Raw genomic sequence first — 72089 nt, forward strand, 5'->3', positions numbered from 1 at the left:
GAGCTGCTGAAGGTCTCCGGGCAGACACATGAAAATGTGTCACTCAGGTTGTTGAGTCTGATTCATTTTAACTGCTGCATTAAAGCGTAAAGATCAAAATTTAAATACGACAGAGATGAATTCTGACTCCTGCAAAGACAAAACTTGACTATAAGTTGAAGGAATAGTTTTCTCCTTCTTTGTCACAAAGCTGTGTTCTGCATTCAGCTTTCATGCCACAAAAAAATACATCAAAAGGTAAATGAAAACCTGCATCTGCAGAGCTGTGAAGCTCCGATCGAGTCACAGACAATCAGATTTAACCAAGTAGGATGTGTCCAATGATTCTGTATGTTTTTAGCTTATTTACAAGACTTATTTCAGCGTTTATTTAAAAAAAAAAGAGATGTGTTCTATTTCTACTATAATTACTGTAATTATTACAGAAGCAAATTGAATTTGTAACTGATTGCACGAGTATGCTGTTAATTGCAATCAATTGCAACTGAATTCTATATTTGTTTTATTTTGTAAATGCAAATATACTCCATAAAATTGTACTATTACTACACCAGTTGACCCTTTCCCTTTAAGAAGGTGGTGTTATGGGTTGTTGTTATTCTAGAATGAATCCAGTACACGAGCCAGTTTTCCAGTCCGGACGTAAACATTTCAATCGGACTAAATTAAAATCTTCAACGCTGAAGGTGTTTTCCAAAAATTTCACTGATGTTTGCATAAGTGAAAATAAAGCCCATCCCAGCTGCCAGGGCAGGAAGCAGGATCCACCCTGTGTCGACCCATCCATCAAACGAGACAAACAACCGTGCACACTCTTCAGATCAATTAAGAATCCCCAATTAACCTTGACATGAATGTTGTTGGACTGTTGAAGGAAGCCTTGAACAATTCTCTCTCTCAAACATACTGCTCATGAAAAGACAGATGAGGACCTCATTAACTTATTACTAGAACTGAACCAACAGCATCTTTATGGCTGGGGAGGGGAGATCATGGGCAGTACTGAGATGGTCCATGTGAAGGTTTTAATCCTTGACTTATTGAGCTTAATAAAATTCTTCTAAGCGATAACACATCCTCCTCACAGCTAATCCATGAGACACAATTTCATGCATGTATGTACATAGCTATATATCTATATGGATATCTATATCTAAATATGCTAACCTAATTAAAATGTGAGGTTTCATCACATTCAAGCCTCCATGAGGTCTCAAAGAGGTGTCTCACTCCCTTTGTTCTGATTCTGTGTAGCTGGATGGCAAATAATGATGTGTGGGTGTTGAAATGTCCACAGCAGCCCTGTCCGCACGTTTCCTCGACTAATAGTGGTCATGTCCAGATGCAGATTAATTAAACATACCTCGGGGTCATGGAGTCATGAAAGGCAATACAATTCATCATCCGGCTCTTGCGTAATGGAGTGCGGCCTACTGCAGAGTCTCTCATTAAGAGTGATAAACTCAGTCGTTGCATCCGAGGCCTCTACGGAATTCATCGAGGTTAAAGAGGAACAGGACAGGCACCAGTGTTCTCTAAGAACTGCTAAATGAAAGCTTTTGTTATCAGCTGGCTTTAAACCTTCACCTGACCAGAATAATACTGTCTCTCCCAACTTCGAGAAGATTCACACCAGACTACGAGTGTTTTGGGGGAATTTTTTCAGATTTTAAGCATACTGTTATGTTAAGATTAAATTTGACATTTATGAATGGAGTTATTCACGTCATACAAGGTATGTGGATGTATTTTTTTGTAACCTGCTGAAATCAAATGAAACTAAGTGTGTGAACACATCAACAGTCACTGGAATCAGTTAACAAAAAGGTTTAATCTTGCAGCAAGGAGACAAATCTGTGCAACACATCACGAAGCTGACACAGTCAGACACAGTCTGAGATCTAAAATGATGCTTCTGCCATTTATGCTTCCTACCACAAAAACATCAGCCACACATGGTTATGCTTTCTACGACTGAAGCATCAGCCACATAGGTCATGAGGCATTCCTGTAGTTCCCTCCTATCACTGTCTATGTTAGATGAGTGCAGTGTAGTTAATATCATCACATCATGTAAGACGTCTTTATTCAGTAGATCAAGGTTCATACAGAGGACAAAACTAGCAAAGATAGGAGGCCTCCCCCAGCGCAGTCTCCCTTAATCTTCCAACACAGTAAAACATTCTTGCACACAGTACTTATTTTCTTATAATATATACTCATGATATTTTTCTAACAGTCTGCTATGTAAGATTGCTATATTCCTAATATGTGCAGCAGTTTAGTCTGTCAGTTGGCGTTTGCCAGCTTTTTCCACTAAAAACTTTTGCCTCCTGCAGGTTGGAAAACTAAAAGAATGAGCTGCTCAGCACAGCAGGTTCAAATTAGCCTGCAAAGCCGTTTGTTTTTGTTTCCCACCTCTGTATCAGAAATGATTCTGCCCCAACGAGTCATTTCCTGCATCTGTGTGACATGTTTTTCACCACTGACCCGCCCCCTTTGCTCTGATTCTGTGGCCCACAAGTCTGCATTAATAAATATTGAACACATTTTAGCCAAGACACAATATTCTTACAATAATTTGGCATTTTCCAGACCGACAAATTAGAGGAAGATTTCCATTGCAAGAAGCCTGTTTGTGTCTCAGCAGCATTCTGAAAAGAAGATATGAAAATATCACACAAACCTGGATATACATTCATTTTTATGTGGTATTAAGCTGACTGACCTACTGATAAAAATGCAAATTTAAATAAAGAGCAGAGGACAGTACCATGTCATCTCATCAGAATAGCTTCTAAGGTGTAATTTTGTTTGATTGGGCCAATGATACTTTTATGTAGGATGCAGCTTTGACAGCCAGACTGGGCATTGCTGGGAGAAGATTTGGGCGAGCAGACAAAGCCCACGTTTACATACGGTTATATTCTGATATTAACCTGGTTAAGGCCTTACGTTGAATAAGACGCTGCCGTGTAAACACCTTAAACGTGATATGGTCATATTCAAAGTAAGCCATCATGCAAATATCCACAATATGTAAACACCTTAATCACTGCCGGAGTCTTCGCAGCATTCTGCAATGAACACTGTTGTTTTACAACTCTGCCCTTGGCTCCAGAGCTGCCAGGCTGCTTATTATGAGTGACTTTGTTTTTTTCCTAAGAACATCGTCACTTTTTTATATAGATCGGGTTGCCCATTTCTGTTCCAAGATCTGGCAACACAGGAGGTCAGTGCAAAACAGAGCAGTGCAAAGAGGACATGCTTTCAGTGCGAGGGAAAAACCCCGGTGGGTTGATACTTAAACTTGGATGGATGGAAACATTGCAATTACGTAGCGGGACGTAATGTTGACGACACGAGCCATTACCCAGGCTATGATCTATGACATAAATACAGGAATATGGATCGAATATCCAGTTATCCTTTTTGGATTAAGGTTAATACGCTGAATATTTCTGTACACATAACCAAAGACCCTCTCTGTCTGCCAAGTTAGTGGCTTTTCAAAGTTAAAAGCTGCCCTCTGATTTTTCTGTTCTGTGCATCTACTTTGTTCAGTGAGACATGGCACATTTATCCAAGTATTTTTTGACAAATATTGTTGGCTATAGTAGAATTTCATTTAATATTTGAATTATGTTGACTGTCTACCCTTAAATCTGGTTACTTGTTCCTGCTCCTTTCCATTCTTTAGATTTAAATAGAGCTCAATTAATGAAGACTTTCTTACTTACATTTTGTTTCTGTTATTAAACAACACTTACAAAATAATCACAGACAATGTCTCCTGGATGTATTATCATGTACTGCATGTGCCGCTGGGCAGGACAGAAAGCGAATTCAAATAAAGGTAGCTGTGCTTTTTTTTCCAAAAAAAATGAAAAAAAGTCACTAAGTCTGCAACAACGAGGAGATGTTGAGCCAGTGTGAAGCTCACTGGATTGAACTGAGAGACACTCCGAGAGACTGTTTACACCTGCATTTAAGATGCACGGCTCAAAGCTTACAGCTGGTATTAAAATCCATTTTCACGTGTGTCTCCAGAGATCACTTGTGATCTGATGCAACTTTCCAGCTCTAAATAAACAAGAAGCCTACATTTCACCGCCAGAAGTGGTGGCTTCACTCATAGATTAACTCGTGTTTCTGAACATTATCATAGATTCAGTTAAATACAGTTAAGACTAAATTGAGTCGCATTAATGGCTGCAGTTTTGACTGACTTTTCATTAGACTTTTGTGTGATATGAGACATTTGAACCAGCAGTGTAAATGGCAAGTTGTCAGATTATATGTGTAGTTTGAAAAATTACAAACAGAAAAAAGTCAGTTCTGAATCTGACTGTATGGAAAAAAACATCTGTGAGCACAGAAAGAAGAAGAGTCGCAAAGCGATGTAAAGGGCTGACACTGTGTAGGCTGCACATTGAACTTAAACCAGCTATGATTATACCTCAGCAAATGACACATTGGCTCTGAGACAGCTCTGCAGGACTGAGGAGAACTCAGTTTGATGTTTTCTGTGAGTTCATCATTATGAGTAACCCATTTCCCATCAAATTCTGACTTACAGTAATTTGGTTGATGAAGATATTAATCATTAACTTTCCTAAAACCATCATCAGTTCTAAAGATGGACTGAAGCTGTTGAAGAAAGGCAGAATGATCAGTTTAATATTTCTGATTGAGATGTAAAGTTATAGCTTAGCTGAAAATAACACAGAGCTAACGCACACACATACATGCACAGGTGTGCTAAGTGCTGACTGCATGTATGTGCAGTAACGTGTTTGAAATTTTCCACCATTTGGCAAAACAACTGCAATCTGTCTCTAATTTCAATTGAGTCAAATGCAACCAAGAACTGGCAAGTTGCAATGAAATTAGTGCAACATGCAATAAATTGGCTGCTTTTACAAATCTTATGTCACCATGCTAACCTGGAAACCCCGTCTGTAGCCAAAATATGTTTAAAACATCCATATTTCAGTTTCAGTCATGTTCTATTTGGTAAATACATCATTCTGTCAATGCTCTGTTTTAGGCGCTCTCTGGGAAACTTGTGTCTGTCTGAGGCTCATATTCTGGCTAAGCAGACGTTAATAACAGCAATTAGTCATCTTCCTCTGAGACAGATCCAGGCTACATGCCTCAGGAAGCTGTCTTCTTTAGTGATGGCTGATTCTGAAAAACTTTCACTGGACTGAATTTGCTCTTCCTGAGCCAAAGCTGGTCATGGTCACATGCTAATGTTTTTCTTTTACTGTGCAAAGCTTTGCTCATCTACTCCAGCATAATGGAAATTTAACTTGAAACTTCAAAGGAGACAAAAAGATGGATCGGGACTAATTTGATGTAACAAATACAAGAAGAGAGACATTGAAATCTTTTTTTATTCAATCTTTGTGTAATGATGTGATGTGAGAAAATTACATATTTTTGGAGGTTAGTCTTATGTGTCTCATTTGTCATTTAATATCTATTCAATTGAGGCTTTCACCTTCACAAATTCAGCTGTTGGACTGTTGTAATGTCACAAAGGGCAAAATTATTATAATCAACATGTCCCATTCTCCATCACTGTTCCTGTTTACTCAGACCCAGCAGACCATCAGGCAGAATGTGAAACTGATTCCTTTGTTGTAGTTTTGTAAAGGTCACGAAATAAAGAAGTATTACTTTTTCTTCCGTTTTTCAAGACTCCCTGACACTAAATTACGTATCCCAGGCTGTGATCAGATTGTGTATTCAGCAACGTGACCTGAGAAGCACGCCGCTGCTCATTGCCTGCCATTTTCCCGGCTTCTCCTGCTGAGCTGCGTAGGCGTGACTCAAACGAACTTCCTCCTGCTAGGCAGAGAACAACCACGAGGCCCCGCAGCGATACTCCTGCTGGAATATCAGAGCATCTGTCCCCCCTGCGGCTTGCCTTTCAAAACGCGCTAAGGCCATCTTCTCCCAGCACCAGCATTTTTCAAAGGCAGAGGCAACGCTCTGAGGAATATATTATCATTACATCCAGAGCCCATCTGGTGGAGCGACACCTGGGAGGGCGTTTTCACTGATTCTGCAGCCCACACAAGGAGGGAAATTCCAGCCTTGCAACTTTAATAAAGAATCCCTCTCTCATCATGAGCTGTTAATCACTAAAATTAATTTTCATGCCCCTCCTGTTCCTTGCCTTTCAGGTCCGAGAAGTAAAGGTGACGTTTGATAAGAAAATGACTTTTTTTTTCCCATCTCACTTCTGATATCAGATATTAAAGAAGATGAAAGGAGCCATGGGCTATTTCCTTGTGGCCGACACAAAAATCACAGTGCAGCAGTGAATAGCGTGCTGGGTTGCAATATGTCATAAGACCCAGCAAATTTTCATTTTGAGTAGATGACAATCAAACACAATAAAGCCTGTTAAGCTCCAATATTTCCTTAAAATGAAATCCCATCTTCTTTCCCTCGTGAGAGGTGTTTTGGCAGGATCTGCTGATTACATGTTTCACACATCCTATACAAAAGAGGAAATTGGTTTCCTATTATTATTTTTCATCAATGAGACTCAGCAGATCTGGAAGATGGTCTTGACCTCACCTTTCAAATATTCAAATGTGCATTCCTAATGAGGGACATGAAAGGCGGAAAGCACCTCGACTCATCCATCTGTTGTTTTTTTGGAGAGAGAATGAATTTGTCTCTTCATCAAATACAGATTTAGTAAAAGGCGTGCATTATAATTACAGAATGACACGACGTGCGCTTGAGAAGAGAAACGCAGATTGTTCATAAAGCGAAACAAGAACACCAGCAGCGATTGTGTATTGATTACCTCAGAGTAGCAGCAATTTGTCTTTTAATGGAAATCGGCTGCTTATGCACTTCTGTATGCAGTGTGCTCATGTTGGAGCAATTAGTCAAATGTCAGGAACTTTGTGAATGTTCAGTCAGGAAGACCACTGGTGTTTCTTCATATTTATGCAGAAAATTTCAAACCAATTACTGCTTCTTATTGTTGCTGGGTCTTTGTGGCTTATGATCAGCTGATGAGTCTGATTCTGGGTGTCAGGTCTTGGCTGCAGTCACTGTTTGTGACTCACCTCCATCACCGCTCTGCTCATTAGACCCAAAGTGGAGTCAAGCTTTGGGTGGTGTTCAATATGTCTGTGCAGCACTTCAGATGAAGAGCGACACTGTGAGGAGCATCTTCAATTCATTATGTTTGTTTGTCCATGTGCTCCAAAGGTCCTGTGTGCCTAAAACACACCCATCCAACACAATGCTAATGCATTTACTGTCATCACCATTTTAAATGATCTATTTTTTATTTTTATATGCAGCTATGCTAAAAAAGTTCACCCTCTTTCTATTTCAGGGTTGTGAAAAAAGAGGGGAAGTAGCAGGCAGGTGCTGCTAATCAATACATTTGAATAATTAATCATCAATCAGCAAGTGTGAGCACCTCTCCAAAAACAGGAGTTTTGTCAGTTTGCTTGTCTGGAGCATTCATGTGTGTTATTACAAGGAAAGACGTCTCTTAGACCTCTCAGAGAAGCAATTGTTGCTGCCCATCGGTATTGGAAAAGGCCTTATAATGGACCATTCCCATCATTCTTCAGAGAGAAAGATTATTCACAAGTGGAAAACATTCAGGACAGCTGTCAATCTTCCCAGGAGTGGACGTCCCAGCAAGTTCACCTCAAGGTCAAAAAGCCAAGAGCTACATCTCAGACTCTACAGGCCTCAGTTAGCATGTTAAAGGTTACATATTATGCATCTTTGTGTCTTTTTCTTTTAAAGTGCTAATTTTCTGAGGTCTTATTGATACATGTATCTATAATCAGATGTATGAGATAGGCTGTGGTAAAAATGAAGCCTGAAATAGTTGTCTTCCTGTTTACTTTTGGCTCTTCTTTCATTGGAAAATTCAAAATCAGCACTTGTTCTGACCTCTGACCGAGGTTCTGACTGAGTTTTTCTTTCCTTTTTTTCCACCAGCTTGAAGCAGGAATGGTGTTCAGATGATTGTAATATGGAACTTTCCCACTAGATGGCACTAATTCTTAAACTGAAACAAGCTGCCATTTGTTGGAGCACGAATATTAACCTTGACCCCTTAAGTAACTCCACAACGACATAAGATCCAGGATCTCATAAGTCTATAATTGTGCAACATGCTTGTTTACAGCCTATGAAGTTTAAACACTGTTTGCATAAAAGTATCTGCGGTAGCATTATGTGTAAAACTACTGCATGCCACATGTACTATAAGGCTGCTACTCTAAGTAATGTATTTTTAGAGAACAAATGTCTTACTACCAGCAGCTTTGCATGTTCAAGTGAGACAGGACCTTTGATTATCAACAGGGTTTACTCTTCTGAAAAGCTTCTATTTATGTGTGCATAATTTTCTAAATCACAGTTCCACATCTCATTGTAATAATCCTGTGTCTTCATGATGTAATTGAAAATCTGATTCAAACATCACTTATCAAAACAAAGCTACAGAGGAGGCGTACTGTGAACCCCCTGGGCTGGTTGAGGTTGCCTTTTATTTTGATAAAACTGTAAAATGTCATTTTACTCTTATTACTTCCGCATTTATCACTGGCAGACAGACAGAATGAACATTAACTATGGCTGGAATAATAGCTGGCAAAGCACAAAATCTGGGCTACTCAAATATATCTGCCTTGCAGTTGAAGACTCATGAGCTCAGTTGAATCCTCCCTCCCAGTAATTTAATTCCCTTCCATCGCTTCCTCTACTTCTCCTGTGTCCTCGCTGCTCCGACCCTTTTTCGTCTGTGGAGTTTCGAACCTGCTGTTCTTCCCCTCAGGATCTCGTAACATATGCTGCTCTATGCCTCCTACCTTTAGCGTTGCGCTTCTCTGCAATGGAATAAATTTTTCACAGATGGCTTCTCAGCCATTTTTCTTGCTGAAGAACTGAAGGAGGAAAGAAAGATTTCAACCAGCCGCAGAACAATAAATATTTAAGCGTTTCCCTTGGAAGTTCTCCAGTAGGGACCTCCTTATGTACACTGTCAAACACATGCTCTCCTGCCATTTCTCTCTTTCTCTTTCTTACTTCCACTTCTTATCCATCTTTCCCTCCCATCTCATCTGCGGCACCATCTGTGCAGCTGTAATAACCAGGACTTCTCATGTGCTCTCTTTCACTGCCTTGCTTTCTCTTCCCTCCTGATCCCAGCCCAAGCTGCCCCTTCTTCTCCAGGCATGGCCTTCCCCTGCTTGGCTGTTTCACTTGTTTGGGTGTCGCGATGAAGCAGTCAAAGTCCTTGTGTACAGAAATGGCTCGGACTATTCTGCAACACGGTCTGTCCTTCCATCTGACAAACCCAGTTAGCACAAGACTGCTTTAATTTATCAGGAAAAACATGCTACAAGCAGAAATTTGGTAACTTTACGCGTGCTCTCTCTGTGACATGAGCACAATACACTATCACTGTTACTCCAACAAAATAAGACCACCTCAGCGTGGACGGTGCGGCCCAAGTCTAGCAGTTGAAGTCCTCACCAACAGCAGACTATTGATCTGAGCCAGTAATCATACTGACACTCCACTCAGCTGGATGATGAAAAATGGGGATGATGAAATGAGATTCTCTTAGCTTATGTTTCAAACAGCACAGAGTCCTCAAAGGCAAACTCAGAGTTCTTACTTTTACCATAAATCACCTTGTAAAATCATCCCCTACAGCAGGAAAGAGCCCTGTGCCACACCGCTAAAACTGATCAGCTTTTATAATGCATTTATTGATTGTAAACCCACAAGAACAAAATGGGTAAACAAGGAATATCATTTAATATAGCAGACAACTCTACCGCCTCACTGTGGCACATCAGTCCTCAACATCAACTTAAAAACAGCTTCGTATTCATCCTCACAAACATTTTCCAGAGAAAATAAGCTTTTTGGAACAAAAGAAGAAGCCTTCAGTCATTTTAAATATGTTCTTCTGGAAGGAGAACCACTTTTATGCTCTTATTTTCAGATGCGCTCAGTTTGGTTTTCCTTTAAAGAGGCAAAGATTTTTTACAAACTCTTAAAGGTGTCTGATGTGTTGTTAGTCGTGTTCGTCTGACATTTGGACACCCATTAAAGTTCGTATCGTAGAATTCATTTAAAAAAAATTCACATCATGCATAAATAATAAAGTTCAAAGTAAAGACGTTCAGCGTTAATTTAAGCAGATTCATATTCGTTGAAAAATCTCAACCAACAACTGCAGGATATTTCTTAAGTCAGTAAACTGGTAAAAGATTGTCATTTAATTCCAAGTTTGACACTTTAAGGTTATTACTGTGAGTGATAATGAGAGAATATATGAAACTAGGTCTGTCACCACATCTGATTTTATGACACAGCCAAATGCACTCATGATAAGGATATTATCAAGATATCAGGTAACTGAATTTCACTCAAAAAGAAGTTGAAGAACTTTAAAAGTAGCATGAAAAACAATCTGCTTTTTTTTTTTTTTATTCGATTAGCAGCAGAGATGTGTGTTATCAACACAATATTGTTATTTCATATCGCAATTGTCATCAGTACCACTATATTCCAACAATTCATGAAACAGGCTTAAAATGCAAAAATGAAAACAAAATAAATGGATCAATCAATCAACTTTGTTTATAGAGCACTTATCACAGATAGAGATCACAAAGTGCTTTACAGTAAAAAGTGGTGCAGGATAAAAGTATAAAACAAACAGGGATTAAGAACATAAAAAATAAATAAAAGAACAAAATAAAACAGGGTTTAAAAATGGCGAAGTCAAAGATTTTCAGTCAACTAAAAGCTTGTCCAAATAAAAGGGTCTTCAGTTGGCTTTTAAAAGAGTCAGCACTGTTGGTCAGGCGCATAGAGAGAGGCAGAGCGTTCCATAGTCGAGGGGCAATGGACTGAAAAGCATGATCTCATCTAGTCTTAAAACGGGTTCTTGGGACAGATGATAGGTTTTGTTCAGAAGATCTGAGTGAGCGAGCTGGGGCATAAATAGTTAAAAGATCACATATATATTTGGGGCTTGGCCTGAAAAAGCTCTCAAAGTCAGGACAAGAATTTTAAAATCAATTCATTGCTTTACTGGCATGTTAAGAAGATAAAATAGGGATGATGTGGTTCCATCTATGAGCACCAGTTCAAAGCCTGGCTGCAGCATTCTGGACAATCTGTAGTCTCCTTAAACAACGATTGTTAAAACAGGGAAAAAGTGAGTTTGAAAAGTCCAATCAAGGGATAGTGTAGATGTTGGGAGGAGCTATATCAGCAGTTTGGTTCATTCTGTGATAAAATGGACACATTGATGAGGTCAGCAACATAAAAAAAAGCCGTGTCAACAGAGGAAAACAGTGGTGGATGGTGCCATGGATCCTCTCCATGGTTAAAAAGACAGTTAAACATCACTACATCCAGCCAAGCGAGAAACACTCTTTAGGAGAAAAACATCAATATCCAAGAGCAGCTACAGAGGGTTCATCACAGGGTGAGAGCCTCCGGAACAAAAAGACCAAAGTAGAACTGAAAACATCCACCAAAAAAAATCAGTTTAATTCTACATACAGGTGAAACTAAGAGCAGTAGTTCGGTGCAGCTAAAGTAAAAGCTTTTATGTACTTATTTCAGATGTCAAAACAAGTCTGTTCCAATCATAGTAACCAATTACTTCAAAGGTTTGTGTTCAGGTTCAACTATAAATCATAGCTCTTTTCAACTAGATCAGAGAAAACGTGTGAACCATTTAAAACGCTCACAATACAACTAGAGAGATGAGTTTCCATTGAACTTTGTCTTTTAAGATTCTCCTCAGACTCAAGGCCAAGACTTAAGATGAGCTGGAAATGTATATTTCACCTCACTGGTGATAAGCCTTTCATACATTCGAGTTTTAAAATCCCCTCTTAAGCAGTAAAATAAATCTATCTGGCCAATCCCCAAGACTTATTGATCATAAATAGTCTTCCATCTCTGGACAGTGCACAATCAAGATCATGAAGCTATCAAATATCTAGCCTCCAGTTAGCTAATCCTTTCAGTTTAGAGGTCAAGGAGTTTACTTAATCTCCAAACATTTCCACCACTAAGCCAGAGACATCCAGTTTCCTTATGAGGCCACAGTCATAGTTAGGCAGTCAGTTATTGATTTGTGGCACAAGAGCCATCACATCTGACTCTTTGGTACACCATCGAAAGAGAAAGAGAGAGAGAAAGAGAGAGAGACACTCCTTGCACATCTTCGCTGTGGGTCTTCAGAGATTGCAAGGCTGCGGGTGGGTGGGTGGGGATTATACCGGCAGGGTTCTGCAGCACAAAGCGGCACCCAGTGGTACCTCGATGACTCAGTGGATAATGAACAGGTTTGTGATGTGTGCTTTAGGGGTTAGTGAAGGCTGAGCCAGGTAGAAATAATGAAGCATAGGCCTCCATCCTTCAGCGACACAGGCTCTAAAAGAGATAAATCCACCTCTATTATCTTCCACGCCTACTTTTTCCCACTTACTGTCGCTTAATAGGAATTCACACATTTCTGCATCACTTTTACATTGTGGAAATGTACCAAGGTCAGGGCTACAGTACAGCGCTGTGCAAGTTGAGAGTCACTTATCGTTTCATACACGTTACGCCCAAGGATTCGTACTTTGTAATACTGGGGGAAATGGTCTTGGGAAATGGCTCTTCGGGCTTTCTGAAGTCTTTCGTTGGGCACTGGCTGCTTTGTCACTAATTTTCAGTTCAGTACTTGTTTGTTAAGCCAGTTAACACTGACCTCTACGTTTTTAGAGCATAAAAAAGGACCAATTTTAATCTTTACACACAAAGACATTTGTTAGCATCTATCTTTTAGTTGCATCCAACAAAACTATCCAAAGATAGCAGATTCACAGACCACACACACTCACATAGATAGATGCATATCTAGATCTATTATTTTGCAGAAATAAAGTGATTCCCAAAGAGCTATTAGCTGAAAGCTTGGCATATCTCAGCATGGTGTGCAGTGTGTCCTTAAAACATTTGAGGAAACTGGACAAGTGGAGGACAAAATAACAAGTGTCAGGCCTAAAAAACTATCTACAGCAGATGAACAGGATCTGAAAGTGATGTCCTTAAGAAAGAGGAAAAAATCCAGCAAAGACCTGACACAGGACCTGAGAGATGCATCTGGACCTTCAGCTGATCCATCTACTGTTGGAACTCAGACCAAAAATTCCCTTTCAAGCTCCTTAGAGTTGAACAAACTGTTTTTGCCTCATATACATTACTTTTTTTTGTCTGCACATTTAAAAAAGAAGAAATGCTGCTTTAGACTTTTGCGCAGGTCTGTACATGCAGTAACGATTTTAGAAATATATATATATATATATATTTATTTATTTATTTATCAAGAGTATCATGTATTCTCCGTAAAACAAATGTGAACATATATGGATGCTAATTTGTATGCAGTGCTACTGACTTAATGCTCACTGAGGACAAGACAACCTGACCTTTCCTCGCTCAACAACATGTAATGCTGCTTTACAGCTCCTGGACTGCACACTGAATGACGAATAACAACGTCAGACTTGTGCAATTAAACGCACACACGAGTGCTGCAGTGTCCCCGCATCACCACTTAACTGGTGGACGACTTCTTCCACACTTTACAGCTCGAGCTCATTACCTCAACAAAAGACATTTCTGCTAAAACAGCATGGTGATGTGGGAGCAGATTAATGCCAGTTACTGCCGTCAGCGAGGGCTGAAGACACTGACTGCTGCCTAAACACTGCATATAATACGCATGGCTGCTACTGTATTGGTGTCATTTATGTTTGCTAGTGATATTTTTTTTGCAGATGGAAATCCACAATGAAACAATTTTTGAGTAAGATCTGTGGGGTTGCATGGACCACTGAGGCTGTTGGCCTTCTGCTTATTTAAATTGCACACTCAATCTGTTGTATCCACTCATGCTAAGAAGAAAAAAAAAACAGCAAAATCCCTTCTTTGGCTTCCTATCTCTTTGGCCATTTCCTCTTTAAAAGAAAAAATTTCTCATTACATTTTTTGACAGCCATTTGAATATCTGTACAGACTTAATTTCATGCTTGACCAACATGTTACCACAGCTATAAGCAGAAATGACAAAGAGTGACTTCGCTGGATGAATCAGAAGTTACAATTGTTGACTTGGTTTCTTTTTAAATTGACACGCATCTAATGTCTTAATAGAGTTTTCAACCCTTTTTTAAACCGTTATACGAGAATAGTAGTCCGAATAAAGCGCCGTATAGCCTCTTGTGCACGTAAAAAACATCCGGTTAGTAACCAAGCCCAGACTAATACCCACATTTCCTTCTGCTCCTCATTGGCAGTTCACACTTTTCTGCTGCTAAGCTGTGTATTAATTCAGCGATTCTGGACTGGACTTGATGAAAGATGTTAACGAGTGCGGCTCCTGGATTCTCATAAATCTTTGTTCTCGGGCTCTAAACTGTGGAATGATAGCAGTGCCACTAGAAGTGTCAATATACACAGATTGTTAAAAAGCGCTCATTTACATTTTTTTTTTCATTAGTTTTCAGTCTCCATTTTTCCTTTTTACCATTTTGTCTTTTCCTCTGAAACAATCCGATTTGAGCAACTTCACTCATATCTGTAAGGCCTAAAGTCAAGTTCATAGTACAAGATTGTGAGCAGATTTTCATTATGAGAACAGCCCCTGGTCATCAGTCATTCAAGCGAACCTTCCACAGATGTGATTTTTGAGGCTCGTGGACAGTTTCTGACAGTAACTAGCACACGACTGTTGGCGGAGGAGGAATTGGTAAGTGAGACGCTACAGCCAATAACATCAAAACAGGAGCTACTCGTGTCATATTATAACAATAACAAGATAAACGTATCTGCACGATGACTAGAATTGCTTAGATTGCAGAGGAATTGAGGGTAAAGTCTTGTGCTGTGTGACCCTTTGCTGTAGATCATATGTGTGGTATGAACACAGTACATCTACACATTATGTAGCGCAGGGATGTCTAACTCCGGTCCTCGAGGGCCGCTGTCCTGCAGGTTTTAGATGTTCCCTGCTGCAACACACTGATTCAGATTTAATGGATCTGGAAGATTGTTAAATTCTGTACAAACCAGCAAATGATGCATTGATCTGAATCAGGTGCGTTGAAGCAGGGAAGACCGGAGTTTGACATCCCTGGTGTAGTGTGAACAATACAGGAAATCGGCACCGAAAACCTGGCTTAAGTTTTGCTAAACATTTGTGCCGGCTTGTGTAAGTCGCATGCTAACCCTGAATTTTCCCTTTGTGTTGCAGAACTCACAGATACACCTGAAGTGTGAAAAGGTGCGACTTCCAAAATGTGGAATAACCTTATATTCAGGCCTTGTAGGTGGTTCTTAAAAAAAAAAAAGGAAGTGGTTATCCAGCAACGGATCCTAAACTTCCCAAGTTAACATATCAAAGTGTTCTCGGGCAGACTGATGAGCCCCTTGGTGCGCCCATCATTTGTGAGTCCCTTTGGATGAAAGCACACAAATGAGTTCGGTAAAAGAAAATGAATGAAATTAAAGTATACAGAAATAAATGTGAAAGTTAAAAGGCTTAAAGTTACCCCTTTATGTTTCCTCATCTCTTATCTTTTACAGATGCCTTCTTTCTTTGTGGCCCTGCCATCATCCATATCAAGCCCTCAGTTTGTGCCAACATTTAAAAAAAAAAAAAAAAAGTGTTCAGACTTGCAGTCACCATGGTGGGAGCTTCAGTCAGCTCACAAGTGACGACAGTGAACGTGCGCCTTGTTCCACTTTGCTGATCTGATTGATGACAGCAAGAGACGTTTTCAAAAGTGTCAACCTTTTCCAAAGAGTCTCCCCACAGTATTCCCAAGATATTTCTACAGGTCACCAACATGAGAGAAACAAGAAGATAATTACGACTCCTTACAGATGGCCAGTCTATAAGATAGCTGGAGCCATATTTAAACGGTGTCAGAAATTCACGAAAACCTTCTTGAAGCTCGGCTGCTGCTATGACCCACATCCACAAACCAACAGGAATGAAGCAACGAATGATGTGCTGCAAAATACAAAAAGAAAGGAATAAAAGAAAACAAAAGGTTTGGTATTCCGAGCATGACAGAGGAGGCGTATGTACGATGTCCTGCAACTGTCATGACGCTGGGTGGGATGCAGCATAAGGAGAAAAGATGATGGCAGGCGGTGGAGCTCCTCCATTAGCTTCAAAAGCCAGATGTGGCACAGATGCCAGACTTCGCTCTGCTCTCACTTCTCTGATCCTCTTCATTTCTGTATACATTTCAAGTAATGTCTTCAGTTTAGTCTTTGACACCTTTCCGCCTCGGGTTCAAAATAAAAACACCAAACAAAGGTGACATCTGTCTTACTATGGCATCCAGAGACTGGAGCCATGCCTTCCAGACATTTTGTGTCCCTACAACCAATAATGGGTTGTGGCGTAAACAGCGATGGCAGACAACAGCTGAAAAGGTTTCTCCTTCAGATCGGGCCTTTAAAATGCTGCATCCATGTAGTCTAAGCCAACGTTAATCTAATAATCCACAGTAAGAGTAAGAGTTCTGTGGAAAAATCGAATCTTTAAGATTTACATTTCCTAAAAAGATTAGTTACAATTAATGTTAATTCTTATGAGAAGAGCCACTCAATGCATTTACCTTCAGTAACTACTCTGAGTCTTCCCTGCTGGATTTCAAAAAGCCTTGACACAGGATCCATTGAAAACCGCATGCATTAAATTCTAGTATTTTGCATTTTGTTGTCATGTTTTGCACTAAAATGTCTGCATATACACCAAAGGTCATGACAATGTGTTCTTTTTTCCACTTTCATGGATTTCAACTCTCACGTGATGTTACCGCCATTATCAACCATCTGCTGTCTGACATTTAAAGACAGAGCAGAAGCAACTCAAGAAGTTAATAAAAAAAACATGTTTTATATACATTTAATGACAATAATTCACATTTTATTTCTCACATGAGCTCATTAACATTCCAACTTCATTTTGCAGGCAAATAGAAGGACTCTGTGGGAGTTGATACAGCTTTAAACTTTACAATTTACATTAAAACAGTTTAATATCTGCAGTCCAGAAGTGTCTCAATGATCTACACCATCTCGTAAAGACCATGATAATTTACCTCTGAAAAGAAGCGCACACTTTACTGATGTCAATTTGTCTTCCTGCAGCCCCTCAGTGGACAGGGGTGATGTAGTGGAGTGAAACCAGGGATCATTCCGACACCTCGGACTCACTGGAGCATGAGAGTGACTGAGACGACCAGAGGCAGCAGGAGGTCATAGCACACACGTCTGCCTCCCAAGGTGAGAGTCGCCCCATACTGATCCAGGAGCTGCAGGACAACGCCATTGGTCCAACCGAAACCCAGCTGCAACATGGGGAGCAACAGCAGAGCGTAGCTTTGCCTCAGCTTTTATAATAAAGCTAATTAAACCACCAGCAAAACAAAGATTTAATTCAGTAATAAACACCTGACACACAAAGTGAGTTTCTTCCCGGGTCCATTAGCACCTCTGAATTAAAGTGAAGAAACTGACAGAAGGTAGGAGAGAGTGTCTGCATGTGAAGTTGAAAATGTGTTCAAGATGAGAGACAAACATCAGGAAACAGTGACAGGAAATTAAATGCATGAAGTGAGAAGGACTTGAGCGACTAAGAGTTAGATTTAGTCCTTTAACACAAGATCAAATACCTGAACTTCATATTCTCCTCCACCACCAGGTTTGCCATCTCCATTCACATCGTACTGTCAGGGGGAGGAAAATTTGAGTCTGTTATCACAGTGCAACGTGAGCTCTGAAGCACCAAAGCTTAGAAAGACTCACCTTTTCAAACATGGCTTCATACTTCATATAGGCCAGCCAGTTTGTCTTGATCCAACGCTGGGCCAAATCAAAAGCTAGATGTTCGGCATCCTCAGAGGGCAGTTTGGATAAACCTAGACAAATAAAAGCCAAATACAGTTTTCATTACATGAAGCTGCCACAAGCTGAAATATTAGGTGAGTATATGGGTTTTCTTTTTGAAGAGCTCAATGAAACACTGGAGATTTTTAAGGTCCAAGTTTTTTTTGTTTTTTTTCTTTTGATCCAATCTGTTACCAATTACAACACAGTTGAGCATGTATTTCCCTCGATGAAGACCAAATTGAAGGCGAAAAGCCCCTGAAGCAAGAAGAAAATGAGGACAGCATCACCAAAGAAGATGCCAGATGAAAAATGTGGGAACTAACAGGAGCAGTTGCTCCCCTGTGCATCTGATGTGGATGTAAACACCCTCAAATTAAAACCAAAACTGGCCTCAGCTTTGGTTGCTGACAGACAAAGCCAGAGCACGTGAGCCAACTCGTGTGACTGCACGTTTGCGTGGTCATTCCTGAAAATGTACAGAGCAGATGCTGAATCATCACAGAGTTTCAGGAAACACAGTGGAAGATCAAGTGTTTGCTTCCTACCTTCTATAAGCATGTGCTGCAAAGGAGGCCATGCGTTAGGATAGTCCCACTGCTGGCCGGACTCCCTCAGGGATGTTGGGACTCCATTGGGGAACTGGAGCGCGCCACTCCCCTGTGCACACGAGAAAACAAGTGCAACCACACATGAAACCTTTGTAGTGTGTGTGTGCCATCTGCTGGTGAAACCAAGCATAGTTATTGAGGCCCACGAAACATCCTGGTGGAAGTGGGCTCCTGAACAGAGCCTGTCCTCCCTCTGCGACCGTCAGGAAGCACTGAGCAAAATGCCCCAAGCTTCAGCTGTTTGAGTGGAGCTGTGATGGCCGACAGATGAGGTGACGGAGCGGTTGTGGGTGTCTGCAGCAGTACTGATGTCGGTGAAAAGAAAATCCATCATTCAGTCTCCCATGCAAAAAAAAGTCACTTTCTGATATTAAATTTAAAGTAAAACCAGAAGAAAAACTAAAACTTTGAAAGATTAAAAGATGCAAAGAATTTTTTGGAACAGAAAAGCACTGCTTCACTTTTCACAGTTGAATCAACCCGATTCAATCAAAGATGCCACTTGTGAGCAAAGACAGCCACGTGCACACATTCAGCACGGTTTTAAGACTAGGTGTTTACTCCTGAATCGACCCAGTTCACAGCAAGCACTGTTCAAACTCCAGATGGTTCCAGTACGATAACAGCCATTCTGGGCTGTAAAATCCTGAGCACTTCCTTATTGTTAAATCTGATTGCAGAGTATCACTCAGTTTTACGACATGCAAAAAAAACACACACAATGTGATGAGAACCGATTCAACCTTGAAAAGTGAGGAACACTATGAAAAACAGTTTGACAGACAGAAAATAGGATTTCTGCAGCAACAAGGTGATTCCCAAAGAGCTATTAGCTGAAAACTTGGCATATCTCAGCATGGTGTGCAGTGTGTCCTTAAAACATTTGAGGAAACTGGACAAGTGGAGGACAAAAGAAGAAGTGTCAGGCCTAAAAAACTATCTACAGCAGATGAACAGGATCTGAAAGTGATGTCCTTAAGAAAGAGGAAAAAATCCAGCTGTGACCTGACAGGACCTGAGAGATGCATCTGGACCTTCAGCTGATCCATCTACTGTTGGCCCAAGCCTCATCAGAAATGGTCTCCATGGAAGGGTGGCTGTCAAGAAGCCATTCTTAAGGAAGGGAAACAGGGAGAAAAGGCTGAGCTGTGCCAAATGACACAAGAAGTGGACTGAAAATCAGTGGCAACAGGTCTTATGGAGGGATGAATCCTCCCCAGAGCCCGGACCTCAACATTATTGAAGCAGTGTGGGATCATCTGACAGAGAACGGAACAAAAGGCAGCCCACATCCAAAGAAGAGCTTTGGGATGTCCTTCAAGAAGCCTGGAGAACTATTCCTGAAGACTACTCAAAGAAATGCTTCTCTAGCAGGGTTCAGGCTGTGTTGGAGAATGAAGGAGCTCAGACCAGATATTCACTTTCAAGCTCCTTAGAGTTGTATCAACCGTTTTTACCTTTTATTGTACTGTATGTTCCACATGCTCACAATAAATTACTGCACCCATGTTCGGTTTTTCTGGCAATATTTAAAGAAATTCGAGAAGTGAAGGGGAAGTGCTCGTTTGTGGTACCAACCTTGAGGTACTGCAGTGCCTTTTCTCCCATCTCAGGCAGAGAGTAGCACTGGGCCCAAACAGGTGCCAGGTTGGAAGGGTAGAACTCAAAGTGTTTGGACTGCGTCACGAGGCTGTAGTCAAACCACGCGCCTCTCTCAGCATCCCACAGCACTGACTCAATGGCTTTCATTCTGCAGGCTGCAGCCTGGTCATACTGAGCAGCTGAGTCACCATTACCTGTCAGATAGCAGCAAATCAACGTTACGTAACACCAGTTAGGAGCTGAAAGCAGAGATAGGCTGAAGGTCAAAAGGCTGCTTGTGTTCTCACCCAGTAACCGGTGAAATGAAGCAAGAGTTTTCTCGCTGCGGCACATGAGAGCGTTGAGGTCAGTGGGGAGGATCTGACTGGTGCGGGTCTCTCTGAGGGAGCCGTTATTGTGGCCTTCACCGTTTATGTACCAGCGGGAAGTAAAGTCCCAACCAGACTCTGCACCTGCTTTCAGATCCATCCACAGCTGCGGTTTGTCCTCTGAGGCCAGGGAGCAAAAAGGCAAGTGGAGCCATAATAAAACCACACTTAATATTCAGCCCTTATTCATGTAGGTGTCTTTTCTTAGCATATTCAGCCTTACGCTGAGCTATGTTTGCTTCAGTTTTTGGAACATTTTTCATTAGCTTTCAAGACAAATTAAAAAAAAAAAAAAAGCTTCTTCTGAAGGAAATAACTTCATGAACATGAATATTTGAATAAAATATTGATTAAAAAAAAGGGAGCATTACTTCAGTTAATGAAAGCAAACATTTTGGTGGCAGAAAAATTTAACATTCTAGATAAATAACAGCTTTTTTCCACGGGAGGCTCGCAGAACAAATGTGTTGCAACATTAATTATTCATTGCAGCATGACGAAGTATTTTCAGAGCAAATTTGTTTTGCACAAATGATCCATGGAAACGCACGCCAGTTTTAAAAGAGAATCTTTAACTGTGCATCTCCTGCTCACAGAGGATTCATTCAGCCACATAAAACAACATTAATAAGCCGTTACCATCAGTGAGCCCTTCAGCTAATTCCAGATCATCTGTATAGGATTCAGGCCTAGAAGAAAACAGCGTTCGTGTGGGTGGAACCTCCATTTCTTCTTACTATTCAGCACCTTTATTTCAGACCTACCTGGGGAAGTCCACCGGCACATGATACCGGTTCAGGACATGTTCCCCGTTTACAGCCACAGAACGGTTCTGCATCCAGAACTGGTACTCCCTCTCCAGAAGTGGTAAAGCTGCACTGAACGTGCACATTTGAATAAACAATAAGAGACAGTCTTTTAACTCAAAACAGCACAGGGTTAAGGTGGCGCATAATAAGCATAGTTAGGAAACCCAAAACATCAGGGGCACAGAGAGGCACAAGCACTACTCTTTTCATGTTAGACTCTGGGGGAGCCACGAGGCAGCAGAAGAATAATAATGTGTCTGGCAGGACGTTAGCGTCGGCCTAAATATCACCTGAGGAACTCTTTATCCTTGGTTGCTTGATAGTAGCTCTCCACCATTAGAGTGAGGAATGGAGGCTGACTGCGCCTTTCATAGTAAATCCGCCCACCGTTTGGTATGAAGCCATATCCGTGGAAAGGTGAGAGAAAATCTTTTATTCCACAGATCTTGAAATCTCCCCCGAGAGCTCCATTTCCAGGGCGCATGACTCTGGATGCTAAATGACTTCTTCAAAATGAGCATGCAGAAATACCTGCAGAAACAGTTTTTTTTTTTTCTTTAGGGAGTAAAAGATGAAGATTTGAGAATTGCCTGTCGACAAGGTGGAGAAAGTTCTGAATCATCCCAAAGGCTGCGTTTGTCATCTCAGAGAAGGAGTCCATTGATGACCCAGTAGGAGTCCCTGTTGGGTACAGGGGGTCAATGTCAGTGTCTGCATGGGGAACCTGGGTATGGACAGCTCAGAGAGGAAGGGGCGATTGGACTCAGACATCTGAGCAAAAGGCTGCACGGTTCACTCACCAATAGTAGAGTTCCCTGAAGCGCCCCCCTGGCACAACAACCGGATGTGGCGTGTAAATCTGTGAGTAGAGCTCTGGGTGATCTTTGACACTGGTGTGCATCTGCACAACAGCCCATTGTAACCATTTTAAAATGTGTGGATGGAGATTATGGTCATGTGGAAAATAAAGTACATTCTAATTCATTCTAAAGTTTAACAAATCAGGTCTAGAATGAGGGAAGTACAACCACAGATGAACATGCAACATTGAAATGCAACTTTTTTCAACAAAAACTAAGTGCAGAAGCAGTGTGTGAAAAACCAGAAGTCCAACCTTACAGTTCCCATTAGAATTAAGAGGCTGCCAGGTGCTACTAATCAGATACACTATTCAGCAACCTCTATAAGACATCTTCTCAGTTTGCTGGACTGGAGCATTCTGGAGGAAAGACATCAGCAATGATATTCTACAGAGAGAAAGATTATTCACAAGTGGAAAACATTCAGGACAGCTGTCAATCTTCCCAGGAGTGGACATCCCAGCAAGTTCACCCCAAGGTGAAAAAGCCCAGAGCTACATCTCAGACTCTACAGGCCTCAGTTAGCATGTTAAAGGTTAAAGTTCATGACAGCAGAGTTAGAAAAAGACTGAACAAGGATGGCTTGTTTGGAAGGGCTGCAGGAGAAAGCCTCTTCTCTCTAAAAAGAACATGGCAGCACAGCTTAGGTTTGCAAAGCTGCATCTGAACAAAGCACAAGACTTCTGGAACAATGTCCTTTGGACAGACCAGACCAAAGTGGAGATGTTTGGTCATAATGCACAGCAGCACATTTGGAGGAAACCAAACACAGCATATCAGCACAAACACCTCATACCAACTGTCAAGCACGGTGGTGGAGGGCTGATGATCTGGGCTTGTTCTGCAGCCACAGGACCTGGGCACCTTGCAGTCAATGGGCCTCATGCAAGAACAGTTTCATATTTTTAATTCCAAATTTCTCTTTTCGTAAGGTCTCGTGTGAACACGCCACATCAGATTCAAACGCTCTTAACTTCAGGGATTGAGTTTCTGCTTTCAGAGATCCAAAGAGGTAAATCTTTCATTTTTAGTATCAGCAGTGGAATTACGGAACCTGCTAAAGCGAAGGCTTTTAAAAACTCGCCATGGCCAGGCGCTCGATGACTGCACCCAAAGCTGTGCAATCAGTTGTTGCCTCATCATGATGAGGCCTGTTTCAGGTCATGGAGCAGTTTGCCGCCCACTGTATGGAGACGCACCCACCTGGCTTTCAGCTCAGTGCGCTCCACAATGGCACGGGTGCTTAGACGCGCATGTGCGCAATCCATTGCTCCGATCATGTTTGGCAGTCCAGCCATGGCCTGAAAGTCGCTCTTCATTAGTACTTGTTCAACAGCGGTGTATGGGAATTTGATGTACCTGGGTGATAAACTGATGAGAGCTTTGATGACCAAGGGGGGCGAATGACTCAGGACTGGGACACACCGGATCGGTCTCCAATCTCCCTCTGAAAGGTTCCCGAGGCCAAAAATCCAAGGGTGGTGAGGAGACCTGGACGTGTGGTGGAATTGGGTTTGATCGGCGTGTTTCTCTCTGGAGTTGTGGCTCTAGCAAGCTGCATATTAATCTAAATCTGTCTGTCTCCGCAAGCATATCTACACGGTCTCTTGCAAGAGCCTGACGCGCTAAAGCATCCAAAAGTAGCAAGTCAGCTGCTGGTAATTAAATATACAATCCATTAGTCAAGCAAACTTGATTCGACTAACAGCGAACTATTTTAAGTAACTCCTACGACAGGTCTGGATCGCTCGTAAATTCTGTTCGTACCTGAAAGAAAACTTAACTTAAAATTCTCTTAAATAACTCGTACGCACAACATTAAGAACAAATCCGTTCGTACGAACTGTTCTTGCATGAGGCCCAATGATCCCAAGCAGCAGCAAATCTACAACAGAATGTGTGAAAAAGAAAAGAATCGAGGTGTTGCAATGGTCCAAAGTCCAGACCTCAGCCTGACTGAAAAGCTGTGGTGGGACCTTAAGAGAGCTGTGCAGAAACCAATGCTGCAAACCTCAATGAGCTGAAGCAACGCTGGAGAGAAGAGTGGGCCGAGATTCCTCCACAATGATGACGTCACAGATTACTGCAACTCACTGCTGCTTAAAGTGGTTCTGCACACTGCTTCTGCATTTTAGTTCTTGTTCAACAATAACAGCAATATGTTGTTCATCTGATGCATTTATCCAGTTTTAGGACCTGGAAGATGGGTGTAAATCATCTTTCACAACAGTAAATGTAGTAAAGTGTTTATTCTGTTTAACGGTGTCTGTAAATTATTCCTACATCTAGCAAGAATCCTGAAAATCATCTTCATGTTGTCACCTTTCTGCCCAGAGACTTCCACAGATTGTGAACTCGCAGGCGGGGCGGTCGCATTTGGCCACTCATTCGAAAGGTTGTGAAACGCCAACAAAACAAGCTCTGCTGGAAAAAATGACAGCAGCGGAAGGAGGAGCGCAACTGTCATCATGACAGAGGCATTTACTGACATGACTCACCAGGAGCCGAATTCAGCTTCATGTCAACAAAGTACTTGTCAAACAGTTTAGCTTCCTGTACCTGGTGCAGGATGGGCCCTGTGCAGTATATTCCACTGAAATGAAGAGTGAATTATTAACAGAAGGTCCCTTCTTTATTAGTGGAATAAACTAATGTTGTAACATGGCTGGGACGTAATAACTCTAATCAATGGCATTAATAAAACATAAGAGCTAAGGGCAAAGGTTTACTCACGCAGTGTTGGAGACGCTCGATTTAACGCTTCATTGTCTAAGACAGCTGGCAAAAAAACAAAAACAACTCAAACCCACTTCGTTTGGTTGACCAGCAACACGTTATTTCACCAAAATGTGCTCACAAGTAAACGACTAAATGAGCCGAGTGTCCTCTGAAAACAAGCTGCGACAGAACACCTCTGATGGAGTGAACAGGGCATCAAGTCCACGTTTCCTCATGTACAGAAACACCAAAAGCAAGTGGTTCATCTTACCTGTCACACGGGGGAGGAATACTCTTTGAACAAGCAAAGAGGGACGCAAAAAAGAAGCCAAATAACACAGAGCCGTGCATCTCGAGGCGCAATCTGAAGAGAGTACAAGCACGACTGTTCTGAGAAACTTCCTCCAGGTCAGAGTTCACATCAAGATAGAAGAAACACAGAGCAGCAACACACACACACACACACACACCCCTGGCTTTAAACAGCAGCAAACTCAGGAGGCAACAAATAAAACACACCAGCCAATAAATTTCAGTGAGCTTTATTTTTAAACCAAACTTTGAATCCAATAATCTCCATGACGTCTGAACTCACTTGTAAAATTTGCGTCACTGAAAACTGCCAATTATATCATCAAATTCCAAATAAAAGAAATGAACTCAGGTTTCAAATCGACTTAAATTTGGAGACTTTAAGTAAGGCGTACTCCATCTGAACACTTGTTTGAAAAACAAAAATCTAAAGGGCAACTCTGAAATCTTTTCATACCCATTACCAACACTTTGGATTTTTTATCTGTTTCTTCTTCTTCCTTTAGTCTTAGCGTCTTGTTTTAAAGTGCCCATTGGCCCCAACCAATTATCTTTTTACTGATGCATCAACTTGAGGGAAATCCTAAAAAGGACTCCTCGCACAGTCTCTCGACGGGTAAGTGATGGGACGGCCTAATTGTACACGGAAGCTGTGTTGTCAAATGTGTCGCAACCATCGAGAGGACGAGCGTGAGCATCAGGGCAGCGAGTGAGCCAATTCAACCACCCAAAGAATTTAAAAAACACCTTTAAGAATGAGACAATTTGGTTACTGAGGCTACACATTTAGTCACCCAATCTGGGGCAAGATGCTCTTGTCTCAGTCTTGAAGGTTCTCAAACTCCCAGCCTCGGGCAGCATTGCTGCAAACGATCAAAGACGCCACACTCTGAATCTTCAAGGACTGAAGATTTTTATCTTAAAGCACTGGCTGTGGCAAATGCTGCCAGAGGGCTGGCAAGAGACAGACAGCTGCCAACTGTCTGAACAGGTAGATCCCGGTTCCCTCAGTAATGCTTCACTTTATTTGTTTAAGTTTTGGTTCATAAATACAGCCCCCCCCCCCCTTTAAAGACAAATTAGATCAGATGTGAAAGTATTTGTGGGGACAAAAGAACTGAGAGGACAGGGATCCGAGTTCTAACCGATGAGAAAACAGGTGAGTAAGCTTAAGTAATCGTTGCAACTTACGAAATGAGCCGAAATGAAAAGAGAAGTTACAATTCTCACCGATTAGAACAGTCGCGAGAGCATCTCACTGTGGAAAAAGGGAACCTCTGCAGCAAAAAGGTTCTAGCTGGACACGAATGTTCAGAGAACCTTTATGCAAACAAAAGGCCGTCAAGTTGCTTGTAAATAACCCAAACCCCCAAAATATAAAGCAACAAAGGGCAGAGAAGTAAGCCATAAACTCGGGCAGGGGTGCCCAAAGTTGGTTTTCGACTAGCAGTCCAACGTTTTTTCGTAATCCATCGTGCCCATCCCCCTCCATGCCTATTTTTAAGGTTCTGCACCACGATTGGCCTCTGCCCTCTGGGCATCGAGAGTGTACAAAAAGCAGTTCAGTCAGAGGAGGCTGAACCCGCCTCTCTGTTAAGTGCAACCCAACCTGCTCAGGTCGTTTAGTAAAGTAGCTTTTGTTAGCCAGATTTAAGAAAGCCAGCTAACTTGCACAGCAAAGAGGATTAATTCCTGCTACATTTCAGGTCAGATGGTTCGTTTTGATGCGGTCGGCCAACATTCTTTAAAGGGGGACAACAAAACAGCTTCTGCCCAACATCAGGAATTTATGCAGCCGCGCTTAAACGCAGCATTAATCAACGTAACAGCTAATACCGTCCCCCAGAAAACTAATTTAACCGCCAATTCAGCTGCACTGCAGCATGTAATACTACTACTACGTGACAGATCATCATTTCTCTTCACACACCAGCACTTGCTTTTCGTGGAAAATCGTAAGTGTCTCATGAGTCAATTTCACAAGTCAAGGCTGGTGCCAACAAAGAATTAATCAAAATGCACAAGCTTCAGAAAGCCATCTGTCTTGACTCGACGCTTGTTAACACTGGTAGCAGGAGAATAAGGGCGACAATTTAAACACTTTAAGTGCGTCTTTGAAGAATTGCACTCGCCATCGAATTTGGAGGCTAAAAGATTAGCGATAACTGTCTCAAAAACATTTCATGGGCAAGAGCCTTTAAATGTTTATCTTCTGCAATTTTCTAAAATTATAAATAAATTCACAGGCCAATGTTGCAGAACAAACAAACTGGCAGTAAAGGAAAAGGGTCTCCAGTGCTAACAAGAGAGAAGGGGGGCGGGCGGCTTTCCAGTTTGTCGGCCAGCCTTTTACACTTGTTTAAAACTATTTTAAAATGAAGGTATATACACAAGGTGTAAGGTGCACCCCACCAGTTGGCTGCATGTCTTGCAGAAATAAGTATGGCCATCCATAGGAGGGTGAAACACAGGACAATAAAGAAAAAAAACAAAAGCAATCTCTCCAAATAAACTCCACTGAAACAGGAATCCTCATGACGCGTGGTGTTACAAGGCTGCTCATCGACTTTTAGTGTTCTGATGCTGAAGACAGGAAAGAGTCTGGGTCTCCAAGAAGCATGAGCCCCCTCACAACAGCTGGACAGTCTGGCTGCAGGAAAGAAAGAAAGAAAAATATCCAGCATGTGTCCGTGGAAAATCCAAGTTTGTCCTCATTCATCAGCCAGACTCGAGTTCAGCGAAGCCAGCGAAAAGATAACTCAGACCAGCCCTCCTCCAAATGACCTCCATTCCTTACTGATGGATGACTCAACCGAAACAAGTTATGAATTCACCTTTTTGGTCAGACGTTAAATTAGTTACTCAGATTCTCAATTAGGTGAACATGAACGTGTGGTATGAAGTGAGCAGAATGGCAGATAATGAAGGGTTATTACTTTAGAACGAGTTGAACTGCTTGTTAAGGCACTTGATACAAATTGGTTAAAACTTCCTAAATAAAACGTGGCGAATGGAGCGTGTCATCTCTGGGTCTGTTGGTGCTGGCTCGTGGTGGATATGAATCATCTATGTGCACTGATATTTTCGACTTGGTCCCATGCTTCCCCCCCGGTGCTTATGTCTTCAGTATTTTGTGGTGCAGCACAGGGCCTTAAAGGCGGATGAGTTCTTCCAAAAAGCGTCCATCAAAATACACATTCCTAAAGGTGGCATCCAAAAAGGAAGACGGACAGAAACTGTACATTAAAAAGAAAAAATAAATCCAAGACGGTGGGGGTTGGAGAAAAAAAAAAAAAAAAAAAAAAAGCATACAAAGGGGAGTGGAGGATGGACTGATCTGTTGGGAGAGAAGAGAGGAATAAAGTTAGCTTTCACTGGACTAAAGCAGCCCATTCAGACAGATTATGTTGCTTTTTTTTATTCAAGCAGTTCAGATCAAACGGCTGAATAATGAACCGGCACTTCTCAGTCACATTATTCCATGTATAAATGCAGCCTCTGAAGTGTTGTTGACCAACTCTGCGGTCAGAGAAGTAACTACGAGCAAAAAAGGCTCAAATGCAGAACCAAAACAGCATTTAACATGAAATAAGAACCGTCAGATCAGGCCATTCGAGGCAGATATCCCACATGAAACGTTTAATCATTTCTGAACTAAACTGAATTCAAGCGGGTTTGTTAACAAAGAGCAGCATTAGTTGGTGCTCAGTCTTTCACTATTCCCAGCGTCTGTTTTTTCTTTACTTAATAGGTTGGTTTTCAGTGGTTTTTTTGCCAGTGAGTGACATCAGGGATTCAGCACAAATTCCTGCCATTTATCAGTTTAATTACAAAACCCATTACTGTGGCCAGTCAGAGGCAGAAAAGGAGAAAACAATGGCTCTTGAATATTCTATAATCCCAAAACTTGTACTCACTGGCTCATGGCTTGACTTCTTCGCCACTCTCACTGTGGTACTCTGCCACGTATAAGCTCTTATCAATGATGCCAGGGATGGGTTTGATCTCTGTTCCAAGCTGCTCCTCGATCCCTTTAAGGTTGAAGCGATCATCGTATGTGATGAGGTTGATGGCTAGACCCAGGTGTCCAAAGCGTCCTGGGAATTGAGATGAGAGTTTAAATAATTTGCATTTCAGTCGCAGATTAAAAACAATCGTGCGAGACGAGCAGAGCAGATGGTCGGTGGTTCTTACCAGAGCGACCAATGCGATGAAGGTACGTTTCTCCCAGCTTGGGAAAATCGAAGTTGATCACAACATTCACAGCTTGAATGTCAATTCCTCTTGTGAAGAGGTCTGGGGGAGACAACACATTTAATCATCTTCCTCCAAGATAAACACAAAGTCAGACTAAAAAGATGTAAACAAATATTTGAGTTTGTCACTTCTGGGACACAGAAACCAGTACAGTGAGAGAGTGAGTCATATCTCCACCAAACTGAGCCGTTAACTAGTTTCCCTGTATATTAAACCGTAATACACTTCAGGGAAACAGGAGGTTGGAAACTAAGGGAGTTTTGCATAGAGAAAATCAGGAGAAGTGGGTCGGGACGCTCCGCAGTCGCTGTTCAAACATGCAGGCGACGCACCTGAGCAGAAAGCATCCGAAACAGACACCTTCAACAGGAAACTGCTGTGTGGGCGAGGCTCTCAACAACATTACAGTGTTGCATCTGCACTACAGATGAGTGGGTGGAAAGGATCAGATCAGCCTGTCAATTTTCCAAGCACCAAATCCCTCTGAACTTTTAATTAGAAACTTAGAAAATTAAATGTGGTTCTAATCTTCAAATGGATGAACTTTAAGGGGACAAAGCCCCAATAGTCTCATTACCACCTAAAGAAACTATCTCAGTCGTTTGATCGTTGAGCAAACAGCATCTCTGGTAACAAAGATGCTTTAAAATGCAAATGGAGCTGCTTCAAATTATTTGAGAAATCAGCTCAGTTGAAGTGGAGAAAACTGCACTTCTTGTGCTATAATTTTTCATTGTGGAACTCATTCTGACAGGACATGTCAGCATCTGACATGCAGACAGTCTCGGACAGACAGAGCGCACACGTGCCGTCACTTACCAGTGCAGACAAGATTCCGGCACAGGCCATTTCTGAAGTCGTGGAACACACGGTTGCGATGCTCCTACGGACCAAAGAAAAGTTAATTTAGAGTCACTGAAGAGAATCTTCTTCCTATAGACGCACAGCAGAACCATGTAACATGGTACCACGGCTGTCATGACAACACAAGCTGCATGCTGTAGGTATATAGCTCCGTTTCATAAAAATCAACCCATAGCTTGGATTCATTTGTCTCGAACACAACAGATAAAAGTGGAAGAAGTCCAAAAGCAGTTTGTGGAGTTACTCGGGTGTCAACATCAGCAGTTCCCATCAGGAGGCAAACCTAAAAGCGCCCGGGAACCAGAACGGCAGCGTGAGCGGTACCAGCACATCAAGCAACAGGACATTCACACAAAACACCACTTCAAGAAAGTGTAGCTGCTGTTGTTGCACCAATTCCAACCGTGTTTCAGCTTTAAAACATAGTTTTTCTAACACAGGGGTCCAGCTTACCTGTCTCATCTTGGCATGAATGTAGAAACACGAATAACCAAGCTGGGAGATCTTCTTGGCAAGGAGCTCCACCCTCTGAGAGGAGTTGCAGAAGATTATAGACTGGTTGATCTGGAGCTGGAATAAGAGAACAAATGCTGAAAGAGGTAACTGCCATTTAAGCACATTTATGACACCATCTTTGCACAAAGTTGTAAAGCAAACATTTGCAATAAAAACCTTAAATCAAAGCTCTGTTCAGGAGCTGAAACAGAATGCAGAAGAGCAACACTTACCCTGGAAAACAAGGTGTTAAGGCAATGGACCTTTTGCCTTTCAGTTACATAAGCATAATACTGAGTCACACCCTTCAGTGTAAGCTCCTCCATTAGGTTGATCTCATAGGGTTTCTGCAAGTGCGCATTCTACGACGGGTAGAAACAAGAAATACGTTTAGCTCGTTAGACGAGTCAAAGCTCCCTCCGTTCACGAGCTCACAGCGAATGACACGAGTACTCAAATATGAGGAAGATGTACCATAAACTTCTGCACGCTGAGAGGGAAGGTTGCAGAGTAGAGCAAAATCTGCCTCTGTTTGGGCAGGAAGCCCAAGATCTCCTCCATCATGACCACAAAGTCCTGAGACAGGAGTTTGTCGGCCTTTGAACGCAGTGAAAGAAGAAGCACATTTTAGTTCACCCGGGCAACTATTTGTCAGATTTATTCACACATTATAGAACAACCACACTCACTTCATCCAACACGATCATCTGCACTTGATTGACTTTGGCCACTCCTTTCTTAATGAGGTCCAAAATCCTCCCGGGAGTGGCAATGATCACATGTACTGTAAAATAAAATGAGAAGGTTAATAACCAACAGGTGCGCTGGATTTTAAGAGTGGCACCTTTATTATACTGGCTACACTGAGCCAACGAGGAGAGCACTCCAGAAAACATGTCGCCGTGACGAGCTGCAAGGAGAATTTAATTCTCCAAGTCTGACCATGTTTGAAGTATTTTGCCCATTTTCCAACTCCATCTATTATCGCCAATCGTTTAGCAGCACAACCAAAGATTAACAATCATCCCACTTTTCAGGATGAGTGAAAAACCAACATTCATTACGACCTTCAGAAGACTAACAGTTAAACAGGTTTCTGTAACACAAAGACTGGGTTATAGACGTTTTATTGTTGCTGGGTAGAACCATCAGTCTCTGAAAAGCAGCTTATTTTAAACATTAGCGACCAGATCAAAGTCTCAAACTATAGCTAACCCGTCAAACATTTGCACAAACCCACCGATTCACATTGAAAGCTAATATTTAAATTGTAATAACAGAAACGGTCTGCAGTGTTTTAACATTTTGGGCTGTACACATGCTTCCACATGGGGGTTCGTGCTACATTTTAATTACGTTTCATATTTCGTTAAACAACAATAACATCACATTTAAAAAGAACCTGGTATTTTTGTGGAAAACCACAGAAACAGGGTGGATTAACTTGTTTAAATGATGCAGTTTTGCCTGCAAATAACCAAGAGATTCATTGATATTCTAAGCAGGATTGTTTAGGCTGGAAGCTGAAGTCTCCACTTTAATATGCAGATCATTAATGCAGCACTCCAGGCAAGTACGAACACAGCAATAAGTAAAGCAACACAATAATAAAACAGAGTGCAAACATTACCCGTTTCATCAAGTCTCATGATGTCATCCCGGAGGTTGGTTCCACCTGTGGTTGCCATTACCTTCACGCCACCCATGTGTTTGCTGACCTGGATACATATTTGGCTTACTTGTAGTGCCAGTTCTCTGGTGGGCACTATGACCATAGCTGGAAAAAAAACAGAAACATGGTGTTGAAGCCAACTCTTAATCTGAACACGTCGACAAAACTCAATCAATAAAAATGTGGAGTTCACATATTCCCAAAAATAAATAAAGTTTCATGGACGCTTGACGTTTCGTGCGTTCATTTTCCAACAGAAGAGAAGCATCAGCTGGATGTGATCAGCATGGCTCCAGGCAACAGTTCCAATCCTGCTTCCTTTCTGTACCACGACAAGGAAGAATTATCCTTGGAAATATTTAAAACTACATTGTGATCAGATTTGAGTGCATTTATAATGTACTTGGGGCCCTTTCTACACTGGTCGAACAAACACTGCCACCACCTGGCTCTTCAGTGCACCGGGAAAGCGCAGATACACTGGACCACTGAGTTTCAGCCTACAGGTGACTGAAGACGAGACCGCCACAATACGCAGTGAGAAAAGCTTTAATCTGCATTAAGCAATACAATTTAAATCCGCTTCCTTTGTAGCAGAAGCGTGAAAGGCGTGAACCTCAGGTTCCAGGTGCAGCTGAATCGAGCTTCGGTTACAGGGCCACTGAACTGGGTCACCACCTCATACATGCAGGGGTATTACTGGTTTTGCTCAGACTAACACCAACTTTCACCTCTTTAGTGCCAAATAAACGTGCTTCCAAAGCACCAAGAACAGAAAACGTACATTTAAAATGCTTTAGTAATAGATCGTCGTTCCATTTCTCAATAACTCCCGACTTGAACTTGAACGTGTAATTGCTCATTGGTCATAAAATCCATGACAGCCCATTTAGCATGTGACGTTATCCATTTTCTACCCAGGATGCTTTTTGATCCACCCAACCATCCTGCTGGACACAGAGACGAGTCTCCGTTTGACTTCTTGAATTCTTTAGCAGTGAGGTAAGCCATGTGGAGTCTGAGACACAGGCTGGCTCTTTCAATCACCAGATAATTGCTTTTTACACAGGAAGCTGGTGGGATGATTATTTCCAACAATGTACGAGTTTCCGTGCCACAGCACCACATGCTGCTGTTGCACAATATTAAGTTTCATGAGCTTGTTGCAAACTGTTTTCCACCATTAGTTTTTTAATTAACAGAAAGCTTTTTTTCCCCCATATATGGTTTCTAACCACTTTTACCAATCACTGATACATTTGAGGCTGCAGAATGTGACATAAAAAGATCAAAATAGTTAATTTAATCTCCTTTGACTAACCAACACACATCAGTGACACAATTCAAATCTTTACAGCCTAAGACAGATTTTTATCTCTGCTTCCTCTCCATTAGAGTTGCACGGTACCCCGCGGTGCCAAACTAGAGATTCTACATGACGGTACTACCGTGGATGACTACACTAACTGTGCCAGTTTCCACTACACAGCGGCCGCCTCGACTCTCAACCCGGCTTCTCACTGCTTGCTACTCCCTTCTAAACAAACCCACACGGCAACTGAACTACACAGCTGCTGAATGATTGGCTGAATATAGAATAGAAATTCATCTCGCCCAGACGCGCACACAGCAGCCAAACACGAGACAACACACACTCACCATGGCAGAAGCACCGGGCCCGAGCGGCGAGTCTGCCGCAGCATGCTCGTGGCGCCACTAAAAACAAACTCCAAAAGCCACAGTCGGAACTATTTGGGGTTTAAACAAGGCACAGACGGTAAAGCAATAGACGATGGCCGTCCACTGTGCAGGCGCTGCCACTGAGCTACAGGAGCCAAAAGAGGGAACACATCCAACCTCAAAACACCTGCAGTGTCGTCACCCAGATTTATGTCAGGTTAGTATTTCCTGTTTATTTTGTAATTGGCTAATATTAGGCTACATGCTCCGTGTACAGGCTGAAGAATGAAGAGTTAAAAGAGTTCAAAGCACCTAGAAAACACATAAAAATACAGTTTTCACAGGGAATCAGTTCCTGTTTATTGTATTTTGTCCTTTATGTTTTATTATGTTGGAGAAGCATTATAGTCAAATGGATTTTTTTTAAAAGACAGTGGATTTGTTATCCTAAGTCGATTATTAATATTAGCATTATGTTTATCATGCACATAACATACGTAATTAATAAGTATTCATAACTTGTACAAATACATTGCAGTTCATAAAGATAATTTAAAAAAGGCCACATTATCGCGATAATACCCAGAACCGTGATACTTTGTCTGGTATAGTCTCATGGTTACTTATTTTGGTATCGTGACAACTCTACTCTCCATCTAACAATTTCTCCTCAACCACCAAATTAACAACTTCCACTTGATAAGAACTGATATCGTCACAGTTACTGTATGCAAATGTGACAAATAGTAATGTGCGATACCACTAATTTCATTCAGCTCTGACATCAAGTAAAACCAAAGGTGATTTTGTTCATACAAAACTGTCAAAGTGTTGAAAGATTGAGTTTCAAACTAACCACCCAGTGGCACCAAAACTCATTATCTTCCTTATTCTTCATTTATGGAGAATTTTCTGTTGCAATAAGGATGAGAAATGTTGAGGAGAAATTTAAGTAAAGGGATCTGCTGAGAACCTGCATATTAACTTTAAATTACGCCAACTGACACGAAGAACGAGCAAGTCCAGATGTACCTTAACCCCACGTCACATGTAGGCTCGTTTTTGTTTCTGGATGTAAAGAAGCTCCACAAAGACTACACTTTGACTCCGCTGTTCTCATCCCATCAAACCAACCGGCTGAAGAAGGGCGCATTGATACAGCCGTAGTAATAAGTTGGTCCCTGCCAACTGGTGGGGAATGGATCCTGTAGCTGGCTCAATAACTATGCGTTGAAAAAGTCAACATGAAATTTAACAGATCTGTGAAAGTATCTATCCTAAAACTGGCACGTTTGGGATCGCAAATATCAATACTCAAGTATCGACCCACACAAACTCACCTTGTATACAGTCCCTCTTCAGGTCAATGCGTTCAAGTAAGGGAATGAGGTAGGCTCCGCTCTTTCCCGTCCCATTCTTGGCTCTGGCCAAAATATCCCTTCCTGACAGTGCAATGGGAATGCTTTCCTCCTGCACATAGAAAAGTTATGACCAGTGAATACAGCATCTCACTTCTTTCACATAGGTTGGTGCAAACAAATTAAGACCATCACAAAACAAGAAACACGCAATATAAATGTGTTGGGCTCCACTCCTCGGCACCTCCAGTCCTTCTCCCCTCTACATCCTCCCGAGGGACAAGACAGATGGAGCAAGTATACAGACGGGATGAAACTGAAACGTGTCTGGATTTATTTCAATGATATTCAGTGGTTCTCAGATTCATGAGTGAAGAATATGAAACTACAAAAGCAACTGGACTCTCTGCTGATAGGAGAGACAGTGAAAGTTCCAGGGATGACTGAACCTGGGTCAGACTGGTCTGAACAGTCTGACCAATGTAAGAATTTGGGTTAAGGAAGGGTAACAGCTTCCAAAATTCATGAAATTATCAGCACATAGTTTCATGATAACTAGTGTAAGCGTTAATACACTTCCATCTGGACCAAAGAGGTGACAGATACTGCCTTGGCCCAGAGCCATTTTATTTGTGGGGCTAAAAATAACTTGACTTTAAGTGCAGGGGTTTGCCTTCTTATTAGTTTATTACTTTAATCTGACCAAACCACATTAAACCTATAGAAATTTAAACTCAATAATCTCTACCGTCAGAGTTAAATCAGCTAAAGTAAAAACTGTCATATTGATCATCTCAAAACCACAAGCAAGACATTTCTACCTCAGCAGAGACATTAAAAGGCTTCTGGCGTCACGTCAAAGTGAAGGAAGAGGAGCAGATGCTATACCTTTACAGTTAAACTCATTTCATGAAGCACAAGGATATCTTAAACTGTAAAAGGGGGGGTTTACAGTACCTGAATTGGAGATGGCTTTTCCCAGCCCATCTCAAAGATTCCCATGAGTAGCTCCCTCTTTAGGCAATAATCTTCAAACTCATTGCCTTTAGTTGCAGTCACATCCTGCAATAATTGTTGAACGATGTAAAAAAATAATGATCAATCAACATTTGGTCAAGTCACTAAGAGCGGCTCATTAGAAACAGGAAGCTGAACTGACTTGAATAAAAGCAAAATGACAAGACAAAAATAAAATACTTCATTGTCAACTCTTAAAACACATTAGCTCAATACAAGGACAACCATCTTGTACCAACCGAAGTTCTCATCCTCATGTCTTTTGGGGGCAATTTCAAATTTTTCTTCCAGTCATCTCCAGGCCTGTGGAAGGTAAAGTTGTTGTAAGTAATAAATACAATGTCCTGACAGAAGAGTCTTAAAGATGGGGACAAAAATAGGTCAAAATTCTTATATTACCAACAAAGAACTTACTTGATGACAGCATTTGTTGTAGGGGCTGGCTGGGAATTACCATTGATTGTGCCTTTCATCTGGTTCAACTGCTGCTGTTGAGGACCTCCGCCGCCTCCACCTGGAGCTCCAGAAGGTTTCACTGAGCCTCTCAACTGTCCATTCTGGTTAGACAAGCCCAAAATCACTGGGTTCTCTGTCCTGGTGGTGCTCATGTTTACTTAACTTAATTTTTTCTTTACCCCCCCACAAAAAAAAAAAAATTAAATTAAAAAGAAAAAAAAATCCAGCCAAACCCTTAACAGTCTCCAGATAAAGTGAGTCCACCCTGCTGGGACCACTCAAAACCTATGATTGCCCTTACCTCCCTAAACCTTTATCTTCAACAAAATGCTAATTTAAATATTTTTAAATCCTCAACAATAATGTTGGGACATCAGGTATCAAGCAACAGATCTGTCTTTTCAACCTTTGCAACAACTCTGGAAATTAAATTTTGGGCTTCACATAGACTTAATCTGCCAATGTTATCTGGAAAACAATTCACCAGGAAGGCTTAGCTAGCTTTCAAGCGTCGGCCGACTGTTCAGCTAGCCATCTTGTTAGCTTCACTGAGCCTCTGTGTCCTTTATCAAGTCTGTCCAACCCTGAAACATAGACAGCATTGTAAGATATGGCATATTCGACCAAAAGCACGACAATTAAAAAAAAGCAATAGTCAGTACTTAGGCTTGTCACAATCTAAAGTGAATATTATGCTGATTAAACGCAGTAACAGTAGCTAGCTGGCCTAAAGTCAAACGTTAGCCAACACCGACACACTGTTGCTAGTATTTAGATTTGCTAAAATAAAACTGAAGGGAAATCGTCGATTTACGTTGGTGAAGAACATAAGCAGAATAAATTAAGGTTGACTAAACCACCTATGAGATATGGTGATGAAATATCTGACAAACCAGCGGTACAATTTGCTCGTTTAATCCAACTAACCTCGAAGGGGTAAGTGGACTAGTGGCGCTTTCTGCTAGCACGTTAAGCTAATGCTTCGTGCTAAATATGTGCAGTTTCGGTAATGAGCGTTACCGGTTTCACGAATACTTTGAATACTGTGTTAAAACGTTAATGTTAGCAATGAATGTTCTACTCTCGATATATAGTTACAACGTACATTCAATTGGTTAGTTATTTAGTACAGGATAAAACGTGAAATTGGCAAACGCCGAGCAAGGTCTTCATGCGAGCTAGCACAAACTGGCTAACGGCGGCGAAATGCGTTCACAGTTAACGTAATGGGAAAAATCCAACGAAATAAACAATCATACGACTCCGGTATGTGTGTAAAGTGTAGTTCTTTGGATGTTGGCGCATTTACCTTGATTTACAGAAAGAAAAAAGCGTTCCGTTTGCGGTGTTTGAACGGTGTACTCAATATTTAGCTGACTACGAAGGAGTCTTGTCAAGCAACCATTCAAGATGGCTTCCAGTCGTTTTTAAACCCGCCTCCAACCAGCAGATCAGCTGATTCAATTTCAAATCAAGGATTTTCCTTTTCCGTTCTAACAAAGTAATGCAGACACACTGTGCGTGTAAGTGTCAGGAAATGAGAAAATAAATTAATTGTTTTGCATCTAATCAGTCTAAGTTTGTTGGGAGGTGATAGTAAAATGTTTGATGTGTTGGTCTCTCAGCAGCTTCTGTTTGGTTTGCTTCTAATATCCGAGGAAGTGAGGAAAATGCCGGTCTGCTTTTACAACACAAATACTTCCCTGTTTAAAACACGGGAGAAATTCCCCCTTTAGCCATGTAAACAAATAGTTAAAAATTAATTCTGACTTTGATTACTTGTGTGGAGACTTTTCCTCTCAACAACTTGTGTGGATGCAGTGAAGATAACTTTCACTTTCACTAAGACTCGGACTCAACTTTATTGATCCCTTTGGGATGACTCTCTCAGGGAAATTTACTTTGGTGTCTTTTTTTCCAAACTTTATCTGAGTGGAGGCCCACTGTGACAGACATTTAAAACCTGTGATAAACCGTGTGTTTCATGGAAATATGTACAAAAGCAACACATCAAATGCTAAAACTGATAAATGTGTTTTCTTTTTGAATTATTCAGAATTTTATGTCAGCAACGTGTTTGAAATGGTTGGTAAAGCAACAGGTGGTGCATCTTTTGCTTTCAGCAACTCTCTATAAGCATTTGGGAACTTTAAGCATTTCTGCACTGGACTGTCAATTTTTTTCAAACAAGTACCCTTAAGTTTGTCCTTTTTCCCTCAAGTTCTTCCTTTTTAATATGATTGCCCTCAAGTTTTTCCTTTTACTGTTTGTTTGTAAGTTACTTTAAGTTAAGCTGTTAAGTTGATATATCTGCCTTTAACTTACGGTAAGTTTCCGTTGTTGAACACTCAACAACATTACTAATTATTGTTAACTTAATGCAGCAGGGTTTAGCTCCCAGACTTGTTTGCTTTGATGCAATGCTGTTAGTGCATGTGCACAGTCTAGTTGTTCATTGTCTTGCTGAAATAAGCAGTGTCATTTTGGGGGAGGAAAAAACATCATCCGGACATTAACAAGTTTCTTTAAAACGTGTGGGAAATACCCCTCATATAAGCATTTCATACGTGCCATCTTTTTTTGGGCATGGTTGGATCTTAACTTGCACTTCTGGGTAAAGTGACAAACTGCTCACCACTGTGCGCTTGGTTTTCAGATGTGTTACAAACAAGTCTGTTTTTAAATGTAGCACCATCTGTCAGCCAGTCACTATCAGTTTTCCTTTGTGAACATAGGTTTGTCGAGTTATTCTGAATCTTTAATGACATTGTACCAAAGAGGCTGAATCCCAACTTCTGTGCAAGTTTACACTGAGAAACACGTTCTTAAAATGTTGTTTATCAAAGAGGGTGAAGTTCCTAAATGTATGTGGGTTACACACAGCCATGTCACAGGCTGTAATGTTTTATGACCTCTTTTAGCTTAATTTGTGCGGCTCATTTGCAGTGGCGTCATTTTGATAAACTTATGCAATGTCCCAACATTCCTTTTGGTCCAGTCTTGTATTGACCACAGGAGAATTGGACAATAGAGTAAAGTTTTCTCCAGCCCTTCCCAAAGATTCTCAGTGGGGTTAAGATCTGGACTGATGTTCCCTGAACCACTCTTTCACAATTTGAGCATGATGAATCTCAACATTGTCAGCTTGGACTATGCCCACACCTACAGGAAAGAAAAAAAATCTGCTCATTCATTTTTTCTCAGGTTGTCAATCAACCCCCAGATACAACTCTGCCCCCACAGGTGAGGCATGATCGATGCAGCACATCATCCATCACTCTGGAACAGGGGGTCCTGTAGAAGATGAAAAAAAACATTTCCTCTTAGGCTCTTTCCCTAAACTCTTCATTCCAAAACATCTCAGGGTTAAAGAAAGGTGGTAGGAGAAATTCTTAAGGACTTAGGAAAAAGACGACCATGCTTTTTGATGAATATGTTCCAAAAAGTGCTTTAGATACTCTTTCAGAAGCAGTCTTATCATATTGTTACTCAGACACTGACATATGCCTCATATATTAGTATCATAAGATATGAAATATTTCTTTATTAATCAAGGTTTGTGGTTTAAAAAAAGGAAAGAAAGGCACAAAGGTTCACAAAGGTGAAATATATAGTTGCAGGCTGCTCGCACTCACCCCCCAGCTCATATTCATCCATATGAAACACATTTAGTTGCTACGGCTGGTTCAGTGTAATCAAGCGTTGCATTTGTGGGACGGAATTATCTCTTTTCAGGATGACATGGATCATCCAATGTTTCCTCTGGTAAAAGAGATAAAAAGGAAGCTTGTTTTCTTTGAAACTTCTACAGTAATTTCACTAAGTTAGGAATCCTCCGAAGCAAAACAGACTACTGGACTGGACCTTGGGTAAATCTGGTCTTGACCTTTTCCAAAGTTTTTCTCCAGAGTCCAATTCTTATTATTGCAGCAAACTGAAGCATCATTTTTTTTTCAATTAGCCTCACTGGTCAGTGGTTTTCTTAAGGCTGTAAAGCTGATTATTCCCCACACCTTGAGAAAATGTTTTTACTTTCACCATTACTGTGCGGCCAAATGTTGATTTTCTTTGATTTCACCAAACATCTGAGTTATTTCCACTCACATTTAAGATTATCTTCTGACCACATTACATCCTCAAAGATGTCAATGTCATTTTTAGTTCTATAGCGCATTTAAAAACTACGAGGATGACTAAGTGCTTTACAAAACACAAGATCAATGAAAAAATACAAAATTAAACATAAAAGCAAACAAATATAATAAAATTGACTAAAAACAAGTTAAAAAAAGAGACGCCACAACATGAAAGACCTGATGGTGTCTGTGATTCACACTGCCTCTGCAGGACCGCACCCAGCACCAGACAGGTAGCAATATACAGGCTTTTAATGTTAGGTATGTGAAAAATAACAGGCTTTATATAATCTATCTCCCGTATAATCTCTGCTTTATAGATGCAGATTCTGCCAGACTGGATTGAAAAAACAGAATATGAAACTTCCTCCTGTTTTCTGGAGTGATGAAAGACTGTCTGACATGCGTGTAAAATAAAATACATGATGATTTAATGCAAATTGTACAGCCAGAAAAGCCTGTCATAACTGGCATTCCTGGTCAACCTTTGTGAAGGTTTGAAGAGATATAAATTATGTCAGACTGTTTGAGGAGGTGGAGTTTTATATCAGGACTTGGATTAAAAATCGTGTTACTTTTTGCAATGAAAACATGGACTAAATGTAAGAAATACTGTGTACAGCTCTGTCTTCGTGTATGTTTGTCTGTAACTCTGCATGAAAGCATCAAACTAAACTCTGAGCACAACAAAATTACTGTAAAATTCTTTGGTGGCATTATGAATGCATATCATGGACCACTGAGCATTTACATCAAGTCTTTTTTCAGTCTCTCTGCCTTCTCGTTTGGCTTTTTTTCTCCTCAGACATAGTCCTTGCAAGGACAACCACAATAGATATGATGATGAGGGCACGGGCTGCCTGGAGGTCCTGACTGAGGGCCAGCCTGGAGTCATAAACTTTGTACTGAATCAGGCCTGTGCTCTGAACCACGCAGTTCATCCAGATGCCTTCCCATAGGGTGATGATGCTCGCTCCAATGAAGGCTGTCACCCTCCACTGCGGTAGAGCACAGAAAATGATGGTCCCAACCCAATCAATAATGCATAGAGCAATAGCCAAAGTGTGAAATCTAACCGACACCATGTCTCAAAACGTTTCTTGCATTTGTCCAATAAAAAATAGGTCCAAAAAACTTGAGTGATCCCCAAGAATGAATGTTAGTGTAAGGTTGGAGCAGGTCTTTTATACACTCAGTAGGAGGTTGAGACATGCTGACATGCTGTCACACAGCTGTGATGTGGTTTTTGTAACCCCCTGCAGGAGGCCAGTATTCAGTATTCAGAAAATAAAAGCGTGTATATTGTTACGACTTTAGATATCATTATAAAACCCCACAGATAGAACAACAAACCTCAAACAACTCAATAAAGGGTAGAAATTAGCATTTATTTCGGATTACATGGAGAAAACGAAGCATAATACAGTGGATCCACCTCCACTGAGTGGGGGCGCGCTCCCGAGTAAAGGGGATAACTGCCTTGGTACGACACCAGGAGAACCGGGGGCCAATGGGTTGGATCCAGCAACGATATCTGGATTTGGACAGGTGCCCGAGAGCAGGGGAAGACAGCAAGACTCCTATAGTGGTGCGACAATCAGTCAGTCCCACAGATTTCAGATAAATCTCGATGCGTAACAGAACGCCGCACCTTTACCCCCGTCTTTTCAAGCGCTACTTACGGGAAAGGTGAATGGAAGGCGGCGTGGGCAGTCGGGTATGTCCGCCAGTAGTGGAGGGTGACTTCCTGGCTTATTTCTCGAATCAAAAGTTTGCGGTTTAACTGATTGATGAGTCAGAAGTGTCTTGACTGTCATATATGAGCAGCTCAGAGCCATCAGAGAAACCTGCAGACAGAGGAAGTTCACCATCATTCCTTCAGGTTTTTCTCATTTGCCGTTTGGTTCGCTTGATGCAGACCAATAATTTGACCCTTCTGAAACAGAGCAACATCTTTTCTGTGACCACACAGAATGAGCATCAGCGGGGGTTTAATAACCAGCTGAAACATCTTCATCACTGCAGTACTTTTCCAGCAGGAGGCTCCACCTATTTGTTTAGTTAAATCGAGGCAATAACGTGTTTTCATTATGTGAGCAGGTAGTGGAATTTGTCACTGTATTGTGTAGGACTTTTATTTGGGGTTCTCCGATTAAGTAACGTTTGAAAGCCATTTTAATGGGAGTGAGGAGGAGGGTTCTTTAATAATTGTTTGTCTCCCTGTTCTGACCACCATGGCCGTTCATAACCTTAACCTACAGTAATACTGGCATCTGATGTGCTGGTTGTTTCCGTTCATGTGTAAATTCATACTGATGTTGCTGTGGGTTTTGGGAAGTATGATCAGAATCGTATGAGCAAGTCTTCGATTGGGTCAGTTATTTTATGCTGAATCTGTAGTTGAACTCTAACAGAACCATAGCTGTTTTATGACTTAATCCATTATGTTATGTGGAGTTGGGACGTTTGTTTGAACGCCTGCGCTCCTGCCAGAGCTCCACACCATGAGGATCAAACATATTGACCTGCTGTCATATTGTATATTGTTGTAACCATCTGCACTTTTGCATCTGGCCGTTAAAACTCTGTTCAAATTGCAGGAATGCAAGGATTGCGTGGGTTGTTTCTCCGAATTTAAATGCCAGTGTAATTCCGGTTTCTGTCCACGCGCGACGTGACTAATAAATGTCATTTCAATTTCATGCATTGATTTGTGATAATTTTTAAAACAATTTTAGCATGAGATAAAAATATTTTTAAAAAGGAATATTTAAAAAAAAAAAAACAATTTGTGCCATTTCACACATCGTGTGGAAATATTTGACACTGAGCACTCGACAGCAAAAAAAGTGGACGTGTTTGTTCTGAATACACACAGAATACTAAAACATCTTGTTTCATCTTTATTACAATTGATGTTGACCATCCTGAATAAAAATGAAAAATAAAATAGATAAATGCATATTCTCTAGTGTAATATGTATGAAATGTTCGAAACTCCCCTAAAACAATGCAACCGGTTCATTGACAAGATATTTTGTTGACATGTTTAGATACTGATGATGGTTTGATTTAATATTGAAATGCAGAATTTAGGTCTTTAAGTTTCCACTTCACTGGTGATATTTCGACTATATTCTCGACTGGGACTGAGATTAATCTCCAGTAAATTTAATCTTCTAAACTTAAAAAGAACAAAAATGGACAACTCCTCTTATGTTTATTCATATATGACTTGTTTGGAGTTTTATAGCTTTTACTGTCTTAGCGTTTTTAAACAGGCATCAAATGCAGAAAAAACACATTTAGAAGCTATATGTATTCTAGTTTTAACATATAAAATGCCGTCCTTGTGCTTTTTTCATTCAGTTACAGCATTTCAATTAAATTATATTCATTGCATTCTTTCTTAATTAGTCTCCCAAATGTGCTGCAAACCCAGTTGTTGTTACAACCACTTCATGCCCGGCTCATCATATATCCCCCAACGTGAAAAAAAAGAATGAATAAACTGAAACTAAGTTTTACTTTCATGACACATCGGAGGCGAATGCTGCAGTAAAAACACAGACGAAGCTGCTTAACATTCATGATTACTCATAGTTGTATTACTGTTAGGTTGAGTATATGAGAAGCATTTTTAGGGTGAGATTTTTGAAAGAAATGGCTAAATAAATCCAGCCAGATGAGTGTTATTGTTAAAAGCTATAGGGTGCGGCTGCAGTGGACTTGCATTACTGCTCTTGCATACTTTCTATAGAAAGCCTGGTATAAAGCTATGATTTGGCATGTTATTTGCAAAGAGGGCACCCCCACCAGAGAGGAAAATATAGAGAAGCACAAGAGGAAGTATAGGCACACTTCACTGCAGCAGTGAGACCTACACTTAAGTGGCCAAGACGAACATGGATGTAACACCTAACTTTCCAGAAAATGAGGTAAGAAGTAATTAAGAGTTTAAATTTGTGTAATTGTTATTTCAAACAATTTCCCACAGAGGCTTTTGTTTTCTGCTTACACTGAGTCATTCTATTTAAAATGTACTTTTAGGTTCTCAGATGCAGAATATTTCATGTTCAATTGGTAATTTCTGTAATTATAAATAATTAGGTATGATTGAAAGCAAAAGGTCCAGTCTTACTGTCATTTAGTCTGTTGTCAAATGTCCTTTAACCTTCCACCGGATACAATTTAATAAGTGTAGCATAAACGTCTGGTAGTACACTTGGATATTTTGAATATTATATTCAACCTTCACCTTTGTTAAGATATCTTTTATGTTATGTGGATTCTGTGATTTCGACTACACTGCTGAACTCTCAGAAGATGTAAAGGGCAAAGTACACTTTGAATCACTGAACTGTGAAGACGCATCCTAGCAGATGTGGGGTAGTCAAATTTAATCTTTACTGCATCTTACCAAAGAGTCAAGGAAAGGAAGAAATTACTTGTAACACTTCCTATATTGAAGGAAAGTGTGGAGTTTTTTGTGCACGTAGAAGTGAGAACAGGCAGCCCGGTGCAAAGGTCTTGTGCCACCCATTTTCTTTTTATATTTTGCTTTCAAGCAGCCAGACTTTCTGGTAATCTTTCAGTGGTCTTCATCAATAGTACTTCAGGCTGTCAGTGGGTCTTCAAAGTCATTTTTTCTGCATCAGCTGTTTCCTTTACTATTAACCTTTGTACTCAGCCATATTCAGACAAATGTTTGTTAAGTGACTCAACATTGATCTATGAATCTTTAAAGCATAAAATGGACGTCTAATTCAAGAGATGCGTTGACACAACTTAGAAAAGAAGTTTTAAATTGGATCTTTAGGCTCTTTGTTACTTGCAGCCTGTCACAAAGACATTTGTTCCCAGTTCTTTAGTTTCATCTCTGAAAAACAGCAAAGATGACACAGTTTGACAGACAGAAAATAGGATTTCTGCAGCAACAAGATATTGGCAGGAAAACTTGGCATATCTCAGCATGGTGTGCAGTGTGTCCTTAAAACATTTGAGGAAACTGGACAAGTGGAGGACAAAAGAAGAAGTGTCAGGCCTAAAAAACTATCTACAGCAGATGAACAGGATCTGAAAGTGATGTCCTTAAGAAAGAGGAAAAAATCCAGCAAAGACCTGACAGGACCTGAGAGATGCATCTGGACCTTCAGTTGATCCATCTACTGTTGGCCCAAGCCTCATCAGAAATGGTCTCCATGGAAGGGTGGCTGTCAAGAAGCCATTCTTAAGGAAGGGAAACAGGGAGAAAAGGCTGAGCTATGCCAAATGACACAAGAAGTGGACTGAAAATCAGTGGCAACAGGTCTTATGGAGGGATGAATCCTCCCCAGAGCCCGGACCTCAACATTATTGAAGCAGTGTGGGATCATCTGACAGAGAACGGAACAAAAGGCAGCCCACATCCAAAGAAGAGCTTTGGGATGTCCTTCAAGAAGCCTGGAGAACTATTCCTGAAGACTCCTTAAAAGAATGACAGAAAGCTCCTCTCCGAGGGTTCAGGCTGTGATGGAGAATAAAGGAGCTCAGACCAGATATTCACTTTCAAACTCATTAAAACTGTATAAACTCCGTTTTTACCTTTATATACACGTTTTTATATAAAATGTGTAACGTGTTTATTTTTACTTCTACATGAACTTGTCATTACAAACATAACCCTCTATCTTCTTTAGTACAGGAAGTGTTACACAATTTTCTTTTCTTGTCTACTTTCAAAGCAGAAAATGCATTTAGATTTGTGGTCATTTTGATTAAAACTACACCGACTGTGTTGTTCAGTGTTGCCTGTAATATTTAGATGAGAAAGTCAGAACAGTGTGATGATAAGAATGGTTCAGTTATGATGTATTTATATTGTTATACACTTTTCATCTCTCAGATGAGAGTAATCTGTTCTCAAAAAAAGAAAAAAAAGACTTTTTTCCAGTTTAAATCTTTTTATAAACATTTTCTAACATGCCATGTGTTTTTCATAGTTAATTACTTCAAAGTTATTAAAATGGGATAAATGGCTGTTTTAACCACTTTTAGTAGATACAGACTGAGTGAAAATTTTAATTTAGATGTAAATTCACTGAAGTCATTTTAATAGTTAATAGTTTTAGTTTTTCAATAACGATTAGAAAATGTTAATATAATAATTCTGCCAAAGTATGTTTTGCAAGATTTGACCCAAACATAAGAGCAAAAAAGCAGAAGTGAGAAATATCTGGCCTATTCAGTGTTTCCTGCCACCTAATTTGACTCTGGGGAGACACAGCAGGAAGCAACAAACACTACAATTAGTGTTTTCTTTTTTTCTTAAATTCATGGGTCATATCCAATCTTTGTGAAAAATTATATTCTGCAAGTTTTTCTGCTGAAGAGCTGAAATCTGTCATGTCTAAAACAGACTGTTTTTCAAATATTCCAGATGGGCGATTATGAAAACTACACAGACTACAACGAAACCAGTGACTGCGATGATGAGAGCAAGGTCATGGAGAGCTTCAACACCATGTTCCTGCCTGCGTTTTACAGCGTGATCTTCCTCCTGGGCCTGACAGGGAACGGCCTGATGATAACGGTCCTCCTGAGGCGTCGGCGGCTGCGCATCACAGAGATCTACCTACTGCACCTCGCCCTGGCTGACCTCCTGCTCCTCTTCACATTGCCTTTTGATGTGGTTGAAATTTTTGCAGGCTGGGTTTTCGGAGAGCTTCTCTGCATTGTGAAGGGCTTGATTAAAAACCTGAACATCTTCAGTGGGAGTTTCCTCCTAGCTTGCATTGGATTTGATCGGTATTTGGCCATCGTTCACGCCATCCCCAGCATGCAGACCCGACGTCCAAGAACAGTGCACCTGACATGCTTTTCATTATGGCTCGTCTGTTTGCTTTTGTCATTACCGAACGCTGCGTTTCTCTCCGTGAGAGATCCAGCAAACACGTCTGCTTTGGAATGTTATTATTTTCGTTTTGATGTGAATGCACACAACTGGGTTATGGCCAACAGAATCTTACATCACGTGTGCTTTTTCTACTGTCTGGCGGTCATGTGCTACTGCTACACTGCACTCGTAATTACTCTGTCTCGGAGTCATAAAAGCCAAATAAAGAAAGGAGCCGTTCGACTGGCTGCACTCGTCACACTTGTATTTTGTGTCTGCTGGCTACCATATAACATCACCTCACTGGTACAAACTCTGGCAGAGCTGGAACTTATGAGGTATGACTCCTGTAAATCTTTCACCTACCTGTTCCAGGCCATCGCTGTGACAGAGAGCCTGGGGGTTTCCCACTGTTGCCTGAACCCTTTCTTGTACGCCTTTGTTGGGGTGCAGTTTCGCAGTGACCTGATATACTTACTTTGTCAACTGGGCTGCAGCCGTATCTGTCTGCCTTTTATCAGAGTTGGGAGTCACAGTCGAGTGTCTATTTCTGAAGGAACAACAAGCAACAGCAACTTTAACAATTAAAATCTTCCGTTCATCTTATGTGTAATGACTGAAAACGCTGCGACGTTGCTCAGTGTTCCGTTAATATACTACAGATTGCTACTTTGACTGCATTAAACATGTTTACCCTGTCCACAAAAGTGCCATTATTCATTTGTTGCTTTGTAGATTTCTATATTCAATAAACATTACTTTATACAGAAAACGTGTCCTTAAGTCTGTCTTATGAAAGAAGCAATTAAAAAATAGCCAAAACAATATCAGATTGTTATTATTCTATTTTTAGACTTCTATTAAAACACAGTTATACAGAACAACTGCAAACAATCACAAATTGCATCTTATGTACAGCAAGTATATATTATATATATATTATATATATGTAATATATATATATATAGATTATATATGTATATATATATTATATATATATAATTCCTTTGCACAACAGTTTGGTAGTTGGACAAAATAAATCAATGATATTAAAACAAATAGAAAGTTGAGGCACTCCTCTCCTGACTGCCACTCTGCTCCCACAACAAATACACAGATTGTTTGAAAATTTACACATTTTACAGTATTTTAGAAAATGGCTTCAAATTTGTTATTGAACAGTGTTACAGTGCTTTTATATATTCAATTTTTCAAATCAGGTGTAACTCAAAATTTGAAGATTATCGCTGATTTGCTCTTTTTTTAAATTTTTTTATTTTTTATTTTTTTATCTCCTTGACAACACCTACAAGAATAACAATGAAATATCTGGACACAATGGGAAGTGAATGCATGTTTTTTTCCCCCCAGTTTTTTGAGCCGGATCAGAAGGGCATATTGGCCATGCCTCCAGTGCCATAGCCAATGGGACTTTCCAAAGACATTCCCCGCTGTCTGAGAGACTGTGGGCCCATCATACCCGACTGCGGGTGGGGAGGGGCCCTCATGGGGCCCTGGTGTCCAAAGGGTTCCCCTGGAATTGACACGCCTCGCTGTTTAGCCTGCAACATCATAATGTTTTGCTGTGTCATCATATTATGTGGGTGCTGCTGAGGGGGCATCATGCCGGGGTATGGATTGGAGGGGTGATGGAGAAGGCTGTTGGCCATCATGGCTTGCTGTTGCTGGAGTTGCTGCTGAGGCATCAGGCCTGTCCTACCCATCATATGCCCAGGGGGACACATGGGGCCCATCCCCCCACCAGACACCATACCCCTTGAACCCCCCTGAGGAATGCCCATGCTTTGGCGTATTCCACCATGCGAGGGGTGAGGTGGCAGCTGCTGCTCGGCCATACTCTGCAGGCTTGCTAAGTGGGGATTGGACGATGGGCCACTGCTGTGCTGTGGGCCTGAAGACAGCTGTTTGAGGAGCTGCTGTGGAGTATGTTGCTGGGATGGTGGCCCTTGATGTGGATCACTCTTGGGGAAGTACTGAAGGGTGCTACTGGGCTTATCAGAAGGAATGATACGGGAGAGATCAAACTCAGGGATCCCTGTGTGGGTGGGTCGTATGACTTCACTTAAATCCGGACCATCGCTCATAGGCAGAGAGCCAAACGAGTCCGAAGGGTGAGAGGAGCGTTGGTGAGGATGGCCTTTGCTAAGCAAGTGTAAATGCTGATGAGGGAGAATATCATCATTAGATTGAGAGAAATTCTGTGGCATTCCTCCAATTGGTGAGTGCATGGGCCCGTGTGATGGAGGCTGCATGCGAGGAAAACATGCCATCTGATTCTGAGGCAGCGGTGATATGTTGCTGGGCCCCATTCCATCAGGTGCTCCTCCTCCCATGATAACAGAATTCATGGCAGGCATGCCCATGTGGTTTGGGGATGAAAGCACAGGTCCTGAGGTGTCATGGGAAAGGTGCTGTTGAGCTTGGTTGACAATACCCATGGGGCTATGTGGGTCACTGTGGGGACCAATGGAGCCCTGGGAGACGAGCATCTGTGATGTCTGAGTATTCCCCATGTGTCCTGGTGAGAAAACAAAGCAAATATTAAAACCATCTCTTTCCAACCCACGTGTTATCCGTCTGTCACAGTATTCCTTGTTTTCATACCTCCAATACTGACACCAGACAGAAGAGGTCGATCTGGTAGCATCTCATCATCAGAAGTGGCGATTGTTTTGATTGCGTCATGATAGAGAGGAGTAGAACTGGGAACGGCATACTTGGACATCTGGGACATAATAAGGGATAAAGGATTCTGAGATGGCGGGGCGTCAGGAGAGGAATTAAACGGCAAACTGGGATTCATTGAGCCTGGCTGGCTTACAGGGGTGGAGTTGGAACTCCTTGGGGGAAGTGACTGGCCTGCAAAGAACATTGAAAAAAATATTATTATCACAGCAATAAAAAAAGAACAGCATTCATTATGGTCAGAGAAGACAATTCTCTGATCCATCAGCTCTTTTGAGCTTGAATTGGAGTGTACCTGTTTCAGTGGAGCTACTTCCTCCATTACCAATTAACTTCCCAGTGCTTGGACCACCTGGACTTGGAAGAGCCGTTTTAGGAGAGGCCCACCCTGGAGATCCCACAGCCATGACTGGAGACTTGAGTCGTCCAGGAGAAGCAGATGGAGAGTGCAACCCAAGGGTGGAAGACCCCATTATTTGAGGAGATTTCACTGAGGAAGAGCATGGAGTCCCGGCACCAGATGCAGGGGGAAGAGGGGGGTGGTGCCCTGCTGAAGAGATTGGCGACTTCAGCCCAGGAGCAGAGGGGGAGGGTAAAAGAGGAGATGGTTTCTGATTGAGGGATGGGGACTTGAGCTGGTGAGAAGGAGGCCCTGAAGGGGAGGTCAGGGGGTTGCCACCGACTGACATGTCAGAGGCGTGCCTTGGACCTAGGTCTGCTCCTCTAAGGCCTCCAGTCAGCGGCATGTGACTAAGCCGAGATGTACCTCCCATTTGATTGGGACCTGGCTGGTCAGGCCCAAACATCTCAGGGCCAGGTTGTTGAAGATACGGTCCATCGACCTGTCCTCCAGGGAAGGGACCATGATTTGGAAATTGGAAGGTGCCATCAGGTCCCGGGATCATTCCCTTATTTCCACCTCTTCCATTTTGCGAAGAACCCATTCTTGAAATCTCTCCAGTGCCAAACATCTCACCTAAAGACGCTCCACCTGCATGACCACCTCTGACCCTCTGTGACAGCATCATCTGCTGCTGTTGCTGAATATTCATCTGAGGGTTTATGCTCATTGTGACATTGCTCCCTAAAGGAGAATCCACCAAGTCTCTCATCTGAGGACCCGCTCCAGGAGAGCCCATAATCTCCCGTGAACTAGGAAAGTCCATGGGATCACCTCGACCAGTAAGTGGACCCCGGCCCATACCCAAATTAGGAAAGTCTGGGCTCCCGAGACCATCCATAATTCTTGAACCCAAGTTTCCCTGTTGCTGCTGTTTAGCTAATCTGTCTAATTCAAACCTGGAAACACCCTGCATGTGCCGTTTCTCCATGATCCGAAACATTTCCTCCCTTGTTAAAAGCTCTGGGTCACCTTGCAAGTGTTGTGGAGGCCCATTGGGGTAGCAGCCATGATATTGACCTCCTCCACTAACGTTGTTGGGCATATCATCCAGCCAAATCATTCCCGGACGGGTGGGCCTTTGGGGTCCTACACCTTCCATTGATAACCCCCCTCCTGGACTACAAGGGAAGCCTCCTCCCCCAGGCTGTCCTCTCTGCATCTGTCCGATGAACCTTGGGCCACGGGGTCCCTCTTGGTGCATATCCAACATTCTTCCATTTCCACCCATTCCACCTCCCATCATATTGGCAGGACTCCACTGTTGGTCTCCAGGCTTGCTGTGGTAGGGGGGAGGGGGTCCTCTCATCATCATTGGACCTCCATGCATACCCACCTCAGTCATCATCCTAAAGTGCTGGGGATGTGCAGGGGGCTGTATTTCCTGTTGTCGTCTCTTTTCCTGATAGTATTCCTCTTGAAGTTTCCTCCAGGCCATTTGCTCTCGTGTGAGCCCTTCTGGCCCAAGTAAGGGACCCATATCCTCACCAGGGGAAGACATTTGGTGAAGGGGATGTTGTGGAAGGCTATGGTGAGATTCCATTTCAGGGCTGTCAAGGGCTGTTCCACCAAGGGACTGTGTTTGAGAAATTATGGACTGGAGGGGCTCTTCATATTTCTTCATCCCACCCACAGGAGCCAAAGCTGAGGATAACATATTACCACTACTGCAATTTCCAGAGTTGTTAGTACCACTGTCAGTTTCCTCAATACCACTTCTATCAGCATTGTTGCTATTATTCAGGTTGGATGGGTTATTTGGAGCATTGCTGTTGGTACCTCCTGGTTCTCCAGGGCCTCCTCCTGCTCCACTACGTAGAAACAGCCTCTCTATGTCTCTAAGGGTCTGCAAAGACCTCTCTCTGTGCTCAAGCTGCTCCTTAGAAAGGCCGTCGCTGTTCCCTGGGCCACTCCGCTGGACTGTATCACTCTGTAGGTGTGTGGATAGGATGGAGGGACTCCCCGATGGGGATACGGTAGCAACAGGGAGTGGCATGCCTCCTGTACAATCTCCATTTCCAGGATCTAGGCCTGCAGGTGTGGCCGTGCTTCCTCCCTCTGACCTGTGGGCGGCAGCACTGTTATTGCTGGAAGCTCTGCCGGGTCTAGTTTGAGAAGATTCATTATCAGACTGTCCTGCTGAAGATGGTGTCCCTGCAGGAGGCAACGAACCTCCAACTCCTGCAGAGGCTGGCCGTGGAGTTCCACATTGCGATTTAGGGGTTCCTGTGGCTGGAGAGCTGCTGGAGTTTAGCTTCTCAGACAAGCTGGGAAGCTTCCCTGGTAGGTGGCCCTGTTGCAGAAGAGTTAGAAGTTATTAAAATGCCATTACTACATCTAGGTTCATTGTCTCCCTCTCTCTGTCTGTTAGCCAGAAAACACAAACCAGAAAAAACTTTACCTTTTCAGTATAATTCAAAGCAGACTCAAGAGAAAAATAGAAACAGGAACAATGAAATAAGTGAGATAAAAATAGCTAAACAAATCAACCCTGCCACACAGTATGCACCTGTGCTCTTCACTGTGGAAAAACAGATTGAACCCCTTTTAGTTGAACAGGTTTAGCCACAAAGAAAGAAAGAAAAGAAAAACATCTTTAATTTGAGTGTCTGACCTGCTCCAACTTGGAGTGTGGAACATTTTGCTGGTGAAACAGAAGGATGGAATCGGCCTGCCCTTTCATTACTGCCTCAGCAGCACTGTCAAGAAAATTACCAAAAACACATTAACTAATCCCTGAAGTTACAATTCAATCTTAAATGTATTTGTTCATAAAAACAAAAAAATGTCTATTTGCATATTGTTAACAGACACCTGACTGTCGTGCCTGTAAAGACTTCTCACCTGTTTGCTAAGCTGGTTGTGAATACATAAACCACTTGCTGTGAAGGCTGAGGTGGCTCGGCTTTAAGCCCTGGTCCAACCCCACATCCCATTATTGGAACCCCTGGTTCAGACATGTGTCCTGCTGACAGGCGATCAGAGAGTCCCTGGATAGGACCTGCCAGCCCTCGTTCACCTGGGGAAAATCACAAGGCATTAGTTCATCTCTTAGCATTAGTAGCTTGGATCTCAAGGTCTTCACTAATGCCTCCATTTGGCTACAACACTGTAACACTAGATGGAGCTAAAACACATGTAAAGTCAAATCAGAGGTAAGGGATAGTCTTCCAGGCTGACGCCTTCCTTCAGTTTTTCACTGTATGGATGACCTGATAAAGCTCTTGCAAAGAAAATAAAGCAGAAAGGTGGCTGGATTTTTCTTCTTTTTTCACAGTTTTTCTTCACAATTACACCATTGTTAGTGAGGATGATACACGTATGTGGACAGACTCACGCTGGGCTGCAGCATGTGGCTTGTCTTCATCATCCGTGTCCGGTCCAGAGCACCATTCATCTCCACTGTATGGCTGTTTCTTTGTCAGAACGCAGCGCCGCTTACTGCGCATAACACCCTCTAAGGAAAAGCACACACAAATCGACATTTAGACTGTCAGACTACTGTCCTTTTAAATCCTAAAATGTTATTGTTTTTGGTCAGTAGTCACCTATGGTTCACACCTGCCAATGTTCCTCTATTAACTAATCAAACATTTACTTGCTGGGAGAGAGCGTTTCAGCTTACAGTAACTAATTACTTTAAATCTGAGCAGGATGCAAGTCAGATAATCCCAATTAAAAATGGTCATTAGCTGCATCATGAAGTCATGTTAGTAAAACAATCAATAGTTAGGTCAGGTGTAATTATGGATTACTTTTAACTAGAGCTACAGTGTACACACACACACAGTTGGTTTTATATATATATAAATCAAACTATTTTGCATTTTATTCAATGGCCAAGCTTTCTGGCTTTGTAAAAAAATGCCTCACCCCCCAATAGATGACTGATTAATTAACAGTTGTAAGGGATGTGTCAGAGGTAAAAAAAAAAAAACAGAACATGTAATCACCTTGTATTTTGCATTTCTACAACAAAGTTCTATATCTATATATGCAAATGAGTCTGCAGTTCAAAGAGAGCGCTTGCATAGCTTAACACCCTGTTGCACCTGAATGACTGACAGGAAACATGGCCCCAAGAGAGCTGTCAGTAGAAACTATGAGAAGAAACACTCCCTCAAGGGGGTAATTCGACAAAGAGTGGGGCAAAAGATGTTGGTTGTTCCTACTTAAACGTGTATAAAGAACAAATAAAATGGGGAGGTTGTAAAAGGGAAACATACAGGTCGACCAAGGAAGATACCAAAGACAGAAAACTCAAAGCAATATGCCTGAAAATAGAGAAGACACAACAAAAGAAATTAAAAACAGGCAGGAACTGCAAGGAACTGGTGAAGGAAATGGGATTTCCATCCAGAGAACCCAAAGCTAAATCATCCTGAACACCTAACCAGAAGAAGGTTACAGAGGGCTAAAGAGAAGCAATCATGGACTGTGGATGTGATATTCAGAGAGGACGCACCAATCTGCTTTGGCCAAGGAGATGATGCTGGAACTTTAGTTTGATGTAGGTTCAATGAAAATGAAAATAGGACTGCCTGAAGAAAACAAGCACACTTCCAGAATCATTGACGATTTGGGGTTGGTGTCAGGTAAAGGATTACCTCTACAGGAAATGCACAGGTGGACACTTTCCGTTCAAACTTTTCTTCACGAGAAACGAGTCGACTTAGTGACATGACAGATCTCAGAGTTCAAGTTTAGGGTGGAAACTGAAAAAACAAGGTCCGCTCCATCCGGCAAAGCTGATCCCCAAGAAAGTTGAGACCTGACTGATGATGAACACCGTTTGTCCATTATTGAAGTTCTCAAAGAATTTAAGGCATCATAAAGGCCGAAGGAGGTCCAACAAAGTATCAACTGGGATTTTTGTTTGGTTCATTAAGTAATTTTTTTCGACTTGATCTGAATAAAAAGAGAAAAAAATGCCAAAAATAACACGTTTGTCATTTTACAAAAGGCAGAAAGTTAATCTGTTAAATAAAATACTTTTCTGTCAAATCTTTGTCATTTTTCCTACTAAATAAGAACAGCTGAATAAACATCCTCCACGACTGCTGACTCCAAGTTTCTTACCAGAGCTGTACATATTACACACCAAGTATCAGAAATAAGGGATAATTAGCAGCTGTGTTAATCTCTGCATTGTTGTACATGGTTTTATACCTTGCTAAAAGAAGCTGATTACACCAACATCAAGCATGGCGTTACACTGTAACCTACAGGCTGCGTTTCAAACCAGCAGGTTATTTTGACCAGTGTAAAAACAGCTTTATTGTGCAGTGTTACTGACTTAATGCCGGAAAGCTGCCTTCCCATACACGCACCAGTTAATCTTGGGTACCCACAGAGTTAAAAATCAGTGAATATACAGTAATAAAGTCCTTACACTGGTCAACACATACTAACATGTGAGAGTGACGTTTAATCAGCATTCAGACCAGAGTCATTTGATATTTGTTTTCGTCTCACATGGAGGTTCTCAAACTTACGACAACAGCTCTCAGACAAAAAGAGACTAGACTGATCCTTTCTTTTTAAAAACCTGCCTTCAGCTGGCTTGCTTCAGCCGGTGGACCCGCGTTAAAAACAACACACAGGAAGCTGTCATGCTAGTACAGTGAAAATGACAGCAGGAGGAGAACTGCTACCTTGTCACTATAGATGACCTTTGTTATAGTTACCAGCAGCGGCTGGTTTATCTAGGAAGTCCGGCTATTGATCAATGTCATGCTCAGAGTGCTCTCCACACAGTCTCTGTAGGTTTCCAGGTGGATTTGAGGAAGGAGTCTGTCTACTTTTATTTGTCCCCAAAAAAAAAAAAAAAAGTTATATGAAACCAGGAGAGATTTATTTTAAATGATCCACTCCATCTTCCTTTCTATGAGCATCTGTTGTTCTGTGTGTTGGAACCACACCTCTCCATCAGTGTGTTTGCGACATACTCTAATCTGTTTTAACACAAATTCTGAATACTTCTGTCGCTCTTACACAATTCAGTAAAATGTATAATACATAATGGGCCTCCAGGAAATCAATGTAACTAAATGTCCTCACAAGTACTGAAAACAGGACTGCATATTTGTGTGTGTGTGTGTATTTTAAGGTTCAAGACATGTACAGGAAGCCCAAATGAGTTTCACTAAACACATTAATGTCGTCTGCAACCAAAACCTCACATGACGACTTGAATGAACAACAGCAAACAAATGCAAATCGAACACTTTTCCCAGAACTACAAGCACACAAATATTTTCCTACACACTCAAGTCCTGCTTTGATAACAGGATTACCAACTTATCACATCCCCATGGCCCGTCTCTCCCTCTGACGTTTTATTTTTATTTTTTTTTTTAAATATGGGACACGTCACTGCTGTGCAGACATGGCACAAACAATCAACAGCCAGGGGGAAATTCTGATGCTTCAGTGAAAGGTCAGGGCATTTCAGCAATAGAGAAAACAAGTCTGTCAGTCCTTTCAGTCCTTATATTCACTTCCTGCTGTGGAGGAGGTGAATGTACGTAATCTGGTGTTTCGGGTAAAGATCTGGCTGATAGGAGGTCAAAGGAAGTGAAATGTATATTTAGAACAGAGCCGCACGATCTTTGAGCCCCAGTTGGTGAAGACTTATTTCATACATGTATGCCCTACCTCCTTTGGCATCAGATTCCAGGACTGGAGGAATGGCATTTCTTGATTCACCAGAGTCGATGGAGACGCTTCGCTCCCGCTTTGATTTGGTTTTCAGCATCCCTCCGACGCCGCTCGCCGATTGGCCGACAGCCTTCAGCCCAGGGTTGCTGAGGGAAATCTGGCTGGTTTTGACTCCATGGCTGCCAGGACCGACTCCCTTTGAGCCCAGGTGTGTCGCAGCTCCCTGCTGCTGACTCTGGTGGTTTACACTGGGTACCTGCGATCGGCTGTCGCTGCTGACCTGCTTGCCATGATTGGCCAGTTTATTGTCTGTGTGCATTTGAATGGCTGGTGATTGAGGTGGATGTCGGGTATGGAGAACTGCTGTGCCTGTTAGAGGAGCTCACATTGCTCACAGATGACACTGATGGAGAAAACAGAGATGTCAGTATCAGTGTCCCGCACTACAATTTCATTTCAGGTCTTTTAAACTTTACAGTGTGTTCACTCACCTCTTCTCACCTAGACGCTCAGCTGATACTGCCATGTTTCTCTGCTCTCCAGGATGCTTCACTGACCACACACACATCTGGAAGACAACAGTACAATAATACCATCAGTGGAGGCAGATAGCAACCTTACAGTCAGAGTTTTCTGTCAGTGTATGTGTCCTCAGCCTGTGGATCAACAGCAGCTTCATGTGTGAAGACGGAAAAGACCGAAGAAGCAGTAAGAGTGATAAGAAAGCAAGGCCAAAGAGACGCGGGAGGTAACTGGCCCTTTAAGAGAAACAGATTATAACCGAGTTGGAGCTGGGGGAGGGACCTGAAACTCAGAAGTAGCTCAGCAGTGTTTAAGGTCCCACCCCCCTACCAAACACTTTGCAAACCACAAAAACTCCAGCGCACATTCTACAGCACTGTGCAGCACAGGCTTTCCTCTCTCCCTCAATCTGAGACTCATTCTCTGTTTCACACGTGAAGCACAGCACAGGAAAAAAGTCATTACCTGATAACGACAGATTGTAGCGGATTCTTACTTCTTCAGAATTATTCACATTTGCTTTTCACCCATTTCTGTTGGACTTATAAGCCAAGTTGGACTGGTACATCTGCTCTAGTTCATACAACAACAACAGCCTTAAAGTGAGCAGAGTTCAAGCTTAACATTGAGAATGGGGGACATTTTCCACCACATGAGGCTTTATTCTGGGTTCAGCTCCAAAGCTGCAAGCTGACGCCCTTTTGACACCACCACCTGCCTATGTCCATAACCTCAAGCTTCTGATTTTAACCTTTGCCACTGGGGTGGGCTTGTCTTAAGCAAAGAATTTGCATGCAAAAAAAAGTGTTTTCCCTTTTGATGCTATCTCATAATAGAATGAGAAAAACATGAGTCTATTCTTCAGCATCAGCATGTCTAAACAGGACCGTCCCACACCTGTTTCTGCCGAACAATAGTTGGTCAAAACAGTTATCACGGCCCGTTCAAAACAAACACGGAGCCCTGGTATTCGGCTGACATAATCCAGATCCTGTGTAAACATTTCCACTGGCTTCCATTTTTGGCCGATGATACAATCCCACAGCGCAGTAAAGTCAGCTGTCCCGCTCCAACAGAACCATCAGCACCACTTCCTCACCTTGACAGGTGATGGTAAACATAAAGCTGCAATAAGTCATTAACCAACGCCGGCTCAAGTCAGCACAGAGAGGCGACTTGTTCCCCGGCCGAGGACTTCATCACTCATTAACGCAAAGTGGGACAGTCCAACGTCGCTCCTGTTGACAAAGTGTGACTCACTTGCTTTGTGCAACAAAGGGGGAGGCAGACTAATCATATGGTGAGACACTGACCTTCGAGTGGACGCTTACGAAAAGATAGGCCTATCTGAAATGAATGCCAGTATGGTGGATATCAAGCAGGCTCATGGCCATTTCTGCAACAGCTGACGTGGTAACCAGTGAATCAAGGTAAAAAGGGAAAAGGACAAAGAATTTATATGAACTCGAGTTTAACATGGAAAAGGACTTCAAGGGTCATTTTTATCCCACTTTAACAATCTGTAGACAAGGAGTTCAGCCTCATACTACCACCATCCCACACCCTGCCACATCTGTGGGGTCTCTACAACCACAACGACTAAACAAGTCTAAAGCTGACCGAGGAGATTTCAGCTTCTCTTCAGAAATGATACAGAAACATGCCACTAACAGCATTAAAGTGCGTTTTTTATTTCTTAAAATCAAGGAAGGATCTTCAACAGTTGCATTTCTAGGATGCAACATCATCCAATATCGTCCAAGGACCCTCTGAAGGCCTTAACCCTTCATCTGGTGAAGTTTCAAGGATGCTTCTTTTTATCCTCTGTGTTCTCAGAGCACCCACAATCCTTTGTGCACGTCAAAGACGGTGCAGATTAAAGATGAAATAAGTTATTTGCTTGTTTTTAACTGTATTTCATACCACTGTGAAGCTGCTGGCATCATAATGTGCTCAATCAAAGTATAAAAAGCCATATAAATGTCTGACAGTTAATGGCTAAAATCTGGTTTATGCACCCCAACCTCCACCGGAACCAGAGTTGGCGCCACTATAGCTGGTGCTGTGTGCTTTGGTGTCGTCTTGGCCGGTTGTGCATCTCTTGATTTTTGTAAGCTGGTGTGCAACGCAGGGAGCTTCTGCAGGGAAGTCTGTCGCTACAGGCGTACTGTCAGCACCCCTGATAAAACGGTTAAAGCGCTGTACTCACATCACCATTTGCTCGCACTGCAGCAAGCAGAATCGCTGCTTTAAAGCTTTTTAACAGCCATGTCCGAGTGTAGGGGGAGCAGCTGATGGTGGAAATGCTGCCATGACCCATGTCCATTTGTCAGGGCCATTCCACTCTGTTTTCAGAAGCTAAGGAAGGCCGTGTCCTTACCACAGAAGTGTCCTCGACTTCGAGAAGTACCGAGCCTTTCACCTGTAAGAGACAACGGTCAGAGATAAAGCTAAGAGCTACTCAGAGGGGAGCCAGGAGAAGAACGGGTCCGTGGTCCAGGCTGCCACGCGAAGGTTCTTCATTTGAGGCAACGCAGCGACAGACAACTGACTGAAGCAAAAAGAGATGATTCTGCGACACCAGCTTTCTTTCTTACAGCACATATTGATCCGCTGTTGCGTTGCTTTTCTTTGGTAAGAATGAAGAAGCAAAGGCAAACAAAGACTGCTTCTTCTTTGGCACCGGCACACACTGTAACTATGTGAAAAGGTGAAAAGCTCCAAACTACATGAAAATGTGACAGATTCACATTTTCTATTCTACAACATTTCAAAAGTTTACTCCAGTTTCACCCGAGAGCCGCACTGAAGCCTGGCTACTGAGGACTCGGGCTCGCCATCACATGCGTTCCATGTTTGCGTTTAATGCTGATAGATATGATGTAATCACGTTCTTGCTGTTCATCAGCACCGAAAAAACGAATTAGATACACGGCAGAGCAAATAAAAGACTGCGTGTTCTTCAATCAGCTCAGATTTTTATCCATAAAAAGGCATCGAGTGATGTGACACACATGGAGTAGCAACAGTAAAGCTAATGGGTGCCATCTTCATTACATCCTGACCTCAGCACGCCACAGAATTTAACGCCTCAGCTCCAGAAATAATTAGTACTTAATTACGGTGACATTTCATTGATGCATTAAATCCAATCATCCTGGCTGATATGCAATTAATTGACAATAACATAAAGGTTGTAAAATCATTGTTAATATTCCTTTAGGGAGGGGTTCTCTTCTCATGTTATCCAGTCAGTTTCAGCCAAAGCAGGTTTGAACTCATTCCCGTTTGTCTCTGGCCTCACAGATTGTTGCCTCCTTATCAGACAGGCCATCATGCGTTTGGTAGTTTGATCTATTACTGGCAAGTAAACACGCTCTTAAATATTAATTCCTGCAACTTTAAAAGTCAGCCTGTGCTCAAGCTGCCCAACCAACAGATAAAACACCCAATGTCTGCAGACAGAGACGAACGTCACGCCTGAAGCAGAGCTGGCGTAAGCTCAATCAAGATCCTGTCTAACTGTGCAAAAGAGCATGCTGAAACACATTGGACATGTATAAAAACCAGAATGGCTTGTTGTGCAAAAGGTACTGCTTCTCATGACTAATCACACACACCTGATGTGTACATAGACCGACTAATCAAGGCGCTGGCGTCCCTCTTACTGAGCAACAGTAAACATTTACCGGACAAAAACCATTGTGGTCATCACTCGAGCATTTGAGTTTAATTCAATCTGAACTGCTCGGTAAATGGCCACACTCTGGAACAGAAAGCACAAAGGCGATAAAAATATTTCCTTCTGCAGGCTGCAGAACTACTTTACCTCACCAGCTCACGGTGCTAAGCGTGAGAAAAATAATCACCATAGGAAACACGCTGCTCTCACAGAACTGGCAGGAGACCCAATTAAAGTCTATTTAGCAACATTCAAGTTATTAGTAATGGTAAATCTAAGACTTAAACACTGGTACTATCAGCCCAGAGCACAGAAATTTGAGGATGAGATGCACAGTGATGTCAGTCTGCAATGGTCCTCACATGCAGATGCAAGCAAAAAAACAATAAAGCACAAGAATACATTACACAGAGCTGTCTGGGTAACCAAGTTAAACCCAGACCCCATCAAACTTAGCACAAACTAAAGAAAACCAAGCTGCTCTGGGTTTTAATGGAGCAAAAAGGAGCCCAGTGTTTACCTGGGGTACATTTTCAAAGGAAGATTTAGTTATCTGTCCTCTTAAATTAATATTACTATGCATCAGACACCAGAAACGTCTGCGATTGCACAATACAAGATGAAGATAAAAGATTTCAGTGTGCTCAACAGCCAAATCATACGCCTGTATCTCAGCCCACCTCAGAAAATAAGTCTGTATTTAGCTCATGCATGACTTGAGATCAAGTGGAAACGAAAGGATGTCTTCACAAAGACGAAGGAGTCAAAGAAGTAAAACGTCACGGTTTGAGATTTTCTCTGGAACTGTCCATGTTATGCATGACAAACTTTAACGTTTAAAAAGGAGCAAAACTGCTCTGCAAAGTGGAATTATCCAGGTAAAATCCTGCTTTTATACCACCTTCTGCTCAGTCATCTGAGAAGCACAAACAAAGTGAGCAGCTATTCAAATAAAGTAGTCAAGGAACTGACACCGACTTCATAACGCCTCCGATATGCGTCGTCTCAAATCAAACATCTTAGCGTATCAAGGATCTAAAAAATACCGCCTTAGCTTCAGGAAGTGCAGGCTAACAAATCAGTTGAATACATCCTACATTCGTGAACATTATAATGTTCATCTCTTGCTTTTTATCCTCACTTTAGGTGCACTGCATGGTGAGGTGCTTCTAATACTATTCCTATCCATCCCTAATGATGTTAATAGTGGAGATAAATATTGCAAACAGCCCTTGTGTTTGACCCCATCAGTAGAAAATATATCAAAAGTCTGGTTATAAATATAATATGGGGAGAAATTAAAAGGAATACCAGATGCAAAGTAAAGTAAAGGCATCGAGCAGTTCAAAAACTAAGTGAAACGGGTGATAATTACAGGATCAAAACATGTCATGCCTCCGACTGCAACAGAAGAGCTACTGTCTTTACATCAAGCAAAGAAAGAGATGTGTAGTAAACAGATGTCCAAGCTACACATGATCCATCATCATCCCGGAAGCTCAGTCAAGTTACTAAGATTGACCGAGATGCATCTGCTAAAGATAACCCTGTCAAACAGGTATTTATTTAAAACGCTGCAGTTAAAATGTGTTTCACCACTGAGCAGCTCTTTATTGGCTCAGTGCCAGTTGGAAAGGTTTCCACCTCCAGTCACTTTTCCAGGTTTTTAGCCACCGTTTTAAAGTGAATAAACTGCGACCAGAGGGTGGCACCAAAAGCTACGCTGCTCATGGTTATAAGTGTAAAAAACAACTGTGGGGGACATCCACAGGAGGAAAGAGGAGAGGAACTACTTTAATGTCTGGGAATATCTGGGATATTATATCATAAGCAGGTCAGTCATCGTTTGCCCGCTCAGAGCAGAAACAGCTGGCGAGTCACGTCATTTCAAATCTTACCAGGTCACATGTGACTCACAGCTGTTTCCACTCCCCCTAAAAAGTCCAGAAAGTCCTCTTCGATAATGGGAAAACGTTGCCTCAAGCGAGTGTAGAAACCTTCTTGAGCATTAGTGGAAGTCTGTTGGATCTTTATTGCTTCTTATTCACATCTCTGGAAACTGGGATTGGTTCCGTTTTTTTTTTGTTAATCCTCTTTGCATTCTTTGTGAAAACCTGATTCGCTCTGGTTAACTAACTGGTTCATATCTTTACAAGCATCGGACCACATTACAGAAAGAATCTCTACTGAAGTCACACCCACAAAGAGAAGTTTTAAACGCACGTCATCAGAGAATCATGAACTTTCCAAAAACCAGAAAAAAATCCCGTTGATGCGTGGAGCCAAAGAATCATGTCTACGTGCATATAAACCAAATATCAAACATGTCCACAAGGTCGCTGCTGCTCTTACGTCAGGAGGGAATAAACTTCTGCAAAGGTGATGTCTCACTCCGTCAACAAATGATGAGGAATAAAATGTTCCTCATTTCCCTCCGCTGACATTTGTGTAACAAATTCAATTTTAAAAAATTGGATCATGTCCAGATGTCTCCAATCAGCGTTCTAAACAAATAAGTGGAAATAATTCAATGAGTTTTAAAATCCACAACGCATGATCTTTACGTACGAAGCCAGGTCATTTACGGTTATGAAGATAAGTGCACAAAATGCAGGCCGACACACGCAAACGTGCACTGTTCAACGGGAGCAAACCCGCACGGCTCTCTGATACAGCCGGACGTTTCACTGTGAGAAAAATCTGCTGGAGTTACATTACCTTCAAAGAGAAGCTCATGCTGTGGTGATTAAGCTGAGGACACACTACAGCGAATATAGAATTTATAATTGCTGCGTATATATGAGGAGGGTGCATGTGAGATTTGGAGCTCCTATTTAGTCCCAGTGGATCTCACAGAGCGGTTATTAATAGACAACGAGAGTCCTGGAAAGTCAGGGCCGACAGAGAGAGCAACATATGAAGCCCAGTCTGAGGCAGAGGTCTCAGAGCCGCTGTGTGGAAGTTCTGAGGCCTAAGAGTTTAACAGCACTGATGAATGAGTAATGTGTGTGACATAGGAGCGCGTACAATTACACGGACACACAGCCGAGACGCTTGTGACATCAGCTGAGACGCTTGTGACATCAGCTTGTTAACAAACAGCATTTGCCCCTGGCGCCAGTGAGAATGTAGCCTAAAAGAAGGAAAATGAGTTAAATGTGCTCGGTCACTTTGAGCTCTCACTTAGGACAAGGCCACGGCTAACACAACATGTGTGACTGCCCAAATAAAGCCTCAGTGATGGACGCAGGTCCTGGCGTGGCATAACGAGCTGCTCTTACGTTTCTTTGGTTAGTTTTCTGTTGACACAGCCACAAAAAAAAAAAAAAAAAAACGCTTCAAGTTGGAGGTTCCTGCTGCGGGATACTTGATCTTAAACAGGTCCACTATCTCATGTTGTGTGTTTGACTTTGATTATTTTCCTTCAAAGTGTGTGACGGATTAGGTGAAACACAAGAAAGAGTACAATCAGAACATTTCAGTGATTTTTCTCCATAACTATTTCTGCTATAAACTACAATTCATTTACTTTGAAAGGCCTCTTCCTTCCTAATCAAACCATATCAGGTTGGTTTGGCACCACTTTTACAGAAATCTTTTGTTTTCCCTGCAAATGACATCTCACAACCATCGTTTTGACTCGACCTTATCATCAGTTTGTTCAAAATATTTCCATTTCTCATCTACATGTCTGGTCAACATCCTCTCAGATGACTGCTCACATGCCACAGGTGCAACTCCACGATAAATCCACCTCACAATGACTTCAACAAACACAATCATTGGTGGGAAAAGCTTCAGCAGGCCGCTTTGGCACCAGGAACAATGCTGTCTCTACCTCCGTTGGACTCTTGCTCACCTTTACTTGTGTTAAACGTGTTAAACGTGTGGCTTGTGCGGCCGTTGTAACGACTCCTTTCACATCCACATGAAACAGGTTACAAACAAGCCAAAATTGCCACTTTAATCACCACTGGCCACTTTCTGGGAAGTTAAACAATTTCATTGTGTTTCCTCCTCCTTTAACATCCTTGTGGCTGTTAAAAAGAACCGTGACAAATGTTACTAAAAATGATAAAAGGAGGACAGATCAGAGCACTTTGATTTGGGAGCACTGAAATGACCAAGATCTCGATGACGGTGAAACCGGTGAAATGACGTGTAATAAAAGAAATTCAGCAGCTTATTGTGTCATTTCTACAAACATATTTTACAGGCATATTTTAGGGCCTCTGAACATATACCAACAATGGGGCCCAGACTCAGGGACTGCACAAAGCTGTGGACCGCCTCGGTCTACTAATAACTGACCGACGAAAGCCGAAATAAGAGCAGACCTCTGGTTTCTGGGAAAACAAGCCGAGCGCTCTCACTGTCGTATTCAAATCAAAACCGTAAGAGACAAGAAACAGTGTCTGAACACACACACAGAAACACAGAAGAAGACAACCATTTTATTCCGTGAGCAGAAGTGTCTGAAAAGTATTGCAACTTCCAAACTTCTGGAAGGTCAGAAAATGTTGAGTCATCCATCATATCCCAACCGACGGTCACTCAAGGCAACCGGGGAGACCTAAAATGTGACAATACCTCCAACAGTTACAGCCAACTGCATATTTTTAGGGATTATTGGTGTCAGCCCCGAACAATTTACAACCTTTGAGTTGCTCCAGTAAAATCTCCCCATCTTTACTTCTGAGAGACTCTGCCTCTCTAAGGTGCTTTTTATGCTCAGTCATGCTGCCGACATGTTACCAATTAACATAGTTAGCTGCAACTTGTTCTCCCAGCTGTTTATTTTTCAGTCCCACTGGTACTTTTGCAGGTTACCATGACAACAAAACATGTCACAAAGCTGAGTAAACATGGGCCGACCACACAGGTATGAGGAAGCTGAAGAAAGGCCACAAAGTCCCATCCATAAGTCATAACGTCATCAGAAGACAGGCAACTCAAAGAATGAAGCGAGCAAAATGTGAACAAAGCAAAACCTTTTTATTCTGACATGGATGCAGCATGGCTCTCACATAAATACTGTGGAACCTTTAAACTGTTTGTTGTTGAGCAAACTTAAACATCTTTGCACAATCAGATTAAAACTGTAGACCGTAAACGTTGCTTTTTTTTTTTTTTAGACCTCGTGGATCGCTAAATGTAGGACGAAATATTTTTATTCCAAATATGGAGACCAAGTTTCCAACTTTTAATCAGAAGTGTTTCCTTGTACAAAGGCTTGACTGAGAAATGTAATTCCCTTTTCACACAGTTCCATCATTTAACAGCGGTTTTACGTATCACTGCTACGTTTTGATGTAAAAGGACACGATGAGCAGTGACATGACCAGATATGTTTCTTTCTTTCTTTTTACACTGGGGCAAAGCACAATGACACACTGAAGAAAAGAAGTTGAGGGAGCAGATGTAGATTTTGAACATGCTTCGATCATTTGTGTTCCAACGGGCTGGAATGAGGGATTTTATTGCAGCCATCTAAACACGATCTGTTGGTTTTTCCAGACCAACTGCGACAGCAGCCACCACAACTGGTTGGAAGTGAAGCGTTAAGAAGTCTCCAAATACTGAATTTATGTTTTTGCCTCAGCTTTAGCATAAGGAAGTGCTGGGTTTATTTTTTTTAGAGAGGGTCAAGGGTTGTATGCTTTCCAACACATTCTGGGAAGAAGTCCAACAAGAGCAGGGAAAACGACAAAACTGCAGCCTTAGAGTGGACAGAAAGCCTTATATTACAGAAGAGAAACAGCTGGGAAGCAGAAGACTGATGGACAGAAGCCATTCGCCCCATCTGCTGAGGAGAGGCTGACCAGTCTGTGCAACCGGACAAATAAGATGGGTTTTTAATCCAGATGTGGAGTGATTGTGAAACAAATAGAAAAAAAACATAGCAAATGCATATCAGGCTGTAAGGGCGCGTAGGTGGAAGTGTAGGCTACATTTACCAAGACTGCAGCAGGCAGCAAAGTAACAAGAAACATCCTGGCCTTACACATAAGAGAAGATACAGATGTTTTCAGCTGTTTTTAGCTTAATACCAACAATTTTCATCAATTCAAACGTTCCGGTCCCGATCACAACGCTTTGATACGATAAAAGCTTACCCAACATCACAGAAAAACTTTTCTGTGAGCTTAAATAAGTTGTTTTACCGGCTTGGACTGTCACTTTCCAAAAATGAAGCTGCAACAGATCTGAAACCAACACGTATTCTTTGAATCCGACTGCTTAAGAGTCGTGTTCATGCCCCTCCTCCCAACCATCCGACTTACATGACAGTCATTGATAACCCAGCGCTACAGAAGGAAGTTTTCCTGTCACCATTTACAAAAAGCAGCCAGGGCGTCACTTACCGCTGAAGAAGGACAAGTGGCAACATGAAACTACAGAACAGCGCCCCGTGTCTTACAGTGGTGATAAAGGGGTACTGCATGCACTGAAAAACCGATGCTAGGCGCTTGTATGTGACGACTTATGGATGAGGATGTACAGATTTAGTCTCTTTTATTGCATTTTCTGCTTCATAAGAGTTCACGAGTTTTGGGTGACTGGATACTGTCACAGTCTGTGGGCTTAGTGTTTGGTTTTTCTTCTTTGATTTCTTGAATCGATGTTCTACGAACCTCCAGCAAAGTTTCAGCATCTGTTGTTTCTGTAGAGCTCCTCCTATATGTTTAGTTAGTGTTTGCTCCGTTTCCTGTTTTATTTTGGAAAAGATGTAGCCCTTGTGCTTCCAGTCTGCATTCCACGCCTGACTTCCACTTCTGATTAACACCACTGCGTCGCTTTAGTCGGTCATCTGCTCCGTGTACATACACTTGTAGCTTTTCTTTTGTTCACGGACATCTTCACTCCTGTCTCGTTTCCGTTTTATTTTCGCTTCCCTGCTTTTGTTTCAAATCTTCATCATGGTCTACCATAGGGACAGATGCTTCCAAAGTGTTGTCCTGCTTAAATAAGCAAGACTTTCACTGTAAAATTAAGCCTAGCTGAATGTTACAGCACAGTATATGATGCTCCAACACCTGCAGATATTGTTCCGCATTCATGGTGCACTCGCATGTGTTGGTTAAAAGCCGCCCTTGTGATGAAGTGGCGACCAGGGTGTGCTTTTCACCCGATGTCAGCTGGGATAAGATCCAACGACCCTGAGTTGTATTAAGCAGGTACTGAAAATGGACGGATGTTAACAAAGGGTGTTTCTCCCCTTTAAATGGTACAGTTTTGAGTTATACTTTGTATGCAATAGTTTAGTTTTCAGAAGTTTTCCTGAGCCCCTGGAAGGATTTCTACAGCAGAATCATGCCAATTCAATAAAAATCAATGAAATATCTCAAATAAAAAAGTTTAAACGCTCCAACATTTTAAAATAATTGTAGCATATACAATGATTTGTGGACAAGTTCATTCGGCTTTTTATTACTTGTATTTTTGCACTAACTGGAATTAATTTGCACATATTGAGTCCTTGTGGCCAATTGATAATAGCTAACTGGTAGCAATGCGAGCTCACTGGTTGTGAAACATGCCATTACACTTACAGCAGGTTTAATATCTTGAATGCATCTCATCTTACATCTTGAAGTAAGAAGTAACAAGTCCAGCACCACATTTTCACTGTGTCAGGAGGAGTAAAAAAAAACAAAGATTCCTGTGACTGAAACCATGCAAGACACACTCTGTATTGGATTGGATGTTTCCTTATGACCACACTGAGTAATCTCATACTAAAAACATGTACTCAGATTACATTTGTCACAAGAGACTTTCTGAGCACAAGTGCTGCAACAAGAAGAAAACAGATGCGAGCATCTGATGTCAACATCTGCTTTCTTGCAACAGTGTGTCTAATCTAAAGGTTGGATCTGTAGCTGTTAGAATTATATCCACAGTTCCACCAAGAGGCATGTTAGTTTGCATGGAAAAGCGCTGCATCTTGCACTCTCACGGTGTCACAGATCTCACCGTGGTTCTGCAGTACAGAGTTCAACTGGCATCGTTCTCACTTGACTGAACGAAATCAAGTTAAAGAGCCCGTCTGGTTTCTGCGCTCTGCATCTGCCTGGTGTGACTAAATGTATTGAGGTCATTTGAAAGTTCTGAGGACCAGCTGACACTGAACTTTCCGCTGACAGGCCGTATGCAAAACATGCAAAAGATAAGCACACAGAAACAAAACAGCACCGGGATGATAATATGAAACAGAATGCAGGTGTCGGAAAAATGCTTTATCTGTCAGGATTAGACTGAGGCCTTGCTTTTGTCTCTAGGCCTGCACAGTGTCTTGGTATACTCTGTTAGGAAGTGTTCTCAGTATCACATTATTCTTTCATAGCTCACCTTTACAGTGCTCCCTGTAACTCACCCCAAAGTTCTCAGATCACCTAACCAGATAAGAAACACTTTGTCAGCAGCTCCCCAAATCTGTGTCGGCTCACACTGGAGCGGTTTGTGTGGACATGCATGTATTTATTCACTCAAATCAACTCTGCACAATTAAAAAAATCTTCTTGATGCTGCAACGCCACCACTGACGTAAAAAATGTCACACTTATTCATTGTGTTGCACAATGTTTCCATCACTGTCCAGCCTCATTTACATGGGCACTAGAGCAACAAAAAAGGCTCGAATTAATGCCTACATGGTAGGAGAAAAGTGTCATCATAAATAAAAAAATAAAAGTCCAAACAGAAGATGTTCAAAGTCGAGAGAGACATTTCACCTCCAGTGGAAAGGAACGTACAGTCCACTGGAGCCCTGGAAGACAATTCGGATCAAGTTGCAAACTCTGTTAGGTGCTATATATAGTTCACCAGGATATTGTAGATACACACACACCATGAGGTGGCTACACGCACACACTCATACACACACAGAGAAAGGAGAAGCTGTAGTAGCCCTCTCTGCAAACCTGTTTAAAATGCACCAATATCACACCTCATTCAACAGGCTGATCGCAGTATCATGGGTTATCAGTATCATTTAAATATATATGCAAATATGAGTGTGTGCTCAAATAACTAACACCAGCTCTCAGAAGCAGCATGTCAGCTTTCAGTCAAACAATCATAAGTACAGCTGGAACAGAGGTTCAGATTGTTACTGGTCCCAACATATTAATCTTATTTCACTGCACAGCTCTGCTTGTGCGTCAAACTGCATCACAACATCTAAGTTAATATTAGCTAACTTAAATGTATCAGGTGGCATTAAATCATACTGGCCAACAGTACAAAAGAATAAAGAATGAAGTGTAAAGCAGCGGTGATGTCAGCGGCTCGTGCCCCCACATGCGCGCCGTGGGTCTGTGGAAGTGACAGGTATCATTACGCAGTCTGTCACCCACCAGCACGGTTTAGCTGTTTAGCACAAACCCATCAAATGCTGCTTTGATTGAGTATGCCAGATTAGCTAGCTGACAAGCTAATGTTGCAAATGTACACATCTGAAAACAAAACAGTCTCGTCGACAGACCGAGAACGGTGACACATAAAGTTGAGCAAGCACCGCATTCTTGTGAGGAGAATTTAAGGACACATGCCCCTGACGTGAACCCCGGCGCTCCTGAGTGGAGACTTGCTGCGCCAGCCAGGTCCACGGGCTAACTTAGCATGCTAATTCACGTCTTCGCTAGCCTACTTGCTTGTAAGCTGACGTTGCCGTAGCACACATCTGCAAGCGAACCAATGCTAGCTAATGGGATTTGAACTTTGTTATTGGCTTGCTAGCGACGCGCCGACTTCCTAAAAAGAAGAGAAAGTTGTGCGGGTCCGCACGAAAAGAAATACCACTCTGAAACGAGCGACATGCTGGCAGTCCTCGGCAGTGACAGTGTTGTGAAATGCGGTGTACTCTACCCCATTTGGCTGCTGTCTGAGATCAGAAGAGGCCGATGTCAGGACTGACGGCCAGTCGACATTCCCCGGAGTGGCCGCCGCCGTCGCCACCGCTTGCTCCGCTCTCAGTATCACTGCGCAAGATGGTCCCGATCCTGTCGTTTGATAAGAAAAGGAGCTGCTGCAGTTT

At 41.9% G+C, this 72089-nt stretch overlaps 4 protein-coding genes across 7 annotated transcripts in view; 1 reads left to right on the plus strand and 3 right to left on the minus strand.

Moving 5' to 3' along the window:
* Positions 1-17007: 17007 nt before the first annotated feature.
* On the minus strand, positions 17008-25332 carry treh (trehalase (brush-border membrane glycoprotein)). Its single transcript, XM_072391992.1, is given in 16 exon segments — positions 17008-17453; positions 17778-17831; positions 17911-18023; positions 18540-18651; positions 20181-20398; positions 20492-20692; positions 21212-21261; positions 21337-21450; positions 21672-21789; positions 21973-22031; positions 22033-22062; positions 22182-22282; positions 24564-24594; positions 24596-24662; positions 24740-24834; positions 25231-25332. Coding segments are annotated over 16 exon segments (1581 nt in total). The 5' UTR covers positions 25311-25332; the 3' UTR covers positions 17008-17315.
* A 153-nt stretch (positions 25333-25485) lies between these two features.
* On the minus strand, positions 25486-38505 carry ddx6 (DEAD (Asp-Glu-Ala-Asp) box helicase 6). The gene is made up of 14 exons (XM_072391991.1): positions 38380-38505; positions 37029-37654; positions 36854-36917; positions 36555-36659; positions 35580-35709; positions 32518-32664; positions 31577-31671; positions 31362-31484; positions 31121-31249; positions 30846-30962; positions 30348-30411; positions 29466-29567; positions 29189-29368; positions 25486-28608 (listed from the first exon to the last, which is right to left on the minus strand). The coding sequence occupies exons 2-13, from the start codon at positions 37220-37222 to the stop codon at positions 29193-29195; spliced, it is 1446 nt and encodes a 481-aa protein (XP_072248092.1). The 5' UTR covers positions 37223-37654; positions 38380-38505; the 3' UTR covers positions 25486-28608; positions 29189-29192.
* Positions 38506-47604: 9099 nt separating this feature from the next.
* Positions 47605-48812, plus strand: cxcr5 (chemokine (C-X-C motif) receptor 5). The gene has a single exon (XM_072391990.1). It carries the CDS (start codon positions 47625-47627, stop codon positions 48666-48668), a length of 1044 nt encoding a protein of 347 aa, XP_072248091.1. The 5' UTR covers positions 47605-47624; the 3' UTR covers positions 48669-48812.
* A 103-nt stretch (positions 48813-48915) lies between these two features.
* bcl9l (bcl9 like) overlaps positions 48916-72089 on the minus strand; it is a 23368-nt gene continuing 194 nt past the window's right edge. The window contains exons 2-10 of one of the 4 annotated variants that reach the window (XM_072391987.1): positions 71921-72054; positions 58338-58414; positions 57844-58249; positions 54524-54643; positions 54031-54205; positions 53801-53885; positions 51082-53479; positions 50706-50960; positions 48916-50619 (exon numbers count right to left, since the gene is read on the minus strand). In XM_072391987.1, coding sequence (XP_072248088.1) covers positions 49466-50619; positions 50706-50960; positions 51082-53479; positions 53801-53885; positions 54031-54205; positions 54524-54643; positions 57844-58165 — 4509 coding nt within the window. In that variant the 5' untranslated portion in view covers positions 58166-58249; positions 58338-58414; positions 71921-72054 and the 3' untranslated portion in view covers positions 48916-49465. Of the gene's footprint in view, positions 50620-50705; positions 50961-51081; positions 53480-53800; positions 53886-54030; positions 54206-54523; positions 54644-57843; positions 58250-58337; positions 58415-59265; positions 59448-59467; positions 59578-71920 lie in introns of those variants that run through there. The other 3 variants (XM_072391986.1, XM_072391988.1, XM_072391989.1) reach the window with 3 other exon arrangements.

This window comes from Leuresthes tenuis, unplaced genomic scaffold, assembly GCF_036924035.1.
Source record: "Leuresthes tenuis unplaced genomic scaffold, fLeuTen1.0.hap1 SCAF_9, whole genome shotgun sequence".
In the NCBI taxonomy this organism is placed as follows: Eukaryota; Metazoa; Chordata; class Actinopteri; order Atheriniformes; family Atherinopsidae; genus Leuresthes; species Leuresthes tenuis.

Excerpts from the sequence above, each read along its gene's own strand:
- ddx6 (XM_072391991.1), bottom strand. The coding sequence starts at position 37,222 with ATGAGCACCACCAGGACAGAGAACCCAGTGATTTTGGGCTTGTCTAAC. Across the intron at positions 31,250-31,361 it reads TCAGCGTGCAGAAGTTTATG|AATGCGCACTTGCAGAAACC; the intron begins GTACATCTTCCT and ends TACCCGTCGTAG. Across the intron at positions 30,963-31,120 it reads TTAACACCTTGTTTTCCAGG|CTCCAGATCAACCAGTCTAT; the intron begins GTAAGTGTTGCT and ends CTCTTATTCCAG.
- cxcr5 (XM_072391990.1), top strand. The coding sequence starts at position 47,625 with ATGGGCGATTATGAAAACTACACAGACTACAACGAAACCAGTGACTGC.